The sequence below is a fragment of the Marmota marmota genome, unplaced genomic scaffold (genome assembly GCF_001458135.2).
Source record: "Marmota marmota marmota unplaced genomic scaffold, marMar, whole genome shotgun sequence".
Taxonomy (NCBI): Eukaryota; Metazoa; Chordata; class Mammalia; order Rodentia; family Sciuridae; genus Marmota; species Marmota marmota.
Window position 1 is genome coordinate 10,697,977 of NW_026000153.1, and position 68,052 is coordinate 10,766,028.

Consider the following 68,052-nt stretch of genomic DNA (forward strand, 5'->3'; position numbering starts at 1 on the left):
TTTCGGCACGGAAACCACAGCCCCGCCAACAATCCCAATCCCCAAACTCTCCCTGTATAAAAAATATTCAAAAAAAAAAAGAAAAAAAAAGGCGGGGCGCACTGAGCTTTCTTTGCCTCGGGTACTTACAATCCACTGCTGATTACACATTCAGCTTCTCCGCCCGGAGCGAAGCGAAAGAGGAAGCAGATGGGAGCAAAGCGCCCGCGGCTCTGAGCATCCAAGCGTCTCTTTTTCGATTTCTTTGTTCTTCCTGCTCCTTGGCAAAGTGGTCCGCTACAGATTAACGGTGAAAGCTCTAACAGACTGTGCGAAATCTCTATTAAAGCCGCTGCTTTGAGCACCACGCTCAGCACTTCAGCAACCCCCGTACGCAGCGGCCATCTTAGCCCCCGGAATTTGATTATTAAAACTTCTCCCTTAATTCAATTCCCAAGATAAATTACAGTTCAAAGATTAATATGCTTGCTTGTTAAAGTCCATGATTCATGCCTTCTAATTTCATATTCTGCTCATCTCCAGTAAAGGGGTTATTATGGAGTCTGCAACTTCACCTGTAATGACCTCCTACAGAGTTCTCTGGAACAGGGTGTTGGAGAAGCTGCCAGCCCAGTTGGCCTCCCTCCCTCTGGTCTTGCAGCCTCATAGACTGATGCTAACTAAAGCCCATTATTCCTTGCCTTGAATTCCCACGTAACCTGTTCATACGCTTTTTCATATTTTGTGTCTTTGCTGCCCCTTCTTAGTTTCCAGTTCTTTCCTTCTTTATTAAACAAAAACAAACATGGATTTGGGATAGAGTTGAAATGCATAAATATACAATTGCTTTATCTTCAGCTTTGAGATAGTTACTGAATTCAGTGGAGTATTCTCCCAGTTACTCAGAAGGAGCTCACAAAGTAGACTTTTTATAGAGTGTCATATCTGTTAGTAAGTAAGGCTAAAACCTAAAAGATTCTCTTTCTTGGCTGTTAGAAAAGCACAGAACTCTATGATTCATCTTTGCTAGGATGGACTGATGTCAACTACCAAGAATTGCCTCCTCTTGCCTTCTGAGTATTTCTAAGCATTAAATATGTTAAGACCAAATAAAGTGGGAGGAGATGAATTTTTAAGCTGTGCTTCATGAAGAGAACTTTGGTGGCATTGTCCTCAGGGACTATGGCACATAATGAGACCCATTTGTTTTTCAAACATTGCTTCACGGAGAAGGGAAGTAGTTTTACTTAACCAAAACTATAATATCAATTTTTATGCTCCTCTAATCATTTCTACTAACCTTGATAAATAATTTCTGACATTTAAAACGTACCTTTCAAATATCCCTTCTCATTTATTTTGTTTTGTTTTGTTTTGTTTTTGTTTTTGTTTTAATTTTTATTGTTGGTTGTTCAAAACATTACATAGTTCTTGATATTTCATATTTCACACTTTGATTCAAGTGGGTTATGAAAAAACATAGTTTTGGAAATACCTATCCCTCCTGGCCCTATTGCAAGAAGGCTCACTTTTTAAATAATCGCTTTTACTATAAAAGTAGAACATGAATATTAAAGAAAATTTGGAAACTCAGAAATGTAGTAAGGAAAAAAAAATACACATCCAGTCCTGTAACCCAAGAAAAAACATTGTTAACATTTTAATGTTTTCATTTGTGAATTTTTCTATTTTTATGCCTATAAAGTATTCCTTGGATTGAAAATAGGTCAATTATCCACATTAAGCTAATCATTTAATGTTAATTCTAAATTGCAATTCCTTATTAGAATCCAATTCTAATATAAATCCCTACGGATTTCTTTTAGAAACTGATGTATTCACTCTAAATTCAACTACAAGTTTAACTGGATCAGACTATGTAAGAAGAAAATTTTGAAGCAGCTAAGAAAGAAGCAGTCTTGTAAAATACATTGAAATTAAAGACGCATGCACTCTTGGATCTAACAATCCAGTAGGGGAAACTTTCCATACAGTGCAGCACTTGTTTGCAAAGATGCATGTCAAAGGGTGTTCCGGAGGGGTCTGTGTCAGTTTGTTATCCAGCTGCAGGTGCAGAGAGTAGAATTCATGAGAGTGCTCAGTTCCTGACACATTCACTGCCATCATCCATGAATGGAAGGGCCGCCTCTTCCTTGGTTTTGCTTAGGACCAATTCTTGTTCTCTGTTTGACTCCTAATCCTCATTCCCTTTTCCTCCCTTGCCCTCCAATCATGCACCACATTATAAATATCCATTCCTTTAGGAATAACCCCCAAATTGCCTTAAACTCCTTTAAAAAAAATCACGTAGTTGTAGATGGAAACAATACCTTTATTTTATTTATTTTTATGTGGTGCTCAGAATGGAACCCAATGCCTCACATGTGCTAGGCAAGTGCTCTACTACTGAGCCATAACCCCAGCCCCTTAAATTCTATTTTATCTCAAACAATGCAACAATGAGCATCCCCATAAACTTTCCTCTATGGCCCTCTGTAAAAATCTAGATTGGACACAGGATGATACAAATATAAATCTATGTATTCTTATCTTCACAAAGTTCTTCTGAATTGTTTTCTATATTATTTGTATCACTTTTTACAACCACTTCTGGCCCAGGAGGTTAATTTCCTCTAATTCTCAGCAATAGTTGATATTCATTTTTGTTCATGTAATGGGGATAATGTAGTAGTTCACAATGGTCACAAGTCTTATGCATTTCAGTAGTTGTGGCCATTTGATTTTTCACTTCTAAGATTTGGTCCACTTTTTATTCTTGGTGCCCTGACTTTTTCCTAATTAGTTAGAAGAAATCCCTTAAATGTTATAGATTTCAATCTCTTGTCAGTCTGAGATTGGACATAATCCTCTTTTTCTGTTTATTAATGTTATCTACAGTGTTTTTTGCTTAATAGAGATCTCATTTATGATGTAATCAAGTCTTAATTTTTCATATCATGATTTTTATTTTTTGAGGTTTTCTTGAGGAATATCCAACGTGACCTGAAATCATAAAGGTGACCTCTTACACTTTTTTCCTATTGTCTTCTGTTTGACAATTAGTACTTATAATCCACTAGAATCCATCTTCATATTTTACATGATACCTGGTTCTTCATACAATGAATTTCTATTAATAATCTGTGCTCTTTCCCATTGGTGTGGCACTATCTTACCCCTAATTTTAAAAGTTGACCTGACCGGCATACATTTCATCCAACAATGACAGACTCCTCCTCATTCTTTCAGGTATACGTAATACATTAAGAAAAAATGAACATATTTCTGGGCATAACTAAATGTAAAAAAAAAAAAAACCTTTAAAATGATTGGCATTATCCATTGTAAATTCTTTGATCATAATGATATCAAATTAAAATTTTAAATATAGAAATTAAATAATATACTTCCTAATAAATCTATATGTCATAGATGTTATCATAGTAGAGATTAGAAAAATATAGAACTGAATTATAATAAACAAGTGGAATGCAGGAAATTTATACCATAAATATACATATACATATATATTATATATTTAGATGAAAGCTGAAAAATCAATTACCTAAGCTTCCATCTCAAAATTTAATTACATAAGCTTTCATGTCAATGAACTAAAAGAAACAATAAAATAAAAACAGCAAATCAAAGCCACTGAGAATAGAGGAAATGAGAAAGAGAAGAAATTAGTGAAATGTAAAACAAGAACACAAGGTGGAAAAACAAGTCTAACCCCAGTTATTTAAAATTTATTTATTAATCATAATATGTTTTAAACAAAAAATTTTAAGTCCATTATGATTAATAAATTATACACTTGAAAATTTCTTAAAAACTCTAATCATGAAAAATTCGAAAAATACTAATTACCAATATTAATGATGCAAAAGGGGATGTTACTACAGATTCTGTACACAAGAGGCAAATATATAACTTTGCACCAACAAATATACTTCATAATATATTAAAACTTTGATTTTAAAACTTCTCAAATGGACAGTATTAGAAGAGAAAAATATAATCTATTTCATGAATATGCATGCACAAATTCTTAGGAAAACATTATTGCTTAGCACTAATTTATTTTGTATTTACATAGAATTATGGCCAAATGATATTTATTCCAGAAATGTCATGCTGGTTTAATATTTGAAAATCAAGGTAATTCTACACATTAACAGATTTTTTTTTAAATTATATGGTCATTTCAATGGATGCAGTAAGAGTATTTGTTGAAACTTAACATTAAATTATAATAAAAATCTCTAAACAAATAGAAGATAAATTCTTTATTTAATCAAGATTATCTGCCAAAACACATAGAATGCTACACATAATCATGAAATAGTGATAATTTTGCCTTGAAATTGGGCAAAGAGAGAAGAATATCACTCTTAACATTGTACAGTAGTTTCTACTTAAGGCATTAAGAAGAAAAAAGAAATAGATGGTGGACATGAGAAATGGCACCAGTATTGTCCTCCTGTTAGAAATCAGAGCTACATGCACCTTCTATTGTGGGGTGTCCCTCAACAACTCTTCCCTTTTTCCCAATGTTTAGACCATTTGGGAAGCTTACCGGGAAGGATAGGCACATTGCCAACAATTGGTGATTTAGAATAAAGACAGGGTTTTGTGCCCAGGAAAGTTGAGTACTTATAGTAATTGGCTTCAACCTCTCTGCAGCCATTTGACCAAGAGTGAACATTTGGTCAGTCTCTTTCCTGAGAAAGTTCTGGAGGAAGGTAAAAAGAGACCTCCAGCATTCCCTGCAGTGGAAGGTCAAAGAATCACCTTCAGTAGGGAAGTTTGTCCCTGGTAAATAAGTCTTGGGGATACTCAAGTAGTCCTGATCATGGACAGGATTTATTCAACCCAGAGAACAGAGCAAGGGAACCTGAGCCACTGCACTGGTGGGTGTCCTTCAGTCTCTCTTATGTTGTCCCTTCATACCTCAATTTAGGGTTACAGCTATGAATGAGACTGCTGTGCTTGAGAGAACTATGCAGAGTCATTCTTCTAGAAGTTCCATTATTTTCTACAAAATAGTCCTTTCTCCTTCTCCTTCTCCTTCTCCTTCTTCTTCAATTGTAGTACTGGGAATTGAATCCCATACTGGGAATTAAACTCTGCTACTGAGCTACATCCCCAGCACCCTACCTCTGACCATTTTTTTTTTTTTTTGGAGACAGGTTCTTGCTCAGCTGTCCAGGCTGGGTTGGAACTTGTGCTCCTCCTGCCTCAGTCTTCCAAGTAGCTGGGATGACAGGTGCGTGCCACTGCATCCAGCTATATCAAATAGTTCTTGAATAGGCTGAAATCCCTCTGGATTTAGAAATGTACAAAAATACCACATTATTCTCTTTTCTTTATGTGCTTTAATAGTCTAGGTAGTCAGAGTGGAAAAAATAAATATTTCTATTATTTTTACAATGGGAAAATAAATATTCAGTGCCGAAGTTTATAGAAAATTTTAATTTGGTAAAAATCATTCTATTCACTTACCTTCTCATAGAGGAAAAAAATAGATTTTCAATGAAACTTTAAAAAAATCATTCTTTATTCTCAGTAAGAGAAAATGCAAAAATCCATTAGGAATTTATGCTCCTCTTTATATGAAATGTTTCTGCAGACAATACTATATGAAGAAAGCTTCATATAAAAGAGAACTGAAAATTATCCTAATAAATATTCAGTTAGCAAAATACCCCAATCGTCAGATCCATATTTCCTTTATTTACTTGCAATAAAAACTGAAACAGTAGCTGAATGAAAGTATAGATCAAAATGAATTGTTTTGAAAAATTATAGAGACACTTTCTATCATAGAGGTCACATTCATAAAATGAACATGATCAAAACATGTTTTCTGTACTCAGTCTGACAATTTATCTTATGTCCTTTTCTTTGAGAATAAGAGTTTTTAATATAAAAAGCCCAAGATTTTAATTGTCCTTGTTTTTGTTCTGGCCAATATTTTTATTAATGACTGAAATGTGGATAGTAATGGTATGTGAAGCTAATAATCTTAGCCAAAGGTGTGAAGAGGATTAAGTTATCTGCCCTAGCTGGAGAAATACAAATTAATACAGAGAGTAAAACCAGGGTCCCAAATTGCCTGCTATATTGGATAGGAGCCTTTGCCTAACCACCTTCCATGTGCTTATTGGTTTGCAGTTTCAGTGGAAATCAGCAATGCTTTGTGACTTCTAAGACAGTTGATGTAATCTTAGTCTAACATGACATGGAGGGCAAGTAAAGTCATAGTCCTAATATGTACTGAGTCCATCAGAGTTTAGCTACATGACACAGTCCAGTTCTAGATCCAACTCAGAAAGGAGGGAGCCACAAGAATTGGAGCAAATTCAGAGGAGACAACTGAGATGGATAGACCTCAAAGTATAGTCACACAGGGACCAGGTGAAGAGACATAGAAGACTCACAGAAGGCATGATAGGTGTTTTCACATCCTTAAAGTGCTGCCATGCTGTGATAGGACTAGACTGACTCCATTGCAGAGAAAAACTGGCTGCACATCTGCACAGGGAAGATCTGTGAAAGAACAGTCTGCCTATTGCCTCATCATTGAGGCATTCAAATAGACAAGCATATGTTAGGGATGTTTGGGGGCATGAAACATCTTTAGATGTTTAGAAATAGAAGGGCCAAGATGGGCGCAGTGGCACACACCTGTAATCCCAGAGGCTCTGGAGGCTGAGGCAGGAGGTTGGCAAGTTCAAAGCCAGCTCAGCAATTTAGCAAGGTCCTGTCTCAATCCCCTGTCCAAAAGATAAAAAAAAAAATAGTGAGGCTAGATTATTTTAGATTAGAGAATTGACCTGAACAATCTCTGCAATGCCCTCCACACCAAATTTCTACAAGGCTGTGCAAACCAGGTTTCCCTATAGTGTCCTCTCAACTTGTCACTCTGTCATCCCTTTTTCTGTGTATTGCCCACTTCACTGATCCCAGACAGAGCCCTTTGACTTCTTCTTTTTTTTTTCTTTTTATATACATCCCTTATAGTACCATCTTGCCTCACAATGTATTTCTCTTTTCTTTGTATTCGTTCCTCATCTGACTGTGAGTTCTGACATCGTTGGGACAGGCTTTGGCTTCCTATCAACTACATGCCCTTTACCCAAAAGCGTTTTGTCAGATGAGTTCATGCATCTCTGTAAATACTTATATAAGCAACCCTGAGAAAAATAAAAGAATCTGTTGTAGTAAAAAGGAGTTGGTGAGAAATGTCAAATACTTGGTATGCAAAAATTAAGGGAATAAGCCAAAGCTTAAATGCTCCATTATATAACCAAATGACATTGTACTTGTGCAACGATTTCTACTGAACTCGAAAATATCCTTTACACATTGAGGAAACTAATGTCACTCGGAACACTGCTTAGGTTGAAAAATTAGAAATCAGGAAATCAGAAAAACAGAATAGGAACTTGTTAGAGTCTTGCTGGAGCCTCTGCAGTCTCATTATGGCGAATTTGGTATACTGGCACAAGCCCAATGCCAACAATTGTCAGTTTTCCAAAATCACTAAATAGAAAATCCTATCTAGACATTCCCTGGATTTGCAGCTTCTTGGTGGGGATTCTACTTAGGTGTACCTGAAACCCAGAATTAACTTGCAAATTTTTGATCTTTAATCTGCAGGGAGAAGTTGTGGATGGTTCAGACTCTTCCATTGTTAGGCAAGCTGAGGCTACAGATGCAGCCCAGGGAGCTGTCAATCTTGCTCCTCACACTTACCATGTCGGGGCAATGCAAAAGTACACATACTAAGAACAGATTTCTGAGACCAATATATTTGAGACTGTAGAAAAGAAACTTATTAGGAAAGGTCGTTGAGATGGCTGGCAGAACTAGAATATGCTTTGATGTCATTAATTAAAATTAACTTTAATTTTTAAATAACTTACCTGTGTTACCATTTATCCATGCACTTGCAGTTTTAAAAAATGAGTTGCATTTGCTGCCTAAGAGGCTCAGTCAAGATAGGATATGTAGAGATGGTTGCAACTCCAATTATATTAGCTGTCAGGCTAGCTCTTTGTCTCCCACTCAAAGTTCAACTACTAACAATGGAGTGATCTTTGATCTGTGTTACAATCTCTAATTGCTGATGAATTAAAATATTTGCATACTTCAGTACTAGAGCACCAATTATCCCCCTCTAAATTCATCACAGCACTCCACTGTGTCTACACTAGGTGCAGGATTGCAGGGGTTCTGGATTCTGAAACTAAAATCTCCTAAGAAAAGGTTTCTTTAGTTATGGAAGCATCCTCACATCAGAGCCATTTGTTCTCAACATCAAAGGCCAAGACTTTAATCCAGGAATATGTGAGAGAATGATGAACAGGAACTCAGTTAGAGAGACACATCCCCAGAGCAGAAAAATTGAGGATCTCTCCTTCTCCTCTTCTTCCTCTTTCTTTTCTGCTTCTCCCTCCTCCTCCTCCTCCTCCTCCTCCTCCTCCTCCTCCTCCTCCTCCTCCTCCTCCTCTTTCCTCTCCTCTTCCTTCTCTCTGTTCCTCCTTCTCTCTCTCTCCCCTCTGTCTCAAGGAAGGAGAGAAGGCCTAAATAGTTGCATGAGATTCTTACAGAGAAATTCAATTAATGCAAAAAGGACAATTACCTTTTTTTCCCCACAAACATCATTGAAAACTGAAGGATGAGACTATTATTTACACACACTATCTAACCCAAGATACCACTCCCCACCAAATTGGGCAATTGAATCTCCCTGGATCACTTGTTTATGTTTCAGTTAGAGGCAGAATCCTACAGCAGTAAAAGCAAAGGCTTTGACAAGGGACCCACATGGTTCATGTTATGGCCATGCTGTCTGCCCCCTCTATAGTCTCAAGCCTCAGTTTTCTCACCTATGAGCTAATAGTGTTATTTCAAAGGATTTTAAAAAATACATCCTGTATAGAAAATGATTATTAATAAGCACTAACCTCAGGGCAGTTGATAAATAATAACTATTAACAAAATTAATAATAATGGGAAACCATGTAGTCTGAAGTCAAAACTGTCTATGTAAAAAGTCTTGGCTTTTGTTCTTTTATGTGACATTGAAGAAGTTATTTGCCTTTCCATGCCTCAGTTTCCACATTTGTAAAATAGAGATAAAATGGTACCTACTTTCCAGGGTTCCTATGGATAATAAATGGTATAATCACAAAATGCTTATAATATGGCCTTTATAAATATCATCTGTTAGTTTGTTACTAGCCAGTTGATGAGTGTAATAAAGAAAAAACTTTAGGTAAATTAAATTCCACAGAGCATAATTTAATAAGGAACAATTTGCAAATCTAGGCTGGCCCTAGAACCAAAATAGATTCAGAAAGACTCAAAGCTGCCACTTGGCTGGGTAACATTTATAGACAGAAAAAAGGAAGTGATGTATAGAACATGGAAGTCAGGAAAAGAGACAGCTATAATTGTTCAAGTATGGTGTATGCCTTAATTGAACCTGATTTGAACAGTTGCATGTCTGTGATTGAAGTTTTGGCTGCTGTGACTGACAGGAGCAGCTATTTGTTGCAAAGGTGAATCCCCAAGTTAGGTTCTCAGTTTGTCTATGTATTGAAATAGGTTGCAGTTTGCTATGTGAGGACTGAAGTATGTGAGTAGAGAGGATTTCTTAGGCCAAAGTTAGTTTGGTTGTAAGATTCATTTCAGTCCAACAATCCCCCATGGCCCTAGGTAGAAAGAATTAGCACAAGTTGTTCTCACTCAGAATGACTTACAGTTGGATTGTAAAATGAAGATCAGCTGTTAAATGGTGAATACCTTAAGAGTAGTGATGTTTCATTCATCACTATTTCCCCAGGGGACACTTGTGGTTGACTGCAAAGTTATCGTTCAATCAATCAGTTCATCTAAATAAAGTAAAGAAAGTAAATTCATGCAACATTTCAACATGTCATATTCTCACCATCTTTTAATTCCCCCCTCACTAGTCTGAATGGTTCTTCAAGGCAAGAATGGTGGTGCTGCTTTTTAAAAACGCCTGTATCACCAAAATAGCCAGGTACACAGTAGGTGATTAGTAATCATTTGTGGAATAAATAAAAGAATGAATTTTCAAAATGTTTTATTTTGAATATTCGATTTTTTAAAACTCTTTTTTAGTTGTAAGTGGATCTTTTAATTAATTAATTTATTTATTTATATGCAGTGCTGAGGCTCGAACCCAGGGCTTCACACCTGCTAGGCAAGTGCTCTACCACTGAGCCACAACTCCAGCCCCCCAAACATAAGTTTTTTATTAGCATCGAGAGTAAATCAGTATTTTCATATTAGATAAATAGTATCACTTAATTAAAATGGGCAGCATCTTGCATGTGGAATGTTTAGCTGCCACAGTAAATCAGCTGTGTCTAGAGACTCTAATCCTTGCTCCTCAGGCAGATTGTACCACTGGATAACCCAGCTTGCTTTTAAAATATTCATTCTCAGACTCTATCTCAATCTACTGAATTAGTCTCTAAAAATGAGATTAAATAGCTATTTTGTTAACCTTTCTTCAAATATCCCCAAGATTAATATGAAAGTAGGATTAAGAACCTACCTGTACTTATAAATTACTAGCCCTGTAATATTTACCATTTTAAAAAATTTCTGTAAGTCTCAATACCTCATAAAAATGAAGATAACTATTATATCTACCTCCTAAGGTTGAACAATAATTAAATTAAATAATCCCATAAGAAGTTTTGAACATGGTACCTAAAATATTAAAAGCCTTGTTATCATTTTATTAGCAACATCATTTTAACTATTGGCATATAGGCCATACCACTACCTGTGAGGCACTACTGCCATACCTTAGCCCAATATCCTAACTGCAGAGTCTTTTTCTGTGTTTAAATACTTGAAACTGGACCAACTTGCTACTTCTAACTAAACTTTTCAAGTTAAGAACAGCAAATTATAAAATTCCAACCACCCTTTCTTTTATTAATCTCTGATATCCAGGCCCAGATTTCTCCCCAGTTCTTTCTCTTTTTTAATTAATCTATTTTAATTAGGTATATATGACAACAGAATGCATTTTGATTCATTGTACACAAAATGCAGCACAACTTTGCATTTCTATGGTTGTATACAATGTAGCATCACACCACATGTGCAATCACACATGTACCTAGGGTAATGATGTCCGTCTCTTTCTATCATCTTTCCTGTCCCCAGTTAATTCTAAGTTACATTATTTGAGCCTCACTTAGGCTTGAGGTCACTGCTTTCAGAGGAAAGAAAAATTACTGTAGGATAAAACTTCCTACATATTATTCCTCCAAAATTGTGAAAAAATGTGTATTATTCAGATTTGTATCTCTGTGACTGGAATACCTGACAACAACTTAGAGGAGGAAAGTGTACTTCAGGCTCTAAGTTTCTGAGATTCATTCACTGTCAATCATTCACTTTGGCCCTGAGCTGAGGCACAGCATCATGGTGGAATGGCATGGTGGAGGAAAACTGGTCAGCTCCTGGCATTCAGGGAGGGGAGAAAGTGAGGGAGAGCCAGGGACAAAATATAATCTCTAAGGTTATGCCCCCAGTGACCTATTTCTTCTAGTCATGGCTCCACCGGCCTACAGTTACCACCCAGTAATCCATTCAAATTATTAATCCATTAAATGGATCAATCCACTGATTTGGTCACAGCTTTTATAATCTAATCATTTCACCTCTAAATATTCCTGCATTTTATTCCTGATTTGGGGGAACATCTCATATCCAAACCCTTGACAAAAGCCACTGTGTAGGAGATGGTTTTGATTGATAATTTGGACCTATTCATTTCCTGATGTTATCACTCTAAATGTCCTCATGACTCTAGTAGACCTCTGCAGCTTCCATTTCCATGGCACTGAAGGGGCCAAATGAGTATATTTTATGTGAATCATAGCATGCACAAACTCTGTAAGATAAGTTCAAAACCGATCTACACATTAGAATCAGGGAGAACAGGTGAATATTTATAAGGAAAAATAAATGTTTAAGGTAGAAAAAGAAGAAAACCAAAGAATTCCTGTGCTGTTTTCCTCAAGGATGCTCATTTTCCCAAACATAAACATCTGTTTATCTTATAAATATTTACCCATTTTCCCTATAACTAATGAACAAACTGGATTTTGAATTTATCCTTGAAAGATATAAGAATCCCACGGCTAAGAGTACAGAGGTGGAAGTAAAACAGAAACAACATTCTGGAGTTGAGATCATGTCAACAGAGTGTCTACCCATTTCATCTTCCCAATGACACCGAGAGGGAGTACTGTCATCCCAGTAGTACAGATGAGGAAATGGAGACAGATGAAGGAGAGACTTCACCAATGTACAGAACCATTGGGTGGCAGAATCCCATGAGACTCAATGCATGGGTTGCTTCATTTCATGGTTCGTCTCCTTCTATTACGATGTTTTGTGTAGCAGAGAGAAGCAGCCCACATCCATCAAAACCATTTTAACTAAAACAGAATATTGTAATTCATGTGTAAGAAAATCTCCAAAAACAATTTTCAAGGCTCTGAGGGAAGTGTTTGCTGTGTGAGATGTGACCCTGGGCTGCCTAAGGAGATGCATAGTTGTGACAGAACAGGGTTTTCTTCATTTAGAGGTCATGAACAAAATGATTTGGGCCTTTGGAGGTGAAAGAAATTGGCGATGGGGTAGGAATGATTTTTTTCATGTTTTAATTTTTATAAGATTCCTTTTAAAAAATTATTAAGGAAAAAAGGTGATTCTCATGAGAAATATCACAGAGCAATCCTATTTTATCAGATAAGGAAGACTAACTTTTTACTCTATCATAAGAAGAATAAAGCTGTATAAAAATGTTTTGGTTAACATGTATTAACTGTATATACTAATAGGTTCAATGTGATATTCCAAAACATTCACACTGTGCACGCCAATCAAATTCAGCCTTCCTTTATCCACCTTCCCTTCTCCCCTTCCCCACCTCTAGTATTCACTAGTCTACATTCAGGTCAGCTTTTTAAATAGAAGTTCCACATATAAGAGAGAATGTGTGGGACTTGTCTTTCCATGTCTGGCTTATTTTACTTAAAATATTGTTCTCCAATCCCATCCATTTTGTTCCAAATGATAGGATTTACTTCTTCTTTGTGTCTGAATGATTTTCTATTATGTATATAGACAACATTTTCTTTATCCATTTGAACACTGATGGACATCTAGGTTGATTGAATATCTTAGCTATTGTGAATAGTGCTGCAATAAACATGGACATTCAGGTTTCTCTTTGACATACTGATTTCATTTCTTTTTGATATATACCCAAAAGTGAGGTAGCTGGATCATATGATAGATCTACTTTTAGCTTTTTGGGGAGACTCTATACTGTTCTTCATACTGGTTGTGCTAATTTATTTTCTCACCAGAGTGTGTAAGAATTGCTTTGTTTCCACATTTTCACCAACATTTCTCCATTTTTTTTGTTTTTGAATAATGGTTATTCTAACTGTAATGAGATGGTGTCTCATTATAGTTTTGATGTGCCTTTCCCTGATGGCTATGATTTTGAGCACCTTAGTATGTATTTCCTCTTTTGAGAAGTGTCTCTTCAGATCATTTTTAATTAAATCCCTTGTTTTTAAGGTTTTGAGTTTCTTATATATCTAGATATTTTTTGTCAGATGAATAGTTGGCAAATATTTTTTCCCATTCTCTAGATTGTTTCTTCATTCTGTTGATTGCCTTTGGACTATTATTAAGTAAAACAAGGCTTACTTGAACTCAAGCAACAGTGATGCTGTGATACCATGACAGTAGAACTGATAACCAAGGCATGTACCAAGTAACCTACAGATGGATAATTTATACAGGATGGATACACTGGACAAAGAGATGATTCATGTCCAGGCAGTACAGAACAAGACGGAGTAATATTTAATCACTCAATTTGCGCTGAAGCTTTTTTGTTTGATGTAATCCCATTTGTCTATTTTTGCTTTTGTTTCCTGTGCTTTCATATTCATATCCCAAAAAGTATTTCCTATGCCAATATTTCAAAGTGTTCTCCCTATGTTTTCCTCTGGTATAGATTTATAGTTTCAGGTCTTATATTTAAGTCTTTGACCCATTTTATGTTGATTTTTGTGCAAGGTGAGAAATAAGGGTCAAGGTTCAATATTCTGCATGTGAATATCCTGTTTTCTCAGCGCTATTGATTATAAAGACTGTCCTTTCCACAATATGTTTTTGTTACCTTTATCAAGAATGCTTGGCTGGGGCTGAGGCTGTAGCTCAGTGGTAGAGTGCTTGCCTAGCACATGTGAGGCACTGAGTTCAATCCTCAGCACCACATAAAAATAAATAAATAAAACAAAGGTATTGTTTCCATCTACAACTAAAATAAATAAATAAATATATAAAGAGAACACTTGGCCTTAGTTGCTTTGCTTATTCCTGTGATCTCTATTCTATTCCACTGGTCTATGTGTCTGTTTTTATGCCAGGATCATGCCATTTGGGTTACTATGGCTCTGTAGTTCATCTTACAATCAGGTATTGTGATGCCTCTGGCTTTGTTCCTTTTGTTCAAGGTTGCTTTGACTGTTCAGAGGCTTTTGTGCTTCCCTGTAAATGTTAGGATTGCTTATACAAATAAAGGTTTTCTTCAAAGCATTTTATATTTTCCTATCCATTCCTCAAAATCTTACCATGTGCTGACAGGAAAACCTCCCTTAGAAAGCTCAATGGCTCCCTCTCTTAGCAAAGGCCCAGTGAGAAGGGTATTAAAAAGATGATATTCAGGGAGATCTGTACCCAGAGGGACAGGTTTTGAGTCATTATTCACAGACTTGCTGTGATATCCTCTGAATTATCTCTGTGCTTTGGTTTCTTAAAACTGACTTATGTCTTGCAGAATTCTTATGGGAAAAAAAGAAAAAAAGGGAACACAAGGATAAATGAATCCCTCTGCAAAATCTTACTAGTTTTAAGTGATGACTTTGTACCCAGCACTAAGCTTAGGACTTCACATACATTGTCTCCTTTAATCCTCAAGACAAGTATTATTATCCCTTTCATCAGAAAGAGGCACTGGGGCCTAGAGTGTCAGTTAGCTTGCCTAGGGCCATGCAGATCCTTAGAGGTACAGCCTATTTTCCCTGACCTTTGACCTGCATGCTTGCTCAATTTAAGAACTTTAAAGTCAAGATGTTTATGTTCAAAATCTCCCTCAATGGCCAGAATCTGACCTTTGGTAAGTTTCTTAACTTCTTGGTGCCCCAGTATTTTCATCTCAAAGCTGGAGACTACTAATGGACAGGACTTAAAGCACAGGGCTCTCAGGAGGATGAAATGAGTTACTATATTTCAGGTACTTAGATCTGAGATTCCCATCCAGTGTGCCAATGTGCCCCAGGGCACTGCAGTTAACTCACAGAGAATTGTGGCACATCTAAATTTTTCCGGAGAAAATGTGCTGATACCTGACATTTGTCAGTCCTTGAGTGAACTACTAGCTTTATCATTAAGAGTACTGAATTTGTTTTTGTTTTTGTTTTGTTTTGTTGGTGGTATATATTCACCAAGCTAGGTTGTCAGCTATTGCTGTGACCAAAGGCAACTACTACCCAAGAGCCACTAAGGAGCAGGATGTGAGAGTGGTGGTTCCCAATGTAATTCAGAGGCTCCAGAAGTTGTACTATACCCAACAAGCAAAAAAAACACAGTAAATATTATATTTCTTAAGAATGAAAAAAGGTATTAATTTTTATTTCAGTTTATATGTATTTTTTTTTTTCAAAAAGCTACTAAGTTGTCAGGACATAAATACTGCACACTAAGTAATTGAGATGCTGCTAGTTGGTAAATGGGTATCATGGGTGGGCTTTTTTTTTTTTTTTGTAGCCTAGATAGCCATAAAAAAACATACTATCACTATAGATGCCATGAAATGAGAACGTTTGGAAATTCTGTCTTAGAACCATTCTTGGTTGCAGAGTCATGCTGTATGTGTTAGCCATTATTATCAACCTTCAAGTTGTACTTGACCTTTTATTAAGTTCTACAAATTCCAAATGATTAATTTAGTTGATGTTTGTAGATGCAAACTGCCTATACAGGTTGGGAAAGAAAGAAAGACCAAAGTTTACAGCGAACACTGGCTTGTGACTTGTCACAGATCACTCAGACAGATCACACAGATCACTTGAACTTCCAGAGAGAAAGTGCACTGTTCTATGAGACATCTAGTTCCTCAGGATAAAATGACAGCAAACAAGAAAAAAATTGTTACAACAGTCAATGTTCTGCTTCTTGACCTCAAAAGAGAATCCAGTCTCTTCCATTTTCCTTTGCTTCCTTCCTTCATTAATTCACTTGAAAATGTTATTTAATGATTTTAATGAGAAAGTCACTCTGCTGATTCAGAAGATAAGCAGCTGGATTTCATTTTCTTCTCTGACTAAGTGGGAAGGCTCTAAATAAGATTCATGCTTGTCATTCTAGGATTCAACTCCCCATCTGTTACCTATATGTCTGGAAGATTCTGTGGAGATAGGTGCCTTCAGCTACTTTTAGGATCATGGCAGGTTCTTCAGAGACCTGACCTGGGGTAGGGGTCAAAAGGATTTAGTCAGAAGCCGTAGTTCTGTTATTATTAAGAGGCAAGGGGGAGGAGGGGGGGTGGAGGGAGAGAACGAGAGAGAATATCTCAATTTGATGCTTTGATACAGGTAACTGTGCCACTGGAGGCAAGAACCTTTTTTTCAAACCGAAGAAACTGTTTTGAGGAGTTTGTGTTTAGTGGCTCACTTGTTTGTATTATTTCTTATTTTTCTCCTTAAAATATTTATGGCACTGATTTACCTTTCATATTTTTATAGCATCCCACAGGGCCATCCTAAGGGCCTGATTATGCCAGCTGCAAGTCATTATGCTATTTTGGCTAATTAAGGGGTTTCACAAAAGGTGCTCTGGGAAGATGACCTTCAAACATTTCAGTTTCAAGTCTGTAAGCCTCTGCATCCATCCCCCAATCCTGTCCTAGGTCCTTGTAAAGTTCACACCCTGACACACAGGCCTGAGCCTCCCCTTGCCTCCTATGACCTCATCACCCAGTCCCTTACTCCTGATTCTGCTTCACTCACTGGTGCTGTTACTTCCTGGTTATGAATGTGTTTCCTATCATCAGTCAAAGATAATTCTAGATTCTCCATTAGATTAAGCTCCTCTTGGATTTTGAGCCAATTTCCATAGCATTATTTGTTATCACTATTATTAGTATAACCTCTTTTTTATTAGTCCCACCATTGCAGCCTTATTTTCTGGTTAATAATATGGGGATAAGTGTATTTACTTTTTAGAATTGTTGCAAGAATTAAACGGCATGCTGGATGTAAAGCTGTGAGTCCAACCTAATGGGCACATGGTTAATGCAGCCCTTATTATTATGAGTAGAGCCACCACTAGTCAGGGAGAATAAAGATAAGTGGAACTTAGAGACTGGGATGGTCAGAAAGGCCTTCAAAGATGCTCCTTCTCTGTTACCTATATCCTTTGAATATGTTATGACACATTGCAAAAGTGATTTTGCAGGTATAATCACCATTATGACCTTAAAATAGGGAGATTATCTGAATTCTCAGATGGGCCCAGTCCAGATACAACCCTTAAAAGCAGAGAGAATCCTCTAGCTGGAGTCTGGAGTTGCAGCAGAAGGGGAAGTAAGACAGATCTGAAGGTGAGAGGGACTCAATATGTACCTCTGGCAAAGCCACCTGGGAAGTGTGAGAAGGAATGAGGACAGCCTCCAGGAACAAAGCTCTGCCCCAGATGACAGCCAGTAAGGGGTCCTCACTTCTACAATGGCAAGAAGCTGATTCAACTAACAACTTGGAGCAGATTCACCCCAGAGGCTCCAGACAGGGATGCAGTCCACCCAACACCCAGATTCAGCCTTGCACTAAAAGCTAAGACCCCACTGAGCCATTCCGTGCCAAATCACTGACCCACACAACCATGAGATAATGCATTAATGTTGTTTTAAGCTGCTAAATTTATGGTAATTTGTTACCATAGCAATACAAACCAGTACAGAGCCTGTATCCTGTATTAGGTCTGTGTAGGAAAATGACTTTCAAGAAAATGCAGAATCCAAGCCATCATCATCAAGTATTGCCTCTCAGAGGCCTTGGTTGGAGAAGGCAGCATGGCAATACAGCCATCAAAGGAAATAGTCACTGACAGTGACACAGGCTTAAAGGGCTGAGGGACTCAGAAGATGACTCACCTTTAACAGTGCCGATAGCTGCAGTCAGAACTGTGAAGCCTGGCCCAGGGATGAAGCACAGAGAAAGTGGGAAAGGCAGCCAGAGTGCCAGCTGGTGGGGCTAGGTCCAAGGCTGGTATATCCAGTGTATGGGGAGAAGCATGTTACTACTAAGCATGTTAAAGTCAAATTAGTATGGAATAATATGTCATGTCCATAGTGATACAGTAGTCCTCTTAATCCAAGACCCCCAGTGGATGCCTGAAGCTATAGATAGGACTGAACCAATATGTATATGTTTTAACCTATATGTACATACATACGATAAAATTTAATTTGTAAATTAGATATAGTGAGAGATTACCCATAACTATTAATAGCAGAACAATTGTAGAAATATAATAAAAGTTATATGAATGTAGTCTCTCTCTCTCTAAATATCTCTTACCTTTTACCTTAAAGAAATCACTTTACAACTTCTCTTCAGCCTATCTAAATTTCCACTTGAAAGATTCTCCAGCATCACCACTCCTGGGCTATTGGACTATTTTTAAGTAAAACAAGGCTTATACTTGAACACAAGCAACTGTGATACTGTGATACCATGACAGTAGAATTGATAACCAAGGCATCTACCAAGTAACCTACAGGTGGGTAATTTATACAGGATAGATATACTGGACAAAGGAATGATTCATGTCCAGGCAGGACAGAACAAGATGGAGTATTATTTCATCACTCAATTTGTAAAACAATGAAATTTAGAACTTATGAATTTTTTACCTCTGGAATTTTCCATTTAATATTTTCAGATCACTGTTAACCACTGGTGATGGCAACCATTTCAAGTGAAACTGCAAATGTGGCAATAACCATATGGACAAAAAGGTAAGTTTTTTTTTTCCTCCTGCACAGATTTGGGGGACATCTCATTTAGCACTGTCAAATAAGTGACCTCCCCAATGGCCAGTCCTTACTTAAAGGGATAAAACACAACTTCTCCTCACGGAGATTTGGGAAACTTGAGTACATTCACATCTTTCAACATTAGAACCAACGAGTGTCCAACAAAGTTTACTGTTTAACCTTCGCCCTAGAATGTAATGTGTGACATAGCCATCTCCTGCTGTCTCTGCACCTACACCTCTCCTCACAGTGCAAGAGCATCAAAAATGTAATATTCTTATTTTCTTTTATAATAAACAACATTACCAGTACCTGCTAGAAAAAAAATAAACACCTCTATTATATGGCTCCTGTCAATCATAATTCTGCAGGTAGGTGTTGGGAGATGTCAAAACACGGCTCCCTTTCTCTTGTATATTGTTTTCTGTCTGCAATATTCTTTCTCCCTTGTCTAACTCACTCCTAATCATCACTCAGAATTTAACTCAAAGCATTTCCTCTTGACAGCCTTTTCTTACTACACCCCCATTCACTCATTCCAGAGACATTGCAGGCCTTATTCAAAGTGACCCAAGTATTAGAGATATAAAAGTGAATAAAAATGAAAAGTTGTCTATCTTTATGAAGTTTACAGTCTCCTGGATATGAATCAAACCCTGACCAAATAATTTACATGCAATTACAGGCTGGGATAAAGCTGCTTTGCCAGGGTGATGATGTATCAATAGTGTATTAAAGAAACGATTTTGTGCTTTTTTCCCCTGTACCTGACTTTTTTAAAGAAAAAAATATAGTTTTCCATCTTCCCCAGAAACATACCTCTGACTTTATGTTTATGAGCCAGTGGTTTAGGGGTTTCTGCCCTTGAGGTGGAGGTACCAAGTGTGGATAAGGACTTGTTTTCCATTCTGAAAAGTCTACAGTAACACTGTATGAAAGAAGTATAATATGAATTAAATGTGTTTTCTTAAACTTTCTAGTAGTCACATTAAACAAAAAGAAGTACAATTAATTTTGATAACTCATTTTACTCAACCCAGTATCCAAGCTATTATTTTGACATGTGTTATGGTTTGGATCTGGAATGTCCCCCAAAGCTCATGTGTTGGAAGCATAATCCTCAATGAAGCAAGGTTCAGAGGTAGGGCTTTTAGGCAATGATTTGATCATGAGGACTCTGACCTCATTAGTGGATTAATCCTTTTGATGGATTAAACCATTGGTAGCTGAATGGACTAGTAGGAGGTGGGACCAAGTTGGGGGAAGCAAGTCTCTGGGGGTATGCCCTGCAGAGGTTTCTCTTCTTCCAGATCTTCCCTTCTCTCTGAGCATCTTTCTTCCACCATATCTTTCCCATGATGCTCTGTTTCATCTTAGACCCAGAGAAATGGATTCAGCTGCCTATGCACTGAGATTCTGAAAATAAGACCCAAAGTAAACTTCTCCCCCTGTAAGTTGTCCTCATTGGGTACTTTGGTCATAGCAATGAAAAACTGACCAACACAACACATAATTATATATGAAATTATGAATGAGGTTTTTTACATTATTTTTTCATATCAAGTTTCCAAAACCTATTTTACAACCACAACACATCTTCATTTGAACTGATCACATCCCAAAGTTACTCTTCCTATAGTAGGAAGATTTTCATTGAGTTAGCTGTGTGATAATTCTGGAGTAGACACTAATATCCAAGGATTTGTTATCCTGACAAAGACCCTCATGATCAAACCTTCAGGTCATAGAGAGGCCTATCTCTAGTCCATTACTGGGCCAGTAGTGGATGGAGGGCAATCCTTAACCACAGTAGCATTTAACCGAATGTTCCAAATTGGCAATACAGTCCAAGCAAACCCTTCCCCCATTTTCTAGAGTAAATAATTTCCTATTTGTGGTAAATGGGTACTTTGAATTGTAGTATTTTATTTTCTTTAGAAAGTCCTAGTAGTCAAATGCAAAGTATTTGAATGTCTATATTGTCTATGGAAAATAATTAGAAAAAAATTCTTTTTTATATATATTTTTTAGTTTTACATGGGCACATAGCCTTATTTATTTATTGTTATGTGGTGTTGAGGATCAAACCTAGTGCCTCACATGTGCTAGGCAAATGCTCTACCACTGAGCCACAACCGCATCCCTAGGAAATACTTCTTAAACCTACATACAACCGTTTGACTCAGCAATCCCACTGCAAGGAATACTGTGAGAATAAACTTCCAAAAATCTGAAAAAGCATATGTATTTGGTTATGAATTGTGGCATTTTATGAACAGTAAAATTTCACCCACAAAGGACTACAGTCCTCCCACACAGAGGACTAGGACACATCTATTAAGTAGATGGACAATCTCTGTGAACCAACACAGATGGTTTCTAGGATACACTTTAGAGTGAAAAAAAAAATACAGAACAGTATATATTACATGCTATCTTTTGTTTAAAAACAAAGGATAATTAACATATTAATGTTTTGGGGGAAAAGAACTAAACTTACATGTTTATAGGTGCTGAATTAACCATTAAAAAATTGTTCCTTTTGTGGTAACCTGATAATACTTTTTCTTATAGTTCTGCCCTTCAAACCATGAGAATGATTAGCAAGTATTCAAAATAACATTAAATCAAAAGAAAAAAGCAAATTATGAAACTTGACACAAGAACAAATGAACTTAACTATATATGATTAATAACAAATATATAACTATATATGATTAATAACAAAAACATCCCATGAAAATAATTAATTCAAGTAACTAATGAATAAGAACTCTGATAGTACAGTTTTAGTCTGATATAGATACTGTTATAGTTTGAATGTTGAATGTCCCCCAAAGGTGTTAAAGGCTTGGTCCCCAGAGTGGTGATACTGAATCATTGGGTGGTAGGGCCTTATAGAAATTCCTAGGTCATTGGGGGTGTGCACACAAAAAATATTGTGGGAACTCGGTTTCTTCATTTTCCTTTTCTGATTCCTGGCTGATGAGGTGAATGGATTCACTCTGCCTCACACTCCTGTCATGATGTACTGCCTCACACAGACCCCAAGCAAAAGGACCAATTGATCATAGACTAAAACTTCCAAAACTATGAGCCAAATATGTCTTTTCATTTTATAAGTTATTTATCTCTGGTATTTAATTATAGTAATAGAAAACTGGCTAACACACTCTAAGAACAAAATGGACTGCCAAGAAAGTTTAAATTTCACTCAGATAATTTAAGTTTTTACTCAGATAATCAAGCTAAACTCAGGTTTATCATTGTTAGTTAAAGTAGTAGTAAAATTTTGAACTATTATAAGTATATTATAGATTAAAGAAACAAGCAAATATATTAATGTTGTTAGGGAACAAGATTTAAATATAAAAGAAAAACATGAAAATTTTTAAGATAAAACTTTATAATAGAAATATAATTGGCCCTTAAAATTATTATTTTTCTACTTCTGACATCAACAGAACCTAGAAGCACCTTATCGATATTGATACCACTTGCTCAACCCCCCAAATAAAAAGTGATAGAAAAAAAATGCAAGCTCTACTATAGAGAACATTTCATTTACTGGGTAGTAAATGAAAAGGGGATGTTAGAATTATGAAATCTCTATTTGCAACCCTCATTGCAATGATTGATTTAGACAAGCTTCATCAATGAATGCTAAAACCATAAGGAGAAGTGGGAGGGACCTGAAGGATATCATATCATGCCAAAGTATCACATGAATGCTTTCCTACCAACTGAAAATGGTGAAATTTAGTATTACAATAGAGAAATCTGATGGCCACCATCTTCAAATAATTATAGTTAATACAAATAGTGCAATAAGCTAATATTTGGGGCCCCGGTGTAATTCACTGTGACGTACTTAGCATCAGCCATGAGGTAGTCTTACCCACATTATTCAACCCAATCTAATCAAGCTTCTAGACCCAATTTCCAATTTATAGGAAGCAAAGTGATAGAGGAATAAATAACACCACAATCAAAAAAAAAAAAAAAGAGAGAGAGAGAGACAAATCCAGAATTCAGATCACTCTGAACTGGACTCATAAAATCATGACAATGTCATAGGAAAAGAAGTGTGGAAACTTTAGATTTATAAAAGATTTCTAGCCCCAACAATAATATTTACTGGCATTAAATGGTATCTGCTTGAACTCAACATCATTGACTCTGGCATAAGCAGAGCAATAGGAGCTAAAAAGTGAAGAAGTCCAGTGAACAAAGAGTGGGTGAAAGTCAAATCCATGAGTGATTCTGAGAAGTAAGCAGCGTATGTGTGTGGAATGGTAAGTGTCTTAGCACTTACTCCAGTGTGCTCCCAGTACCACTTAGGAAAGGAATAAAAATACCTGCTTACATCTATACACATGGGAAGGGAGCCAAGCAGGGACAGCTCTGTAGCCTGCAAATGTCTCCCACTTTAACACTTCCCTATGCTTCACAGGCAACCTAGCCCCTTTCCTTACAGAAAAAGACACACATAGCATGAATATTGCCTTTTCCCTTTGTCTGGAACAACATAATTGAACAAATATCTAAAAACAGCTGGCTGTATTCATCTCAGTCCCCAACACATAAACAAAATAGACAAACCATCTCATCACAAGAATGAATAAGTACAGAAAAAGCTACAAATCTATGAAAACATTCAATAGTTCTCAACAAAGATACCATTCTGAGAAAACACTACATGCTTTCCACAAAAAAAAAGAAAGAAAGAAAGTCAAGGGAAAAATACATTAACGATTTCTGTTTATAATTTGTTTATAATTTTCAAAGATATTTAAGAGAAACTTCTATCTATGAGCAGTTAATCATTTGTAAGCTACAATTAGCTATGGATGATTGACATAAATAGGTTGAAAATATAATAGAGGCTATGGATGATGAAATTTCTTTTTAAATGAGAATTTGTTAACTGGATGAAAGAATTAAGGAATTTTCCCAGAACAAAAGGATAAATCATGATGAATGTGGTAAATATATTCAAAAGAGACATAGATGAGGAGGGAATTTAATGACGATGGCAAGTAAGAAGTAACAGGAATCTCTTCCCCCACAATGACACAATATACTGGCAGGATCTATGTGATGCAGACTGTTGAACTCTGGAGTCTTTTGAAGTCTTGCAACTTCCAGAGAAACAGAGGGACTGTGAACCATGATTGGTTTTTATCAATTTCAGCTCTTTGTATAGTAGCAACCACCCATTCCCCATCCTAAGCCCCATAGCAGACAGCTGAGCAAATGTTCTTTGAGCAGTTTGCATAAAGCTTGCAGGAGCCAAGTGGGAAATAAGGACCCTGTTCTTTAAATACCAGGATTCTGTGTTGTGATTGCAGATTTCGGCTTTTGATTACAGAAGTACAGTGAAAACCGTGGATGTGGATGGCCATTTTAATTGCATATCCCCCATTATTGCAGATTTTCTCCCACTTCTGCTTAAAGTAACTTGCAGAGGAATTAAAGGGTCAGTGTCCCTTCCCTTTTTTCTCCCTCTCATTTTCTCTTTTGCCCATCCTGGAAGCCAGGCATTAAAAATTAAGATATTTCAAAAACATCAGCACATGTGGGGAAAATTAGAAAGCGATCATGTATGCCCAGGAAAAACTCAGAAAGAACCTGAGAAGACCTTAAATTGGCTAATCTGTGACACAGAGATTGCCTACAACAATCAAAAATTAAAATAACAATAAAAAAGCAATAATAAACTACAACAAACAACACAAAAGAGGGAGAATATGATTTATGGAATTACCAAAGTATTAAATTCAACAAAAAAAGTATACAAAGAAACATGAAAAGTTGGAAAATTCATGGGGAAAATAAATAAATAAACAAACAGAAAAGAGTACTGCAAAAGACCTTGTGGCATATTGACTAGATGAAGATTTTAAAGTAACTGTCTTCATGAAGTTAGAAGAACTAAAGGAAGATGTAAAGAAAGTCAAGAAAACAATCATTGCATGATGAAATGAAGATATTTGTAAGGAGGTACAAAGCTTAAGAAGTAATCTAAAATTCTGGAACTGAAAGGTACAGAAACTAAAATTTTTAAAAAAATCAATTTCACTGAGTGATTCAAAATCCAAAGAAAGAATTGACAAATTTGAAGAAAGGACAAAGGAAATCATTGAGTTTAGGGAAAAAAATAGAGTAAAGATAAAATAAAAATGAGCAAAGTATAAGTGACCTTAAAGACATCACCAAGAGGACCAATATACGCAATGTCGAAGTCCCAGAAGAGAAAAAGAAGGAGGTAGAGAATATTTGAAGAAATAATGACTGAAAACTTCTAAAATTTGATGAAAGACATAAATATAACACCCAAGAAGCTCAACAAACTCCAAGTAAGATGAACTCAAAGATACTCATGCCATAACACATTAAATCAAACTTTTAAAAGATAAGGAACAAATCTCCAAAGCATAAGGGAGGAGTGACTATTGATATACAAAGCATACTCAGAAGGACTATCAACATATTTTGCTTTAGAAACTCTGGTGGCCAGAGTGCAAGGCTGTATATTCCCACAATGTTAAAAGGAGAAAACTTTTAACCAAGAGTTCTATATCCAAAATAATTGTCCTTCAAAAAAATGAGGACATTTCTTGATATATCAAAAGCTGAGATGATTTGTTACAATTAAACCTACCCTGAAAAAAATGATCATGGAAATTTTGCAAGCAAGAATGAAAGGATGATGGACAGCAAAGCCATCCAAAGATGCACAGGTCTCAATAAAGGTAAATACAATGGCAACGATAAGTCACAAATTTTTGTTGTTGTTAAGACAGATTTATTTCACTGGAAGAGCATGTTATAATGCAGACATGGTTCCTTTTTCCTCAATGAAAAAGTAGAATAGCCTTTACAAAGATTGTGCAGTTTTGCTAGATAACTTTGAAGCTCATTAAGAGTTTTGATAATTGCAGATGTGTAACAAGTAACACCAATACTACAAGAGTAAAAGAAAAATGGCAGTAGCATTTTAGCAATTAGTCATAGATGACTCACACAGACCCATGGATTGTAAGGAATCTGAGTTCCTGAAATTAACACTTTTATATCTTCTGAAGAGAAACCACAAATAGTTAAAAAAAATCTAATGTGTATGTGCAGTACTTCATAGAATTGGAACCATTAAGTTAAACATCAAAATTCTTGAAGGTGGGGGTGGTGTTGTAAAGGTATAGAGTATTTTTTTTAATGTTATTGAAGTTAAACTTACATAAATTCAAAATAAAATCTAATAACAGTGGTGTGTTAAATGTAATCTCCATAGTAACCACTAACAACAATAGACTCTAAATAAAAGTGAATGCAAATGGAATTTAAACATTTAACTACAAAAATATCAACTCACCACAAAATGCAATAATACAGAAAATGAAGGGGAAAAAATCAATAGTTCATAAAGAACTCAAATAGCAAAATGAGAGAAGTCCTTTCAATAATAATTACTTCAAATATTAGGGGATTAAATTCCCTGGCCAAAAGACAAAAATTGTAGAATAGATTAAAATACTTGATGCAACTGTATGCACTTTGGATGAGACTAACATTACATATAAAGATTCAAATAGATTGAAAGTGAAAGGATTTAAAATAATATTTCAAGCAAATAATAACCAAAAGAGGTAGCTCTACTAATATGACAAAATAGATTTTAATTTAAAATTATTTGAAGAGATGAGCAGGGCAATATATGGTAATAAAACACTAAATAATGGATGAAAATATAATAATTTTGAACATTTACACACCTAATAGCAGACCATCAAACTATACAAATCAAAAACAATACTCTCAATAACAGGCATACTAAGTAAGATAAGTCAGAAGATAAGAAAGAGAGGACATAAAAATACAATAAACCAACTATATCAAACTGACCTACACTTAACACTATCCCAAAACTAAACCATGCATTCTTTTCAAATGCACATGGGACATTTCACAAGACATGCTATATAGTAGGCCACAAACTAAAATGTCAGTAGATTAAAAAATATAAGTATCATACAAAGTATCTCCTCCAAACATAACAGGATGAAGTTAGAAATAATTAATAGTACTAAAATTAGAAAATTCACAAATTTGTGGATATTAAGCAACACACTCTTAAGCCACTATGAGTCAAAGAAGAAATCACAAGGGAAATCCAAAAATACTTAGAAATGATTGGAAAGGAAAAGAAAATGTATCAAAATGTAGGGGACAGCAAAAAAAAAAAAGCAGCACCAAAGGGGAAATTTGTTCCCAATCAATCATGGAAAAGAAGAACAAAATCAGAGGACTTACTCTTCCTGATGTCAAGACTTACTCCACACCTAAAATGATCAACATAGTACAACACTGGCACACAGACAGACAGATAGGCAATCCACAAAAGGAGAGAAAATATTCAGAAATCATGTATTGATAAGACATAGATATTCAGAATATAAAGAGAATTCCTAAAACCCAACAACAACAACAAATTGAATTCAAAACTGGATAAAGGATTTGAATAGACACAGCTCCAAAGAAAATATTCAAATGGGGGATAAGCACATGGAAAGAAGCTGAATATCACTAGTCATTAGGGAAGTATAAATCAAAATCACAATGAGATACCACCTCATACTCATCAGAATGGCTACCACTACCAAACAGAACAGAAAATAGCAAACAAAACAGAAAGTAGCAAACATTGGTGAGGATGTAGAGAAAACCTTGTGTACTGTTGTTGGGAATATAAAAAACATAGTTGCTGTGGAAAACAATGGCAATTCCTCACAAAATTAAAACTAAAATTAACATGTGATCCAGCAATTCCACCTCTGTATACATGCCCAAAGGAACTTAAAAAAGCCTTGAAGAGGCTTGTGCAGTGTTAGTGTTAGAGTAACACAGTTTTTTTTTCTTTCCAGATTTATTTAAGAATTTTCCTAAAACTAAAATTAACATGTGATCCAGCAATTCCACCTCTGTATACATGCCCAAAGGAACTGAATAAAGCCTTGAAGAGATATTTGTACAACCCTGTTCGCATAGCTAAAGTATGGAAGAAACTCACAGGTGAATGGACGATAAGTTGAACAAAATAAAATTCATCTGTACAATGAAATACTATTCAGCATTTTAAGAAATCAAGGAATTCTGATATATACCACAGCAGAAATGAACCTTGAGGACACCATGCTAAGTGGAAGAGGCTAGCAACAAACAAATACTGCTTGATTCCACTTATATGAGGTAGAGTAGTCAAGAATCATAAAGACAGGAAGCAAAATGGTGATTGCCAAGGGTGGAGGGGGCCAGAGTGGGGAGTTCTTCTTTAATGCGTGCAAAATTTCAGTTTTCCAAGATGAGGAAAATAATGGAAACAGATGGTGGAGATGGTTCACATTAATATCAACAGACATTTAAAAATGACCACAATGGTAAATTTTATATTGCATCTTTTTTCACCCAATAAAATGGAAATGAGACACTGATAAAAAGGACCAGATTTCATTCATCGGAAATAATGATTGAGGAAGAAACATATAAAGGAGAAAGAAGTAAATAACCAAAGAAACTACAGAAAATTATTGAGGTATAAAGAAGCTTTCATCTTCAGATGAAAAAGGCTTACTCAGTATTAGCTGAAATGATGTAGCAACCCACTAGTCAAACAATGAAAATCCTGTTTGCAAGGGATCCTGGGAAATCTGCTTTGCAAGGTAGCCTCCAGAGTCAATGAGTAGAGCAGAGGAAGGGCGGGGAATGGATCATAGAGCAGTTGGACAAATTGGCACCATGGCTGTGTAAGTTTTGTTCCATAAATAAAGGTCATAAACATGCTGTTTATGCATGTTCATTATTAGGAAATCTATCAATGTATCATATACATAGATCAAAGAACAGTATCTATAAAGAAAGGATGCTGAAATTACACTTGAAAATTAGTAATGAAAAGAGTAAAACAACCATAGTTGAGTTAGATAACAGTCAATCTGACACACATTAAAAGTGATAAAAATCATTTGCTGCATGATTGAATTATTCAACATTGAATTATTCAACTGGATATTTTGGCCAAAAGATCTTTGCCTCTAACAAAAAGTGAACGAAGACAGGAAAGAAAAAACATAATCAAGAGCTATAAATAATAGAAAAGAGGAGAAAAATTACCATTATATTCATATGCTGTCATTTTAGGCCTAAGACCTTCCCAAAACCCAACTAAGTAACTTTTAGAACTTGTACATGAATCCAGTAAGCTGCTAACTAAAAATAAGCAGTGTAAAAAGTTAATATACTAACAACCTCTGAATAAAATTAATTTATTATAATATCTAAAATATTAAATACCAAGGAATAAATTTAACAGAAAGATAATATAAAATATTCTTCTTGAAATACCTAACTAGAAAACCTAACTATATGGGAGAAACAAGATGTCCTTGGATAGAAAGTCTCCATGTGTTATGGACAGCATGTTTATGTCCCTTCAAAATTCCAATATTGAAGCCCTAACATTCAATGTGGCAGTATGTGGAATTAGGAATTAATTAAGGTTAAACCAGGTTGTATGAGTAGAGCACTGATTCAATAGAATCAGTGCCCTTATAAGAAGAAATACTATGGAACTCAATCTGTCTCTGTTTCTCTCTCTCCCTCTCCCACCCTCCCTCCATCTTTCTTTCCTTTCCTCTCTCCTTCTCTCTATGAGCATGAACTAGGAATAGTCACTTGAGGACTGTGTCATCCTCAAAATAAATTATCCCCGAATACCCCTTTCTGTCCTGAAATATCTAGCCACATCAAGGGATCAATGAGAGCAAGTCTGGGCTGGAATGTCCCAATGCATATTATCTTGAAGGGTAGTGACTTTTCTTGTGTACACTGGGAACAAGAACAAGCTAATGTTTGTAGAATGTTGTTTTTACCTGTTCTTCAGGACAGTTGCTCCTTGGATTCTGGTCATACAAGCAAAATAATGCTGACAATGACACTGTTTCTGTAGCCTAACATACCCCTCTCTTAGTGGCAACTAGCACAGAACTGAGGACACTGTGGAAAGGATACATGTCACTTGTCCAGCAGGCTACCACTGGACAAAATGCCATGAAAGATGGACAGGGTATTTTCAGGTTATTTCCAATGCACCTGCCCTATATGCATTTCTGGCACAGCTGGGCAGTGGACATAACTAAATATAGAAAGAAAGTGGCCATATATATTATTTGGGGTTGGGGTGCCAGGGATTGAACTCAGAAGCACTGGACCACTGAGTCACGTTCCCCAGCCCTATTTTGTATTTTATTTAGAGACAGGGTCTCACTGAGTTGCTTAGAGCCTCACCATTGCTGAGACTGGCTTTGAATTTGCAATCCTCCTGCCTCGGCCTCCTGAGCCTCTGGGGTTACAGGCACGTACCACCTTGCCCAGCCAAAAGTGACTATATATAAGTCAGAAGCCAAATTTTCCCACACCTTGATGATGGATTTTAACTCTCCAGACGGTGAAGAGTAAATGTTTATCTGGGTGCAGTAGTGCACAACTGTAATCCCAGCAGTTTGGGAAACTAAAGCAGGAGGGTTACAAAATCAAAAAACATCCTCAGCAACTTAGCAAGACCCTGTATCAAAATTAAAAAAAAAATGGGGAATATAGCTCAGTAGTTAAACTCCCCTGGTTCAATTCCTTATATCAATCAATCAATCAATGTTTAAACCACTTACCCAGTCTGTGGCATTTTGTCACAGCAGCCTAAACAGACTAATACACCACACAATAATGTTGTTTATTGTTCTACCATTAGCCTATAAAATCGCCATTATTTCAACCATGACGTCAATGAATTATTTTTAAAAACTTAATTTTGGAAGGAAAATTTTTAAATAAATCCGGAAAGAAAAAAACTGTGTTACTCTAACACTAATACTGCACAAGTCACAGTTACACTAGAAGAAAGGCTGGCACATCATACTCAGAATCTTAGTTATTATCATCACCATCTTCACTTCCATTAAATATTCGTAAAAATGTTAGTTATTGTCATCATCATCCATTTCTCACTTTTGGTAGATATATCAAATGTTTTAACTTTACTGAGGGAAGTAGGAGAAAAATTGGTTTAAACAAAGAAGGCAAGGATGTGCCTAAAGTCAGGGTAATTTCATCTTTAGAAAACTACCATTAGGATATATTTAGGCTAAAGGCTAAAGACATTTACTGTAAATTGTTTATAATGGCATGAAATGGAAATAGTCTAAGAATTGGATAATGAAGCAATATTAAATATCTATAAAATGGAAAATATTTTAGCCACAGAGCCATTGTCAGGGTGTCAGGGCCACAGAAGAACGAGATGATGAACAGGATGATGGGCCATGAAGTTGAGCAACACAAGAATCCGCTGACACTCTGAGCCTGGACAGGGGAGGGAGGAAGCAGTGGTACCAGAAACAGAAGCTGAGCCTTCCTGTGGAATCTAGAGTCCCATTAGAAAGCTGAACAAAGTCCTAGTGCAACAGGGGACCACAGAAGAAAGGGTTGTCCTGGTGTTGCTGAGGCCAGTGGAGAGACTCAGTTGCTGCCAGCATTAACATTCAATATTTCATATTCAATATTCAAATTCAAAGCAGAGATAAAGGCAGAGAAACATCCTGCCTTATCCTTTCCAGTGTTCCACCAATTTCTCCTATTAGTGGATCTACCAGGAAATTAAAGGCAAGGAAGTTCAGGAAATGTAATTCACTGCAATTCAGAAGACACCGAGAAAATGTGGGGAATGAATTTGAAAGGAGACAGGCAATAAACTGACATACTTTATGTAGTACTTATTGATGGAGAAAATATATTCATGATATATTTTAAGGAAGGAAACAGGTTTTATATATACTGTTTACATAGACACATACCCACCTATATACATGCACAAACATGTAGAAAAATGTCTAGAGAACATAAGCCAGAATATTAATGTTAACATTGTTCGGATAATAGCATTGTTTGTTTTTCTGTATCTTGTAGTTTTTTCTAAAATAAATATATATCATGAGTAACTTAAAACATTAAAGGGATACTTATGTTTCTGTGTTTAAGAAACAGGTTAAGTACATTATTGGCTCCTTGAATGTAGGATATGAAGATGAGTTATCTTTATCATGGTCAGAGCCTTTATTCTAGGGAAAAGAGAATTTAAACTTTTCTGCAAATATGAAACATACAGTGGCATCCATTGGTGTGAACCATGAGACAAAATGTTCCTTTTAATTTTACTTCTGCTTGCCCTTTTCTAACTCCTTGCATAAATAAAATAAAAATGTGTATTAAATCTGCTTCATTTTTATATCTTTCAATATTATATTATGAATCATGCCCTCTAACAACTCCTTTCCTTTATTATCATGTTCACCCCTATAATTCAGACAGCTCTATTTTGTGATTTTCATATTCAATATCATTTATTTAATAACAAGTTTTCTCTATCCTTTCACCTTGAATTTTGCATCTTTCCCCTCAAAACATTATTTAGAATATTTGAGTGGTTGTAGAAGACAGACCTTGTTTGGGGACAATGGGTCAGATGTGAACTTGTAAGGAGAAACTGGAAAACCCTGTTTCCCATTGTTATCCTTATTCTCAACTTGGCTCATTCCGTAGCTGGTCAGGACACAGAGATGACACCAATTATTTTCACACGGAGAACTGAATGTGAACAATAGTTCAACAGGTATTGGAGAACTGAGAATGGAAACACAGGACACTGAGGCTTTACAGAGTTTGTAAATATAGAAAGCAACAACTACCTCTAGGGTTAGGAGGATAAGGAGAAGGAATTAGGATGATTAAAATTGAGTCAGTTAGGCCAGGGTGCCAAGGAACTGGGATGGAGGCCTCTGAGCAGAAAGCACTCCCTGCCTTTATGATGCCACAGTTTCAGGGCTTGTAAGGAGGCATTCTGGAACTACACTCAGGCCTCTGAGTAGGGGACCTTAGCCAGCCTGGCCCGTGCTACTATGCCTAAAAGGATACCTTGAGGCTGGTTCTAAAGGCAAACTGGATGGCTACTGCTACAAAACTTATTGCCATTGTCATGATGAAGGGCCACGATTGTGGTATGGCTGAGATGAACAAGAAACACACAAGAAAACAAGTCCCTTCTCCCTCTTCTGTCAGGCATTAGGATCCTCCCTATGAAGAGGGGAGACTACAAGGAATCACTGATCAAACAAAAACAAGTTTGGGTTAGTCCTAGACCTGAAGTCAAAAACTGAATATAAGAGGTGGTTTGAAGCTGAGACGTATTAGCCAAAGTTCCCTGCCACACAGAACTGTCAAGAGTGTCCAAAAATACTAGAACTCTGTGCTCACATCTGAGTGTAAGGAAGCCTGGACACCAAAGGAGAGTATAGATTTGGGGTTCTTTATACTAATTAAGATAGCAGGGCAGAGAATCACCATCCCACATCTTAAGTCAGTGCTGAAGAAATATAAGCTAGATCAAACAAAAACAGGTTTGGGTTAGTCCTTGCTCTGAGGTCAAAAACAATTATCATATCCATTTAGCTTACTAACTATGCAGCTGAATCTGCAGTAATTTTTACCTCATTCCCTGATGTTCATCCCCATTGAAGTAGATAATGAATTTGGATTTCTGGAGTTTGACCCTGAGAATTCTCCCTTAGGTATAAAGTATGTGTGTTTTATATGTTCACCCACTGACCTTCTAAATGTCATTCCCCTCCAACGATAAGTGGCATGCAATCATACAACTTTGTATCGCCCAGTCCCATAAGACCTGTGTTGGCCTTGGAGAGCCCTCTCCACCCATCTGCTCCACCATTCCCAACTCATTCAACAAGTGCTTATTTAGAACCCTCTGCATTGCATATTATTCTAAATGCTGGAGACATAGCAGTGAACAAAACAGTCTTTGCACTGATGGAGTTTGCATTCCAGTGGGAAGGAAAGGAGAGGCAGCCAGGGCAGCCAGGGGCAGACAAGGCGCAAGCTAATACATCACAAAAGGTCATGGAATAATGAGTCCTGTAGAGAATAACAGAGCAGTGTGAGCAGAGAGTGATGGGTGGAGGGATGAGACAGTGATTGGGGAAGGACTTTTCAAAGTGACGCTTGAACAAATATAAGAATGGCACAAGTCCCAAGAACAGCTCTGAGGAAAGGCATTCCAGGTGAAGAGAACAGCAAGTGAAGAGGTTCTGAAGCAAGAACACCTCTTGATTTACATGTTGGACAAAAGTAAATCAAAAACACCAGCAACACTGGGGAGAAGTCAGTTTGGGGGTCCCATAGAAGGTGAGATCCAAGAGCCAGCAGATCACATTGGGCCATCTGAACCTTAGTCAGAACCTACTCAAAGTGAAGATGAGAAGCTACATGAGGAGGATGAGCAGGGGGAGAGAAAAATCGATTTAAATTTCTAAAAAAAAATTAAAAAATCATCCTAGTTACTGTGTGGGTAATAATTCATAGACTCTGAGAACAAATCAATTAGAAGAGACATCATCATATCACTGAGAAATAAGAAACACTTCTAATGAAAAGCCACAAAAAACTTTCTTGTGACTCAGGAATTTTTTTTACTAGGTAAAAGAACTCTTGGATTTATTCAGATACAGAAGTTCAGTATCTAGTATTCTTGTGCATATATAAAAGAAAAATATATATGAAATTTTTTGGCTAAAGAATTCCTAAGTCTTCTCCATATCAAGAGTCCAGCTTTCCCAAAATACTTTTTGATTCAAAGTCATCAAGGAAACCAGGCTATTCGCTCATTTCACTCATTCATTCAGTCAGTCAGTCAGGCAGTCAGTCAACAAATACAACCAGGATCCAGTATGTGGTGGAAATATGACAGATTGGATCTCATCTCACTAAACTTGCAGTCCATGGACCACACAGAGCAAGAAAGAGAAGGGTGAGAAACAGAGAAGAGAAGGTAGCAATTCTGTGAACATTCTGTCAACACAGGGCCTTGTTCATTATGTCAACTTTAATGCCAGTCAAAACTGGCTTGAATCTTGACTCCCTGTTTACCATTTACATGTCCTTGAATGCATTATTTAATCTCTCTGGTCATTGATTTCCTCCTAATAATATCCACCTCCTAGAGTTGTTTGGATTAAAATAAAGTACTGCCTATAAAGATCTTAGCAGAATATTGGCTCTGACTGTAGAATTTGTAGTTATTTATTGAGTGCATATATGTTTTTGTATTTTAAAATGTCTGATATAGCTTGCAAATGAACTCACATACCCATGATAGCCCTGACTTTTCTTGAGCCAAGTTGTAAGGGTTATTTTTTTCTTTCAGTAACCCTTGTGGGGGGTCTTTTAAATAAATGTGTAACATTATAATAATATGACAAATTTATCTTCTCATAATTATTCTCTTAGTTAACATCCTTTTCCCTCTCTCCTAACTCAAAGGATTCAGAAAGTAGCATTTGCTTCCACTTGTGTAAAAGAATTGTTATTATTATTTACCATTCTTTCTATTTGGCAAAGTAAAATTTGAAGGAATGAAAGCAAAGTGATTGGAACACCAGCTCAAGGGCACTGAAGGACACTGTCAATCACTGCAAACATCTGAACAGTTTGAAGGAAGTATTGAGCTAGCCCCATCCAGGATCCCCATTGTTGACACAGTTCTCCTGTGAGTCACTATTAAAAAATAATAATAATAATAAATAAAATAAACAGTTCTCAGTCAATCATGGAGTTTCATGTCAAAGGCCCCTCAGCCCTGAGGCCAGGAAGACAGTGAGGTGCACAGTAACACACATGATGACCCTGTTACTACAATCTTCATACCATCATAACTGAGAGTCCCTGTGTCTTCCTCCTGCCCATATACTTAAAGTTCTGATTAGACCCAGTTGTCATTTCTTATGCAATCAAATAAAATACAGCTTAAATGGTTTCTATCTTTTAAATCCTGAAATGATAAATTGTACACTGAAGTTTTCTTGGCAAAAGTTTCTTTGAAGGAAAGTGGATAATCTATCTCTAAAAACATAGTTACATTTGTTTTCTCTTCTACATTCTAGACCACATTAGACTTCATTTGCCATCTGTCTCATTTGTGTGAATTCCCCCTCAAAAAAAAACCACAGATTTATGAATTAGAAAATAATACACCTTTCTCTATATATCTTCTATTAATATGTTAACATCATGACTACATGACCAGCAATATTTAATGTCTATGAAAGGGCCATTCTGCTTCCTGTCAAAACTATCTGTTACAGAGCTCAAAGGATGCCAAATACCCCATAATAAAACTTCAACATAAATAGGGCCCTGTGTTTCAATATGATTACAAAAGCATAACACACCTTTCCACTCCCTGAATATTTTAAAATAGAGAGGCTATTTTATTATTTATCTATTAGTGTATTATCTGACTTACTCTCTCCCAAACCATGTTTTATAATTATAATGAGCAACTTGAGGCCACGTGAATCTAGAGGATGGTCACAAATGATTAATGATTCAAGCCCTATTACAAGGAAATCACTGAAAAATCATGAGGTTAATTAATTCTTACCCAGGCAACATATGGTCTTTAACTACAACAGACACATGAATGTGTTCTGTGTTTATAAATTTCTAATTTCTCAAAGTGTTCCAAGCAGCTCAAATTAATTTTCAGCATGTGTTGCTTCTTAAAACACATTCCATTTTATATTACTTCCACAAAATAAAATTATTTTTTTTCACTTGAAGTTTTAACTCATCTGAATAATCAGATGTCAGCCGTGGAGAGAAACCCATTGTACTCAAATTATGGGCAAATGACATTCTAACTCCACGGTATCTATTTCTTTCAAAAGTCTCCCCTGTCCACTGTCCGCCTAATTCCTTTTACAACCTGATCTATGTAATACTGCATTTCCCCCATATTTCAACTTCCCAAAGAAAACCATGAAGCCAAGGTGGGGCATGGTTGGCACAAGGTTCACACATGATGTCTACTTTCCCATGAGATGCTTCAATCTGCTTACTGATGTATTAATAATGATGGTGACAATGACAATGAAATCTTACATTTCCTTTAATGAAATCATTCAATTGTCTTGAACTTTGATGCTTTCCTAGCACTTTGACATTAATAGCCACATTTAATTCTCACATAAATTCTAGAACAGACAGTTCAATAATATTACATATATTTGCATACACAGTGTAAGACATTAAATCATTTCAAAAAATTACAATTATTAAGAGTTGGTGCTCATAATAGTACCCAGACTTCCTAACCTCCCGCACATAATGTTTTCAATGATGTCCTAAGAAATAGATTAATCTGAGTTTTAATGTTGTATATATATATCCATTGGAAAGTTACTTCCATTCTTCACTAGCTAGGTGAATGTGACTTTACATGAAACCCGTAAGACTTCTGCACACTTATGACTGTTTGTTTATCCTAAAGTGCTTAATATGTGAAGCTAACTGCTATTATTCATTCCATTGTGTACATTAAGAAACTGAGGTACAAATGGATTAAGAAACTTCTCAATATCAGACAAGAAAAAGAGACTGATAGACTTGAGCCAGTTAATCTGGTTCCAGAGTACTTTGACTATATGTCAATTCCACTAACTGATAGAACCAGCATGTGCTAGGTTTAGAGCAATGAGTCTTCTATTTAAGTGACAGGAGATTGGGCTTCATAATTTTGTTTTCAGCAAATGTACCTTAACATTGATATTTTTGGTTTGACAATATGGAGCATGATGTTCTGATTCTGATAGGAATTCATTGTATATAAGAAAAGGGAGATGAAAGTCTAGCAGTTTGGGTAAGTTAGCATTACCAAATAACTGACTGAGATGCTTTTATATTTGAGAAAGAATAAAAGTGGAAGTTGAGATCATTGCCATGCACTGAGGGTTTTGAAAGACTTTTACTCTGGAATTGAGAGCGGGCCTGATATCATCCCAATCAAACTCCAGAGTCCCCACATTTAATTCTCACATGCCTTCTCTGACTTTACACTAATCAGGGCTGTGTCAACCATCACAGACTTCCCCTGATACACCATAACACATCAATAGCTGAATTTTACACTTATTCACTACAAATTGTGGCAACAATTTCATGGCCTTCTTTTATGATCCAATGAATATGTTACCAAAGGCCATTTTGTTTACAGTTCTTGGAGTCTGTGTTCAACCTTTATACTCTCTCCCTAAAGGAACTAACAGGTGTCTCAAGTGTTGGTGGTACTGGGTCTTGGGGTAAGAAAATAGGATGAGCCTGGGATGATTTGTTGTTAGAAAGGGGGATGTTTGTGGAATTTTGGAGATATTTTGGTACAGCTAATAAGATGGAATTGAGATAAGGGCTCACACAACAGTGCATTCAAGTAGCAGAAAGGTAACCAGAAAAATATTATTATGGCTCACTAGGATAACTTACAACCAAGACTCAAATCCATGTTAAATCTTAGAAATAAAATTCAACTGAACAATGCTAATAATACTATATAAGTTGGAATTGGATCAAATGTGAGGCTTTGGTTTTATTTACAGTAAGAGAGGTTATCAATTTATCAAACAAGTAAGAGAGTCCTATACTGAAGTTTAGCCAACATTCATCCAGGTTACACATGACAAATTGCTTCTTCCTCTGTGGAGGCTTTTAAATCCACTTTGGCACTCCTTCCATGAAGAGATGAAGGTCTGAAAGTTTTAACCAGTATAGATGAAATGAATGGAAGATCCAATGCTATGTGATTTCGAAGGCTAAGTCATAGAATGCCATGGAGCTGTGTCTTGTTTACTAAACCACTTGCTTCCATATCTCTGATCCACTATATGAGATGTTCAGTTACCCTGAGGATGCCATGCTGTGAGGAAACAAATGTCACATAAGCAGGCTCCGAGCAGGCACTCTTGTCAAGAGTTTCACCTGAGCTCGAAATTCACATCCTCCCTGCTCACATACCAGATGCATGAGTGAAAAATACTCTAAAAGATGTCAACCGATCATCACTTCAGACACCTAAGGTGAAGTCCTCATAGAGAGGTCCCAAACATAATGGAGTAGTAACAAACCATTGCTGTTCTGCCCTTCAATTTCATGATCCACAACATCTGTATGAACAATAAAATGGTTGTTGATTTATGTCACTAAATTTTGGAGTATTTTGCTACACAATAGACAATCAGAATATCTCCAGACATTTAGGTTAGTATAAATTATGTGATTAAAATCTCAGGTACTTATGAAATATCAGTCCATATTGTTATACTTTAGATTGTGCTTAGTGTTTGGTATGCATAATGCATTCCAAAAGGATGGAAAAAATCAACTCAAGTAAAAGGATAATAGCTCAAGAAATATCTACTATACAAAATTGAGCCTGAGTCACAGATAACTATGCATGAATATTACACATAAAATTCCTCTTAAGATTGGTACTAATTAAAGTTCTCAAGAAAATAGCTTATTACACTGATTCTCAAAGATTGGTATCAGAATCATCTGCGGCACTTGGGGTAAATGTAGAACCTAGGCCCTTACTTATATAGTGAGCTGGAGCCCCTACATCCTTTATTAACCTCCAGGTGATTATTGTGAAATGCTAAAATTTGAGACACACTGATTAAAATTTGAGACACACAGTGTTTGGGAAAGTTTGTAGAGAAACGGTTGAGATATAGATAAGATGTCAATATTTCTTGCCCCTTTGTCTACTGGATAGAGGAGAAATTTGAGGAGTGTTAATTCTGGAAGGAAATGCAAGTGTCCTTTTTCTTAATTGTTTCTTAATTGCATTGCTTTGTCCCACTAACTTGAAGGATCATCCTATACCCATGCACATATTATGGATCTGAGGTTTGTGGCACTTACACCTCAGGAGGGACAGGATCTATTTACTTGCCAACCAAATGTATAAGGACTTATAAAAATTCCTCTTTTCCCACCTATACACAGATTACAGAAAAACTAGGAGGGTGGGACACAGGCATCTGTGACGTATGGGGGTCTCTGAATGATTCAAGGTCTACAAAGGTGGAAAACCACCATCTTCAACTCAAATTCTCATTAATGAGGCTGATTAATCCAGGATTAACAGAGTAATGTGTAACATCAATAGTGCTCTTTCTTTGAAAATACTCTCATAACTTGATATCAGATGAAGTAGTTTATGAAAATGTGTACAAAGCGGAGAAAGTGCACAAAAAATTTTTACAAGTATCCTATTCTTTATATTCCTGCCTACTTTTTAAAAACCTAAAGAAAACATCATTCAAGTTCCTGTACATGGGTACAGTAGAGAAACAACATGCAAAAATATTAGATACTTTTAAATTTTTTCTCTTAGAAAAATTTTTTTTTAATTTTCTCATTAACAAGAACAAATGCCAGATAACAATGCACCAGCAACTTGTACTGCACGTGCATATCAGCTTCCTTGAGCATCACAACCTGAAAAGTACACTTTGTCATTATTCCCAGTTTGCAGATGGTTCCCTAGGGTGAAGATAACCAGATATCATCAGTTGTCCTAGGATAGGATAACCCTGGTTTACCCCTGTTACAGATCAACACATGCATGTAAATTACTTAAAGCACTCATTACATTCTCAAAGTATCAGAGTATGAATGGTAAATTATATGATCCCCCCATTTTGAGCCTAAGAATTACATTTGGTAAGTTAACTTATTTCCACTGTTAATAAGTTAACAGTGTAAAGTTTAATCAAATAACTTAAAGATATAAAAATACATATTAGTAATACAAAAATTCATATCTTCCATATTACAGAAGAAAAAGAACCAAAGAAAACCTTTAAAACATAACATAAAGAAACAATATAAAGCTAACATCAAAAAGAAGACAACATTTAAAATCATAGCAAATTATGGAAAACAAATGTATGAATTGGAAAACATATAGAGACCAAACACAGGATATTTAATAATAAATATAAATGGTTAAAGCAGTTTGTTGCTAAAAGAAAGAGATCCTGAAATTAAACAAATAAAAAACCAAAACCTATTTAGAAGATCTAAAGCCAATGACTAAGAAAGCTAGAAAATAAGGATGAGAAAAGATAAGCAAAGAATATTGGTGGAAAAGAAAAAGTCATCAATGTCAGAGACTATTATCTGCCAATCCATTCCTAACTCATGTACCTAAAGAATCCTGATTTTATGGGGTATCACAGTATTTCCAGTCTCTCTTGCAAATAGAAGAAACCATATAACTAAGTTCTGGCCAGTAAAATATAAGCAGAGGTTATGGAGGGAGGCTTGTGGGAAAGCTGTCTGAGGAAGAGCTAAGCACCCTTTTTTGTCTTCCCCACTTTCTTCTTTCATTGGCTGGAATGTTAACCTAGTGGAATGGGACTTTCCAGTTCCATATGGTGACCTTAAGGATGCAAGCAATTCACCAAGCATGACAGAGCAAGAAGATGCAAGGAGCCTGGTCCACTGATGATGAAATAGAATCTCTTCATCCTCTAGCTTTCCATACCTCGTCTCTATGCTACTAGAAGGGGAAGGAAGAAGGAAAAACTATCCTGTTGAAACTGTTTTTCATTCCTCTGTTATTTGCAGCCAAAAATAATTCTTAACCAATATCAGATTATAATATAAAACAAGTCAAAACCAAAGTTGAAAAAAAATATTAGCTAAGACGGGAAATTGGCTTGCAGATTGATATATTCTAACATAAATATGTACATCATTAATCTTTCTGGGACAATAATACAACATTAAAAAGCATGATCAAAACCTAAAGGAAATACAAGGAGAAACTATTATAGAGTCTAACAGAGTACTAATGGGAAACATAAACTTCTTTCAGTCTTTGACAAATGAAGTAAACAAAAACCAATAGGGGAAGAAATAATGTTCTATGGGCTGGGATACAGCTCAGTTGGTAGAGTGCTTGCCTCACATGCACAAGGCCTGGGTTCAATCCCTAGCACCTCAAAAAAAAAAAAAAGAAAGAAAAGAAAAGAAAAAGAAAAAAGAAAGAATGTTCTGAAGAATACAGTCAAGTAGATGAAAGTATCCTAACAATACACACATGAAAGTATTTGTGTTCATGTATGCCTTGGTGTATACAATTGTCTTATGAATAGAATTCCAGGGACATTAAAAATATGTAAATAAAGACATTTCAAAATATACATATTGTCTTCAAAATGTAATTCAAGAAATAAGTAGAAGGTGGGCATGCCTATAATCCCAGCAGCTCAGGAGGCTAAGACACTGGGATCTCAAGTTCAAAGCCAGCCTCAACAAAAGCAAGGTTCTAAGCAATTCAGTAAGACCCTGTCTCTAAATAAAATACAATAAAGGGCTGGGAATGTGGCTCAGTAGTTGAGTGCCCCTGAGTTCAATTCCTGGTATCCCCACCCAAAAAGAAATAAGTAGAAACATGAAATTAAATTAAATGTGAACACAGAATGTAATTTAAGAAATAAGTAGAAACAGAATTAAATTAAATAATAATGAACACTTGAAAGCATTTACAAGTAATTATTTGGTCTAAGAAGAAATCAAACACATATACATTGTGGGAAATAATGCAAATAAAGATATTACATATCAGAAGCTCCAGGATACAGGTAAAAACCTAGTTAGAGGAAAATTCATTGCCTTAAGCACTTTAGTAACAATCATGAAAGAATGAAAATAAAAGCCAAGTATTCTAGCCCAAGAATTCAGAATACAAAACACCAAAACTAAAACCAAAGAAGAAGAAACAGATGGAGAAAAAAAACGGTAGCAGCAATTCTATCTCAAGAAAATATTTTGAAGAAACAATCATACAAGTGCTCAAAGATGTTTGTTCATTTCTCTGTATATGAAAAATCAGAAACAACTAAATCTCAGCGATTAAGGGGACCATCAAATAAATTATGGAACATTGCATATTGCCATAACAGAGAGACATTAAAACAACCATTGTATTTCTTGATATAAAAATCTACACCATGAGATTAAAAAGCAAAGTGCAAAGCCAAGTATAAAGAATGATCTTACTTGGGTGCTGAGGATTACATTAGCAGTTAATAGAACACATGTCTTTGCATCTTCAGATATTTATTGAGAGTAGGCACATTTTACTGTTATAATTAGAAAATGCAACCTAAAGGCATGATCTGCTAAATCATATTTCTTCCAATGTCCTCTTTCAAGTAGAGCACTACATTCCATTTATTCAGGGAATACATCTCTTAACCATTGTAACAAGCGTAACCTATTGCACCTGTCAGAGTAAGCAATTACCAGAGGTAACATTGAATGTATCTGTTCTTTGGGATCCAAAAAGAATTTCTCCATCTTCAAAGCAATTTTCTAACACCAAACATAGACTTTTATTTTATACTGATGATTTAGAACCCTCACCATCAGAATGTCAGGGTCAGGGAGAGGGGAAGGTTAACTAGTGTGGAGAGTAAGTGATTGTTTCTAATTCCATCACTCTACTTGAAAAGCTCCTCTTTGCCAAGAGTTCCCTGTATCTTTAAAATGGAGGAGATGTGCACTCACTTTGAGGTGCTATTCAGGAAATTAAATGTTGTGACATCCAGTAAGCACCCAGCACAGTGTTTAGATGGAATTTCCTACTTTTCCTTCTCCATATCCTTCCCTAAGCATCTCTGTAACTAAAGCTCCTCAACCAATCCACTTTTGCCTGGCTTCTATGAGAAGCACTTACACAGTAGTATCCAAATGCAGCAGCTGTGGTCTTTTATACTCACTACCAGAAATATTTCAAGCTTTAAGTTGTCAACTCGTTCCTTTAAGGGAAAAGTCCCAGGGACTGAGGTGTCTATTCACATTTTAACCCTGGGAAATTTACTCTCTGCAGGCAATGGCATGTTCTGTTATCAAAGGATCAAAATCCAGCTGGCCAAAGTGACTTTCCTTTGTCCTACAATTCACACTTAACTAGCCACTCTTCACTCAGAGGGAAAGGTGAGTTCTTCATCCCAAGAAACTAAACAAACAAAACCCCCAATTTAAAACTTAATCTCTGCTTCCTGTGAACTCAGAATATTAATTCTACTCACTACTCATTTAGAGATGAGTCACCCTCTGCCCTTGTCACCTATTGAGTCCATGTTATTTTACTCTCTTTGTGTTATTCTACTTGTCTATTTTCTCCAACTAAATTATAAATTAGCCCATGTCAGGGATCCTCTGACAGCAGATTGACCCAACATGTTCCTCACATATCAATGCTTTGTACATTTTTTTATGACTAGATTGTTAGCCAAGGACATGTCACAATTTAATACAACTTGTGTTTTAAACATTTTGAAGATTTTGAGAAATAACTTGGAACTTTGGACAGATGACACTTTATTCAAAAGGATTCCTACAAGAGCAGAGAAAGTGACCTTTGCAGGAAGGAGAGAGGGACTGTTGCTTAGGCAGAACTCCTACCATGAGATCTGCAAACACCCAGAAGTTAGACAAAATTAATGCCATTCTTTCAGAGAGAGAAGTAAGCAAGGCTAGAAGAGCCTGGTGCTGAAACATGGGAGGCGACTAGAAGGACATGGCCTGACCATAGAGAGAGTGTTTCACCCTGTGGTTCTGCGGCCTGTCCCAGTGAAGGGCGGTTTCCTGGGTTGTGTGCTGGCTCAGGCTCCAGGAGAGCCTAAACTTATTCTGCAGAAAAACATAATGGTAATGAGAGTTTGTTTAATCAGCATGGTGCTCTGATTGATGGTGGAAACAAAATAATTTAGCTAACTCTTTAAGAGGCATAGAAATGGAATTTGGAGGCTGTGTCCAGCTTCCTTATAGGAGCACTGTGGGTCTGATTTAAGCCACATAGGGAATGGTGGTTTGTTGCTGTAAGCTGTTTCAGGAACACAAAGGGCAAGGGGCATTTCATAATCTCTCTTGTCTAGGACCACAGAGATCTGGTAGCTTTTGTAATAAGGTCAGAGGACATAGAAAGGAGGTCAACTCCCTCAGAATTTGGAGACTAAATGCAGAGTAGAGAAAAAAATTACACATTAAAAAATAATGATTAAGGAGAAAGAAAGAAGAAAATTAGCATTAACAGGTAAAAACTTACCTCATTTAATTCTCCAACACTCTTATGATTCAGGCACTCTGGTCTTTCCAGTTAACGGATGAGGAGAAAAGAGAGTTGAGGGTGTTAAGTAAATAATTCATAGTTTTATAGTAAGAAAGTACAGAGCCAGCTTGGGATCCCAATCATGTTGACAGCTAGACCACAGTTAGTGTTATGTGAAAGTACCAACATTTCAACTAACAAAGATGTTTAGACAGTCAGGAAATACCTGGGAGTTCCAGAACTTTCTATCTTGTTTACATGGAGTGAACAAGAAAACCTTTGGACTTTGAGTCTGCAGTGAGGAAGAATGGCAATCCAATAGACTGCAGTAACCTTCAAAACACATAGATAAGAAATAAGTTTGAAAGTTTTGCTTACAATTTTTATTCCAAAGCTTACAAACTTTTTCCCTTTAGCATTGTAGGAAAACAATGCCTTTGTTGAAGGTCATAAATATTGTAGCCAAGACTCCCATAAAAAAAATGCATGAAGCAGGACACTGTGGGGAATTCATGAAACCTGGAGCATCTCTCTTCCAAATCTCTCCATCAGACTGTTAGCTAAAGCTGAAATGCCTCTCTCAGGGCAAAGATTTTCATTCTAGGAAGGTCAAGACTTCAAAAATAAATGTTCCTAGTGGGTAACTGCCTCTATTCATGGCTGACAGGAGACTGATTTTGTGCAAAAGTTTTCCTAGTGGAAACGAAGAGAGCCAGTAACCAAGGAAAGGTGACCTTCATCTAGAAAAGAGACTAGATATCCAGTTTTCACAATACCAGTTTTAAATAAAGAAAAGAAGAAAAACTAAAAGGCTAGAAGTGAAGGGTGAAGAATATAGGAAAGAATCAAAACCAAACCACAAAATCTTGTTCCTTCACAATGATCAAAATGTGTTACAATAATGTTTCAAATATGAATCTTTGTACTCCTTTTCCTTAGCACTTAAAAAAAAATCTATTATCTGTAGATCAAGTTCATCTCCCTTCAAACCTGAAGTGCTAGGTCCCAATTATCCACTGCTTTGGAGGAAAATATGATGATCATCTGTGAACCAAAGGCAGAAAACTTGTGGAAACTGAGTCAGCTCCCAGATGTTCCTGAGCTGACATCTGGAATGGCCCATAGATACAATGGCCAGTATGCCCCTACTTATTGTTCATTATCTAGGCCTGTGGTTTTGGGAAAAAAAATCCACATTGGCCCACTCTGGCACTGGGAGGCCACCCAGGAACAGGTCCTGATGATGATTCTGTGTGATCCCTGACACTGGCCATAGTGGACAATTGTTTCAGCTGAAGCTTTTTGGTTTTCCTCCCTCCTGCAGGGTAGGACACATGCCTACTGCGTATGTCTCTATAGCTATTAGAGATTGGAAGTGACCAAGATGATGAGGCAAGAAGGCTAGACATGGAGATTCCTTTCTCCAAACTACATGCTTGACCAATAGCACAAGAAATAACAGAAGGCTGAGGAGAAGAGAATTGGACACACACTGAGTTCAAGGTAAACAAAAAAGAAAAGAAAGAAACTTTTGAGCTGCCATTTTTTCCCAAAGTCTTGCAGTCTGCACATGTCTCAGAAACATAAAAAGTAAATGTACTTCATAAAGCAGTTGCATAGCAATTCATGCAATTTCTCTTTTGGGGTCTCCAAGCCTTGGTTAAGTCTTTTGAAATCCCTTGTTCCTAGATCTGTTGCATTCTCAGGTACAAGTATTCAACTAAGAACTCACACGGCTAAGGTCAGAAAGGCAGAAAAATTAGTAAGCTTTCCCAAGGACAGAGAAAATCTAAAGAGTTTAGCTGGAGCTTTGTAACCTATACTTACTTCCTGTCCTGAATATTCTTCTTTCAGGCTCAGGTTGTATATGTTTTAATTAAGCCAATGCTTAGTCCTAGAAATGTGATTTAAGTTGGGGTATGTAAATGTCTCCAAATTGAAGGTTGACGAGGACATCCTGTTGCTAAGAAAAATAGAAGAAAAACTGGTAGTCCTAAAATTAAAAAGTGGAAATATTCCTTCATCTCTCTGCTCCTCTGAGCCTATGGGTGCAGATTGGCTAAAACTGGGTTTTGAGAAAGCAGAGCCTGCAAATGAAGTCAGACTTGCTGTGGGTCTCTGGAGTGCCAAAAGCAGCCCACAGGGCTGAAGACCAGGTAGGGCTAGATAATTAGGAAAGCAGAACCAAGTGGAAGATGGGAGGGCAGATGGCAAGAGAGACTTAGAATTGTTGTACTCCTAGGAAAGATTCTCCTTTGCATGCACATTAGAAATATGTGGGGAGCATTAAAAAAAAAATCCCAAAGCCCAGGTTTTACCCCCAGAATCTCTTCAGAATCTTTGGGGGTGGAACCCAAGCATTAGTATTTTTTCAAGCACCCTAAGTTTTTCCAATGTGCAATGAGGATTGAGAATCCCTAACCTGGTGGGCAATAAAGAGGTAATAAGCAAGGCTTTGAAAGGGTTCCAAATTCATAAGTAACACAGCAATGTGCTACTCACTTTATTGCAACCTTTTAATAAGGCATTTACTAAGGCCTCAGTTGGAGGGCACAGTGGCCAGGTGGGGAATGTTTAGCTTCCTCTCCTGGTAGTTGTCAGAGATCAGAACTCTCCAACCAGTGTGGAATCCTGTGAGGGTTACTGTCAGACCCTGCTTGAGCTGGGATCCCCAGCTCTATTGTCTAATCAGGATTCTCAACTGCAGCATCACAACATGCTGGGGTTTGTTGTTAATTAATTGTTGTTAGCAATTAACGCCTAGTAATATATTGAGAGTCCTGACATTTTCCTGTGGTTTGACATTTTTGGATCTTAAATTAGAGAAGCTTCAAAGTGGTCCTTGTAAGAACACTGTACTCAGGCATCTGCACTCTGGCTCATTCATCCAACAGTTTTCTATTTGACATGTACTACATGTGTGCCAAACAATTAGAAAGATGCTAAAGATAACAGTCCACACAACAGTTGTGGATTCTGCCTTCACAGCGCTGATCATCTATCAGAGAGCAAAACCTTTTTTAAAAAAATACTAAATTAAGATGATCGTTAGGATGACCAAAAACTACCCGAGGGACAGTGAGCAACAGGTTCTTGGTAGAGATTCGAGAAGCCCTTTCTTATCATGAGGTCTGAGGGATAAGCAGGTGTTGGGTGAAGGAGCAAAGGATGAGGCTACAAATTTTTATGAGGAATTGCCCTACATAGTGGCCTATCCCCAAAGCCACAGAAAGCCCCCATTCCTGAGGGCTTAATACTTGTCACAATTCTTGTCTATGGCTATATTATAATATAGCTTACTTCTCTACAGATTTGGGGGGATTCATCAGAATCTCAGAAAGACTGGGGAGGGAAGGGCTTAGGCCTATGTCTCATGTTGTAGGAAAGGTCAAGATCCACAGCACTGATACTGGAAATATGTCTGAGTATTTTCTGTTGCTGTAACAGAATTGCTGAGGCTGAGTGAGTGAGTATTAAACATGTGAAGTTTGTTTTGGCTCATAGTTCTGAAGGCTGGAATGTTAAAGATCTGGTGAGGATCTCAAGCTGCTTCAATTCATGATAAAAGAAAGACAAGTGGGCAAATACAAAAGGGACAGAAACACCAGGGCGGGGGGACTCAGTCCATGTCAACCTGCTATCACAACCACTAATCCAGTCCAGAAAGAGTTCACTCTGGAAAGGTGGCGTGAACCCATTCGTGAGGGTGGAGTTCCCACAACCCAAACATCTCCCGCTAAGCCCCACCTCCGCCCTTTGCCATGCTGGGACCAGCACGTGAACCCAGAATTCATGTCCTTCTCACATAAAAGAAAAAAAAATGCATTTATTCTATCTTAATAGACCCAAGATTTTTAACTAGTTTTGCACTCTGGAGTCCTGCTATGAGCCTGTGAAATCCAAACACGCTATCTACTTCCAAAATGCAATGGTGAGATGGGCACAGGATAGATGCTCCCAGTCCAGAGGGGTGAAGTTGGCCAAAAGAAGGGGGTAATTGGCACCAAAAGAGATCCAAACCCAAGAAGGCAGACATTAAGTCTTAAAGATAGAGGATAGCATTTCATTCTACATGCCATCTCCTGGGCACACTGGGATGAGGTTGGGTCTCCTTGGGTACTCTGGCCCTCACAGCTTTGCTGGGCTCAGCCCTTGTGGTATCTCTCTGAAGTTGAGTCACAGGCTGGTGCCTATGGATTTCCCAGGCTGGCATTTCACAATACAGGTGGCTTCACAGTTGACTCCACTCCCACAGCTCCAAGAACCACTGCCCTAGCAAAGACTCTGAAAATGTCCTATGCTCTTCCCCAGCATTCATATAATTAAATAAACACACACTAATATTTGCTTTTGTTTTCATTTCTTCAAGTTAAAAATTATGTACAAAACATACACAAACCTTAATTACATAATTCGATAGATTTTGACAGATGCATTACAACAGAGTATCTCAGACACCTATCAAGAAACAGAACATAACACACATCAGGGAGTTCCTTCTCGCCCCTTCCAGCAATCTCTATAACCAGTCCTATTATACACAGATACAACCATATTCTTAAATTTTTCCACCTTAGATTACTTTTGGTTATTACAGACACTAGTATGGCAATATGTAAATCAATGGATGTATAACTGATGTGATGCTGCAATCTGTATATGGGGTAAAAATGGGAGTTCATAACCCACTTGAATCAAAGTGTGAAATATGATATATCAAGAACTATGTAATGTTTTGAACAACCAACAATAAAAAATTTTAAAAATAATAATAATTAAAATAATTTAATATTTATTCTTTTTAATAATATTTCTTTTCATTCACCATAATAACTTTGAAATGAGCCATGTTGTTGTATGAATTGTCACTTTGTTCCTGTTCATTACTGAGAAGTATTCCATTGTATGAATAGGTTCGGATTTATTTACTCTCTCTCCCATGGATGAACAACTGGAATCTTTCCAGCTTTTTGCAACCACAAATAAAACTGTGATAAACATTGTTTTGTAAGTTATTTTTGTGTGTGTGGATATATGACAATCCTACAAATAGAAGTATCTCATTGCAGAATAAGTATGGTTTTTGTTTTACAGAAACGGTTAGAAATTTCCCCACCAAGTTGTACCAGTTTTGGGGGTTTGTGTGTTTGGTTGGTGGGCTGATTCCCTTCTATCAGAATTGTGTGAGGGTTTTACCTACTCCATATCCTTTCCAGTCTTTGGTGCTATTAGTCTTTTAACTTGAATAATCCTTATGGATGAGTAGTGGCATCTCATTGCACATTTCTCTGATCATTAATCACATAAGCACTTTTTCATGTTTATGCCACATTCACATATCATCTTTAGGTAGCTGTATAAATCTTTTCTCTGATTTAGTTTGTTGTGTTTTAACTTTTTATTCATATACCTTTGATACAGGACCTTTGTCTTGTATGTATTAAAAGTATTCTCTCCTAATCTTGCCTCTATACTTTAATATCTTTTCTTTTATAAAAGAAAGCATCAAGCAAAATTGTTGACCATAACATTCTAATTTTATTTAAGTCTAGTTTATCAATGTTCCTTTTATGATTATTGGCTTTTGTATCCTGAGAAACATTTGCCTAATCAAAATTGTGAAAAAAATCCTTCTGTGATTTATTCTAAAGACCAGAGAATTTTAAGTTTATATCCATGCCAAAATAACTTGGAAAATGAAGGCCAAGCTTCATTTCCCTTCCATATGGATATCCAGTTGTGTAAACCCTTTTGTTGAAAGGAGTTTCCATTTCCCATTGGATTGTTTGGGTCCCTCTGTCAAACATCAGATACCTGTATCAGTGGGCATTTGTTTCTGCATTTTCCACATACTTGGAATGTTTTGTTCTGATAATGCCATTATCACACTGTCTTGAATTCTGTAGCTTTAGAGAAACTCTTGAAGTCAAGTAGGTTAAGCATCCCAACGTTGTTCTTCATTTCCAAGAATCCTGTAGATGCAATGTATTTCTGCATATATATTTATATCATCTTGTCTACTTCTACTGAAAATCTTGATTTGATTAGGACCGGAATTTCATTGAATCTATGCATCATTTTGAGAAGAATCGACATCCTAATAACACTAAGTCCCCCAATCCCTGAGCTGCTCTACCACTCTATTTTCTCATGTCTTCATTCATTTCTCTCAGCAATGTTTTATGGAGGTATTTTCACCTCCTTTGTTAAGTATAAGCCTAACATTTTTAAATTCCTAAATTTAAACTTCCTATAAATTATAAATGAAATTCTCTTATAAATTTTATTTTCCAATTGCTTCCAATTGTTTTTAACTCTCCCAAGGGGACTCATTATATAGATGTTCACATTTTTCCATTGTGCATATTCCTTAACTATTTTTTCTTTCATTCTTTACATGATATTTTTACCATCTTTAATGTCTTCTGAGAGTGTTTCACCTTTTAGCTCATTAATTATTTTTCTACTATTCAATACATTTATTTAGCTTTTTTCCCCAACTATTTATTTTTGTAAATGAATCCATTTTTTTTCCAGTGGATATTCTTTAAACTTATGGCTCCACTCTAACCTGGTCTTATTCAAAATCTCCCTCCCTCAGGTATAAACACCTAGGAGTGATATCAAGGGTGGATTTTATAGTGGCCCCAGTGACATTTAAACCTGAAACTCACACCTTTGTGTAATCCCCTTATCCAGAATATGGTAAGATCCTGTGACTTCTTTCTTCTTTAATACTATAATGATTTCTTTTTATTATTACCTGAAACAGTTATAATCTTGTGCCTGAGTAGCATCCCACCTCTTAAAAATGATCCAGTAGCCTCTGGTCCCTTGCCATCCTGATGTGTTCTACCATGCACCTGTTGCATATATTTATGGAAAGAAATCAATTATAAATTTATCACTGAATGACAGGCCTTGGTGCCATCACAGATGGGACCCAAATCCAGAGCAGAATGCTAGCAGATGCTTATTTGGGAAGTGTTGCTGTCATACAAGGCTGAGTGGACACATAACACTTTCACCATAAAAAATATGTATGTTGCCAAGGGAAAAAAAAACCTATTTCAATGGTTTATTTTATTTGAAGGAACAAGATGTTCTTTCATACTTCTTAGATCTGGATTAAGGGATTAAGCATCAAATCAATGAAAACAATAAATTTTATGATTTTTCTGCCAGAATACTGTGATGGATGACTTGGAAACCCGGTTTCCTCAAGAGTGTCTTTAGTCAGTAATAATTTTTTTTGGTAGCAGCAGGGCAACAGGATTGTTTCCAGTGATATTTTTATTATATGTTAGAGAATAGCGCAGATCTTGGAGGCAGAGTTTGAGTTTAAGGATGAAATGTGCTGGGACGTGTACAAAGTTAAGAAAGGTTCTAAAACTTTCTGAGCCTCATTTTCCTCATCTGGGAATTGGGATTGTTCTCCTCTGTTCTAGCCAATCCTAAGTAAACCTATAATTAACCTCCTTGTTGCAGCATCTTCCTTATCTGTGAAAAAGATTACCAGTGATTTCAGGCAGCAATAGTCAATATCACTATGCTGTAAAACTGAACTTGTGCCACAGGCAGGCTTTGATGCCCAATTTCTCCTCAAAGTGGCCAAACTATCTCATTTTAGCTGGAGAAAGCAGAGGGCAGCAGGATAAATGGAGAGTTCCTTGGATATCAAATTAATCCCCACAAACAGTTTAGAAAAGCAAAGAGTTCCCTGGATTTGGACTAGGAACAATGCTCTGGAAACATCCACAGGCATGCATATAGGAGAAGGAGCCCATCAGAGAAGGGAGGCAGTGGTGAGGAGGAAATCATGCCAAACCCACCCAGATTTGGGGCAAAAGTGAGTAGTACTCAGTGCCCCTGGCTGCAGTCAAACCCAGCAACCCAGCAAACTCCCTGTTCTCAGCCCCACCCTTGGCAAACTCCTCCCAACACATTCTGTGGGAGGTGTGTTGGAAGTGGAGTAAGCAGTCAGAGGTGTTTTGGATGGCAGCAAGATGCATCTGTGATTTTATTTTGGAGAATAAGGAAAAGAACATATGCAATTAAATGTATGAGATTGCATAAGAGTAGTGCACTTATCTTGCTACAGTATCCTGCCCTTGTGCTGGCTTCAAAGATATGAGCCACAAGGAAATGAATTATGCCAGTAGCTTGAAGAAACCCAACAGTGGATCCTTCCCCCATTGAGCTTCTGATGAGACCCCAATCCTGGCCAAGCACCAATTTCAGCCTGATACAAATGGGACAAGAAGAAATACTCAGAGGCCAGCTGTCTATCTGTACATGTTGAACTCAATCCACATTCACCCCAAGGCCTTGCACCACAGTTGCTGCTACTATTTTTCTTCTCTTTTATAACCACAGGCCAAGCAAGGATCTATCTGGGCAACATGTGAAGAAAAAACAACTCAACTAGAAAGTTCTTTCTCAGCTTATCTGCCATTCGTGATCCTTAGTCTTTGTCTATGTTAGGTCACCATTTCTACCTCCTGCTCCAAGCCTTTTCAAACAATGACCCAACCAGCCTCCCTACCCGCTGCAGGATTTTCCCACAGCTTGCAAAACATTTACACAAAAAAGGCAAAAACCGTAAGAGTACATAGTACAAGGCATATTCACAAGTGCAGCACCCTCAAGTAACCACCCCAGTCATAGAACAGAATTACCAGCCTCGCAGCATCAAGCCTTCTCAGCAATGTATCTTTTCCATTGTGAAAACATGCCACAGTTTATTATTTCACTTTAATGTTGGTGGACATTTAAGTAATTTCTAGTTAGGGGCAAATACGAACAGAGTCACTATAATCACCATTATATTTTTTTGGTTAACATATGCATTCATTTGTGATAGGTATTTTCCTAGAAGTGAAACTTCTAGGTCATAGAGGGTGCATGTGTTCAGCTTTTAATAATATTTCCAAGCAGTTTTCCAAAGTGCTTTGATCAGTTTACCTCCCCACCATAGTGTATGTTAGCTCTTCTTCCTCCTCCACATCCTTACCAATACAGAGCGTTTCCCATCTTTATCACTTAGGTTAAACCAGGAGCTGCTTGAATGGCTTAAGTTCTGTATTTCATCAATGTTCCACTCACTGTGAACAATCTCTAGGGAGCAGTTCAGGTGAGGGGCTAAAATCTGTGTGTATCAGTCAGGGTTCTCTAGAGAAGCACAACCAATAGGCTGGAGACCCAGAAGAGCTATTTTTCACTTCAACTTCAAAGGCAAAAACAAACACAAATGTCCTAGGTCAAGGCAGTGGGTGGGTGAGAGCCATCCACATGAGGCTGCTTCACTCTGTTTACTAATTTAAATGTTAACCATTCAAAAAACACCCTCATAGACACACTCAGAATAAAGTTTGACCAACTATTTGTGTGCCCTGTGAACTAGTCAAACTGACACATAAGAATAACCTTAATACCATGTTCATTTGCCACCTGGTCTACAAAAATTCCTTCAAACTGTTGAATATATTCCATTGTGTGTGCACACAGTTATGCTTTATATAAATGATAACAAATATGCTTATTACTTTGCTTAATATTAAGCAAAGTGAGTTTCATCTCTAATGATATTTTTGGCTCTACACCTTTCATTCTCATCACTGTATAGCATTCCATGGTAATTATTCACCCAGTTAAGAAGCATGTGGGCAGTTTCCTCTTTAGGATGTCTCATTGATTTTGTCAACTTGAATATTTAGATTGCTTCTGTTTCTACACAATGTTGCAAAAGCATCTTTTGCATGTCTCCTTGTACTTATCTATGAATGTTTTCATTGAGAAACCTTATGATCTGGACCATGAGTGGAGAGAAAATGATACAACCTGAAAGGTCTTTCTCCACTTATCTGTTGTCTATGACAACTGCCATTTTCTCTCTTTCCACCCATCCACACCAAACTAGCTTCTGCTCTTTCTCAAAGGTTTCCCACAAAAAAATTATATTTTTTAAATAAAACACACAAACAGAAAAGTGCACACGTTTTAATGGTGTAATCCAGCAAATTTTCCCAAATCAAACACATGTAAGTAACCCAGATAGAAATGGAAAATTACCAGCCTCTAGAAATGGAATAATGCATCAGAGGGTCTGTAATTGCAACTCTGCTAGACACTGTCAAATTGCTCTTCAAAGTCACCCTGTCACCTAACTCACTTCAGAAGTAAAAATGTACACCCCTTTTTTCTCAATCCTTTCAACACTTTGGGGGGGACAGGTAGTCATACATAATTGTCATTATGCTAATTGGTAAAAATTCTTATTAAGTTGCTTTTCCCCGTTAATAGGTTTAAGCATTTTTTCCATGTTCATTTGTTGGCTGGAATATTTGCCAGTTGGAATCTTTTGCTGTTGGGTTATTATTTTATTATTTTGTTTTGACCCTTTTCTAAGAACTGATAACATCTCCAGTTTTCTGGAAAGCCCCCTTCTAATGGTTGCTCCTTTATTCCACATGTAGTATCTTCCCTTCTGTAGCACACTGTTCTCTTCTTGTTGGGAGAAGGGGGATGGATTATGCAAAGGTTTGCTTAGGAGATTTCATGGGGTCATTGTCTTTTTTTTAATAGTCACTAAACCTGCTACCTCCTATACCATGTGCCATAAACCACTGCTGGCCTATTTGGCTCAGAGTGTTTTCACAGTCCGTGCTCCAATGTTATGCTTGGTTGTCATACAAGAAGCTTAGTTCCTGATGATTTATACCTGGCTTGCTACCATATTCATATTAACCTCTCGTCCTGGTAAGCATTTGGGATTTGATGTAAACTCATCTATGTTTCAGTAAATCACCACTGTCTAGGAATTTCAGAAGAGAAAGGTTAGCAGCTCATTTCCATCTCTGGTTGTGGGATGTTGGGCAAGTCACTTCATCTCTTCTAGCCAGCCTCTCCTAGTGTAAAAGGAAAACATAAAGTCACCTTCTTTCCCTACATCCCAGAGTTGTGGAAATCCAATGGAAAAATCAAGGCACAGGTCAACATGCTTTATGAGTTTGCTTGTGAAGCAGGAACATCTATTATTCTAACTCCTCTTCATAGTGTCTAGGATACTACAGTGACCTTCTTTCCACCCTTACCCTGAGTACTGTTCCAGGCAGGAGTTAAGGTGAGCCCACAGCAGGTGAGAAGATTTCACCAGGCCCCTCCTGGTCACATCAATGAGGGATCATGGATTACACACACACAAACACACACACACACATATACACACACACATACACATACATCATTTTTTTGAGAACTACCCTTTGAAAACCTAAGCAGAACCATGGGTGTGAAACACAAATATGCTGTTTGCCTCCATCTATTGAAACAATGTGCAGGCTACTGAGTAAATGGCTAGATGAGGACTGTAAGTCAGAAAGCAACCTTAACAGAAACAAATGTATAATTATGATTGATTTCAGAAGTGCAAACATGACCTGAATTAATTGACCTGATGATGAGTCCAGATTCCTGAATTACTGAAGCTGGAACAGAATGGGAGCCCATTGTGTAAGTTAGGAAAAGCACAGCAGAGCAGGAGGCCCATCCAGGCACCATGTCCATGGCTGTGGGAGGCTCGCCCCTTCCCTCAGGGCGAGGCCCTGGCCCTGTGTGGGACTGTGGGGTGACAAGGGCTGTGCTGGCTCCTGGATTGTAGCTGCTGAGGAGAGAGCAGCACGTGGATCCTCCCTGTCGTCAGGCAGAGCTCTTCAGTGAGGTGGGCTCAGGGAGGGCTCTGTGCCTCTGCTCAGCCGAGCTCCAGCCAAAAGCCTTGGAAATCAGAGGAAGTGCCAGGCTGCAGCTGCTGCCCAGTTCTCAGAGGGCAAACTAGACCCTCTTGCCTGGCTGCAGGGACAGGGACAGCAAGCCTCAACCCCTCCTGAGCCATGCCAGCCAACCTCACAGAGGGCAGTTCCAATTCCACCCAGACCGTGCCAACAACACTGGATTCATCCCGAGTGGCTTGCACTGAAACGGAGACTTTCACTGAAGTGGCCGAGGGAGAGGAGTGGGGCTCTGTCTACTCCTCCTTTAAGGTAAGTGTTCCAGATTCCATGCTGAATGTTGACTTTAAATTATGGGACAGGTAGAACTTAGGAGGGCAGTGAAAGTATTAGCCAGTACTGTGAATGGCCATTGTTTATTTCTTTTCTAAAAGGAGTAAAAGAAATGATAGTTTTAAACAATGATTTTCATAGTGTTCCAAGATCTGAATTATTGATTGTTTTTAATGTATACTGGTGTATTTTCTTCTGCTGATGAAAACTTGTGAATCGTAAGTAATGTTTGTAAGTGGAAGATTTTTTTACTTTCCTGTTTTCATTAGGTGAAAGCACTTTTAACTAATTCTATAGCAGTGCTTGAGATGTCTGCTTCTAGTAGAAATAGTGAAATTGTCAAAAATAGACATTTCTAGTATATGTGTGCTCACTGTCAGAGCTATGAGTCTTTTTGCTAGGAGCATTAGAGGTGCAGAAAGCCCATATTCCCCAGGGCAGAAATGGGTGCCACTAGAAAGATCATGCCTAGTGAGATAGGAGGATTACACTGCCTTTGTTGATCCTTCTCCTTGAACATGCATGAGAAATAGATTCTTGGACTCTAGTTGGTGGTGTCCCTGTTTGCAACAAGTTGCTACCCAGACACATGAAAGAATCAGTTTGATGCCTTTCACCTTCAGAGTATCCAAGGCTCACATTGAGGAAAAGATCACCATTAAGATAATACTGTTCTCTCCTTTGGAAAAAAAAATCTTGTGGACAGAGAGAAATCATGTCCCTAGAAAACAAAAGTTTCCTGCCTCTTATGTCTGAATGCTGGCTTGTGGGTTATTTTACGTGCTGCCTGCCTGACATTATGTTTAGTCCTTGCAATAACTCACAGGTCTCAAACTGGTCCTTTACACTAGAAAGAAAAATGCCTCAAGGAAAATTCTTATTGTTACTTTGTTGTCAGTAATGTTGTTTTTAATCCTCTGGGTGTTCTTGAAATGATCTGACTTTTACAAAAAGAGGTAGAATTACTATAACAACCTTCTCTCTACTAGAATTTCACTTCTTTGTGAATACTCAGAATAAAACTTTCAGTGGGGAACTGTCCAAGGAGTCAGCTTCCTATTCATGGGAAAAGAGACCCTGTGGCAGTGCAGATCCTGAACAAATCACTTACGCTGGCTGCAGGGGATCCAGTCCCATGGAGTCACATCCGAATGCATTCACATACACAGCCCAGCTGCTCAACTCCCGCAGCACAGAAAGTGAAATTGGAGTTTGTTACCACTTAACTATTGACTGAATAATCCCTTTTATGAAATCAGCCTCCACACACAGATATTCTATCTTGGCAGGCGTGGTACACCCAGGAAGCTCCCGACTCCACTAGTGACACCGTCTCTGAAGGCTTTGATATTTAGAGAACATGACAACAAACAGAATGAAGAGGCTGGCCTTTGTGAAAAGGATAATAATCAGCAATAAGGGAGTTGTTCTGAAACTTGGGCAATAATCACTCTCAGCGCAAATCTTATTTAACATTTTTTAATGTAGCATGTGAGAAGATGTTTTGAATGTAAGAACAAATCCCACTCACTTGCTGCTGGTGTTCCCACTTGGTCCCAGCATCATCATCTGCAGGCACTAAAGAGAATACATCTCTGCATTTCATTCCTGCTAACACATCTGTGGCCAAAACACTTAAAGAAAGAAGCAGAGAGAGGAATTATGTCTAGGCGGGAGCTTGGACTGTTCTGCTTCATTTTTGAGAGATGTATTCATCCTCTAGAGCACTGAGCTTTAGGGACACAGAAATCAGGAGTGGCATCTATGGGAGCCTAGCTTAAATATTTTGGTGTGTCTGAGCAAAAGCAGTTTTGATACACTCTTGACACAGAAATCGTTCTGCTGCCTGCTCCTGGTTACTGTGATTCCTTTTGTCCCACAGACTTGAGAAGAATGTCAAAACTGTGCCCCGTTCCTATGTCCCTTTAATTCCTGTCACCTGCACAAAAATCAGTGAAAATAGCACAAAAATAGACATGGTGATAGCCATGAAAGTAGCAGAAATAATAGCTACAGCAGGAGTGATTAGTTTCACTTGCTGTGGATTTTCTTGGTGCCCAGAATTTTGCTGTCTGACCTCTGTGGAGATCTCATGTAATTCCCATAAACCACTGTGAATTTCCATTGAAACTACCTTCCATTCTATGTTAATTATACTCCTTCTTTAAGTTTCAGTGAGGGCTGCTTCCTCCATGAAGCCCTCCTTGACTCATCCCAGCAGGTTATGGTCTGAATCTGTCTTAAACTGGTATTTCTATCCCGGCTGAGTGGATGTGTTAACAGTCACGGAGCATCATGAATGAAAGAACTACCTTGCATTGATTTCATATACTCTCTGGGATCCAGGACCATGCTAGACATGTTCAGTAAACATTTACTGCGTAAGCAAAGTGTGGTGTTCTTTTTCTGTCCACTGCCAACATTTTGCCAGTATGGGCAACAGAAAGCTTGCTTTCTCCATGATAAAAATCAGGGGAAACATATAGTCCTGCATGGTGTCTAACTGCTGTACTCACCAAGGACTCTCTCCCTCTCTCTTCAACCACATTCAACTCATCCCTGTTCCCACTTCAAAGTCAATAGGACCAGTAAGTTATAGATCCCAGTGGACTACTAAATTTACTGTGGCAGGGCAGGCTGGCCCCAGAACCGAGTACAGCCCTCAGAAGTCGCTTCCCACCACAACACAGCCTTATCTAGTCTCAGAACCCAGGGATGTGGATAGTAAGGCTGCTATCATAGATTCTACCTAGCACCTAGTTCCTCCTTTCTCACCCTAAAATTCTCTTGATAGGAGATAAGACATCCCTGTCTATATGTCTCTGGATCATGCTTCATAAGCTAGAGCCTTCTTCCTCCCATCTCCATCCCAAATTCAAGTTTCTAGGAGATCAGACAGGAGGTTGGGGTGAGTTCACCGCCATGTTCTCTACAATGGCACTGTACGATTCACCCCTTGTGACTATGGGTTCACAGTCACAGGGCTCTTAACTGAGTCATTGTCTCCTTCACAGCTGCTGACCTCTTCTACCTTCAAGTCCTATCCAATTTACCTCCTCATTTCCCAGCCACCAGCATTAAGGAATTACAAGGGCTTTGAGAAACTACTAGAAGTTTTCAAGGAGGATGGAACCCAGCTCATCTAAAAGTACATGAGGCTGTCCAAATTGAAGACAAGATGAACTTCTTCACACAAAAAATCTTTAATTTTGCTAGTGAATTTGCTAGCAATATTTTCTGAATCTCTGATTCATGGTGATGAGAAACTCAATTAAAATTAACTGGGTGGGAGACCTATCTGAATTTGTAAATTACCTAAATTGTAGCAAAATGCAAATGAAACTCAGTCTTATTACTTCTAGGTGAGAAGAAAAACATGAACCAAGACTGCTAAATACTACCTAATGATGATCTTTCATTGAACTTCCTTTAATGGATAGTTACAAAGGATATGCAATTAGTCTAACTATTGTTTGTATGTAAATTGTTGCTTCTAAATGCTTGAGGGTGATTGGACACAGTGTGTTCCCATGTTTGTACACCCTCCCTGCTGTGCTGTCTTACTGTTAATTTTTGCAACATACCCTTCCTCCATTAATATAATAAAATAAAATTTTAGCTCAACTATATCCCAATTATCTCACACTATGCTTTAGAAAAAGCTCAATTTAAGAAGCTTAAGTATAGAATACTTGTTTCCATTACATTGAGGTTGACAATGCATTTCTAAGATCTTGTTCTACCCACTGTGTACCAGCATTTTCACCTGTGACTGTCATTTTGTCCCCTCTTTGCCCTTCTGCCTGCTTCCCTAAACTCCCCCTCTTCACCCATCATACCTCTCTAAGGCTTGCTGGTCTCCCCTCCTGCCATGGAACCCAGGAGAGTCCATGATGTCTTTCCTGGAATCCAGGAGACTTAACTTCCTGAACTTCTAATGTAGTTCCCACAATTTGCATTTATGTCATGCATTTTTTATTTTTTCCACCTGGTTTTACTCATTATGTTTGCTTGAATATTTACAGTTGAGTACCATGCTGTTCCTAAAGGAATTCCTACGAGTTTTGCTCAGTCGAGTGATTTTTATTAAAATCACTTTTGTTAAAAGTCTGATTCTTTCCTGCTTATTTCAGCTACGCAGAACTAGCACTTCACTCTCCAATCATCCACCCTGAGTGAGCGCTACCATGCAGTGTGTCTACCTTCACTCCATGACAGAAATGTGCAGATGTTATTGATGGGCTGGACAAGGATGGCATGCAGTTTCCCAAAACTATTTATATTGGTGTATGAGAAAGGGAAGCTTCTTTGACTGAGTTTTTCTCTGTATTATTAATGTACAGGACAGATGGCAAGAAACACAAATCTTAGTTAATTCAGAGTAAACACAATCATTTTCCAGCCTACAAAAGTTTTCACATTCTCTGGCTTACTGAAGATATCTAACACCAAGGGCAGTGGTTCTGGGATGAATCCCTGTCTATGGTTGGGAGTGGTGGGGGTGGAAGATATCATCTCTATTTGGGTAAATTTGGCATCAACTGAAATGAAGAATCAGATCTCTTTCTCAAAAGTGGCCATCTTTGTTCTGAAGCTGTGTCTGAGATCCTATGTGGCCCAGGTCAATTTCAAATTGCTTTCTGGGACAGCTTCCTTTTTTCTTAATTCCCTAGATCCAAGGTTCTTGAATCTCCCTTTCCCCCTCTCACTCCTGGCTAAATTTCCACATCCTTGCTGGGAATGGAAAATTAGACAGTTCTCCTAACAGCTCTGGACTTCAGAAAACAAGGTGGCTTTGATTCTGGTCGCCTCTCCCCCGACACAGACACCTAATGGTACTACTCCCGCATCCTCATGGCCAGTGCCATCTTGGAGTCATTCTCTGGTTTCTACACAGTGAGTGATCCTCAGCCTTCTTTTCATCCTGTGCTTCCTAAACCTAGCAGGCACTGTCTATTCCTTTCTCTTCTTGTGCTAACCTTTTGGAGGGAGGCAATACAATGTCCTCTCATCAGTGTCCAAGTTTCCCACTTTCTCCTGGATCCTACACCAGTTTTGTGCCTTCACCCCTCCTTGCATCTCCCTCAGCCTCCCTTCTACATCTGTGTCCCTCCAGACTAACTCTTCCAGGCTCCATTCTCTGAAGGCTCATGAGACTTATCCCCTCACAATGGAAAAATGCCACTTCCCTTCAAGTTCTTTATGGAATTCTGCTTCATGCACTTGAAAGCCCAATTCTTACTTATTTCTGTTTGCATTAAAGTAGTAAAGGGTCTACCTTGAGGGCAATGGTTAGAGCCCTCAGGCTAGAGAAGGTTTTATCAAGGAAGTGAGAAGAAGCACATCCATTCATGCTTCAAAATGTCACCCTGTCATCCTTGAAGTAAATTCCTCTTTATACAGTGGGCAAGAATGTTTCAAGCTATGCACTTGAGTGGATGAAAAATGTCACTTTGTTTTTCTTAAGTTAATCTCTCTCTGAGCCACTCAATCTGCCTGATTGCAGAAAAAGATAACTTAGTCATTACCAGGGAAATTCAGGTTCTTGAATTTTCTCCATCATTTCAGGGAGACTCTGGAGCTAGTAGATGCATTCACCCACTGGAGACCACTACCTAGCTGTGTGATTTTGGATGGCTCTCTGCTCCTTGTGCCTTGGTTTCCTCATCTAACTAATAAGCTTCTAATTGAATGTCTTTCTGAGAAAAGTTAAGTGACAAAATGCTTGTAATGCCTTCAAGAATAGCAACTGGCCTGGAGTGTGGTTTAATATTAGCTATTATATTACCAGGAAATAGTCATTTCAGTCTTTTCTCAAGACTACTTACTGAGACAAGAAGAACTTCAATTACAAGAAATAAGCTTCTGGAATTGCTGGGAGACATCACTGCATGTCAAAACACTTGAGGACAGCTTTACTATGCATTTGGTCCTCAGACAATGATGGTGAATTAAGCTGTTCTTTCTCTTTTTCTTTCTTTTTTTAATTAGACCACCAAAAACGATAGAATAAGATGTAGATATTTAGAGAAGATTCCATTTCTTATTTTATCATCCTGCTTTTATGCCTAACTTTTATCTAGGCAAGTTAATGGCCCACTACATGAAGGGTTATTTGCAAAGATGGAAAATTATGTCCTATCCAGAGAAAGAACGGATGGGCTTCTGCAGTGGTTATAAGATTTTCCAGGCCACAAGATAGCAAAATCACCCAAGGTCATGATGAAGCAATAAAGAATAATCAGGGATATATTTTCCCACTTAGGCAATATTAATGGTTTCCTAAAAATGAGGAAGCCCTGACTCTTGTCAGGACTGTACAGTGTGGTTGCACATTATTATATCCGAAACTCCCATCAGCTGTGTGTATATGCGGAGGGGGTTAAGTAGCATTTTTAAACTAAATATGAAAATAAAGACTGAGAAGTCAAAATTGTGAAGGAGTGAATGCCCTAAAAATAGGTAATATTTAAAAAAGAAAAAATAAAACAGGTTTCTAAGCTTATTTTAGGATAGATTCGACTGTGAAACAGTGAAGACAGAAACCTTGAACCTCTTCAGTTTAACACACCAGAAGTTTATTTTTTCTCTCACATCATAGTTGCAAACAGGCCAACTTGCCTCCTAGAATAAGTGGTTTCCAGGCGAGATGACCAACCTTTTGTTGTTGGCTATGGCTTCAAATGACACATGATTTTGACTTGATTCCATGGGTAAGGAGTAGCTACCTGAGGAGCACAGGAAATGTCCCCAGTATGGGAGACAAAAGGCACTGCTTTACGGCTTTGCTTGTTCCTCATCTTCTGCAAGATGAAACTCCAAATATTCCACTTGGCCTCCTGGCCTTTGGCATTTGATGCACTACCTTCCTCTCTTCTCACACCCTGTGCCACTTTACGCTGAATGCCTCACCACAGTCCAAGAAAAGATGTTCTGTTTACCTTTCTGCACAGGCTTTTCCCTCGCCTCATTCTTTTTTTTTTTTTTTTTTAACTGCAGCAGTTTTAAAAAATTATTATGGGTTACAAAGAAGCATGCAATATATAAAGTTAAAAATTAAATAAGCAATAAGAAATGCAAATTTTTCAATAAATGTATAAAAGTAAAATATATGAAAATACCTCCAAATGAACAAAGCAGACACTGAAATGTCTCCTCATTCTTGTGATACCACTCCAGGCTTAGTGAGTCCCTCCTCTATGAAGCTTTCAGCTTTGGTTAATATTCAGCTTTGTCAATATTCTTGTGCTCTCAAAGCACTTGGAATCCCTGTGAAAAATGGTTTGTCTCTAGATATGCATGTTAACCTATGTGCAGACACATGAATGTATGCATGCACTGAATGTCAGTCAACTAGGGATATCTCTAGGACCTACTGTCCCTAGATTAGTGCCTAATACAAAACAAATAAATGGTCAATAAATATTTTGTTGAATGAAAGAGTGTCTCAAGAAACAATTCATATAACGATGATGATGATGATGATGATGATGATGATGGTGGTGGTGGTTTAGAACTAGGGATTGAACCCAGGGGTACTTAACCATTAAGCCAATCACCAAATCTTTTATTTTTTATTTTGATACAGGGTCTTGCTAAGTTGCTTGGTGCTTCATGCCTCACTAAGTTTCTAAGACTGGCTTTGAACTTGCAATCCTCTTGCCTCTGCTTCCTGAGTCTGGGATTCTAGGCATGTGCCACTGCATCCAGCAACAAGTTTTATTTTTAGTCTCAGTAAGTTTGTGTGAATGGAATGGGTGATGGTGTCTTAATTCTTATTCACCAGTCATTTAGTGTGAATTTTAAAAGTGCCAAGATCTGGGAGGAATCCTGACATCATAGCAAGTCATGTTGGCAGGGATATATAGATTGGCCTTTCAGATCTGAATATGCAACATCCAAGGCCCCTGCATGCCCTTTCCCATGCTGCCATGTTCTCCTTCCTAGGCCTTGAGATCATCCACCTGTGAGCCCTGAGACACGAAGCAGGTATTGAGCAAGGGTACAACATTAACCTTCAAAACTTCACTCTCCATATATGTGTTTAGATGCATGATTATAAAAGCGTAGCCACAGAGAGCTCCTGCAGGGTACATAGGACAGAAAGACCATCTGAAGACACAAGGATCTGTTTCAGTGGAGCACATGAACTCAGCCATCTCTCTAAAATTTCAGGCAATAACATCTAATTCCTGCCAGCTGCCTCTGGACAGTTCAAGCAGATGTGCTGTCCCATGAACAGAGAGCTATAGCTGCTTTTTCTGGATTGGACCCATACTTGGTAGGGAAGCAGAGGATTAATCACTGTCTCAAGGAGCTGGTAAACAAGGCAGTAATTCAATAAATATTATTAAAAAGATTTTCATAATTTTAAATTTTAACACCTATGGAGAAACATAAATATTTCTCACTCTAATTTAAATTTTAAAATAAATATTAAATCTCAGAATAAGTCAAGACATAGTAATGCAATCTTTCAAACTATATTTTTCCCTTCTCATTATGACAAATACCCCTTTACCCTACTAAATTGAGAAATAAAGATTGGCTTGACAAGTACATTAAGCACTGAGGTTCTGAAATGGGCAAAACAAATTCATTGCCCTCGGGTAGCTGTCTAATGGGGGTAGCCAACTTGCTGTCAATAGTTGCTTAAGTTATCCATATAAAGGGGAAATATCAATTCAATGAAAGGAGTAAAGAGGTGGAAGTGGAACTCAGGGAGGGTCTCAATAAATGGCAAAGAATTTGTAAAAAAAAAAATTAGCAGCTCTGTACGAAAGACAAGCAGATGGAAGTTGGGGGTTTACTTAGAAGAGTTAAAGGGCTAAAATGAACCTACTGGACCATCAGACTAAATAATAAAATTTTTTTTTCTGGGCAAGAAGAAATCTTTCACTTTGTGTTAGAAGAAAAAAAAGTTACAGTTCAAAACTGTAATTTTAGAGAGATAAATCAGGATGAATCTGAATTACAGGGAGGGGACACTGGAGAAGGAAAGTCAATTAGGATGATTCAGTGTGAGGCACTTGGAGCTCAATCAGACAAGGGCTGTCTGAGCCTGGGAAGGAAGAAGCAACGGGAGGTCATCTCTGGTCATATGTGGGGTTTGGGGGACATAGAAGGTTGGGAGAAGCAGAGGAGGAAAATGAAGTGGAGGTTAAAATTGATAAACTGATTCTAAAGTTTATATGGAAAGAAAAAGGAAAACGGAAACCATAATAATTCTGAAAAAGAATGAAGTTGGAGAAGCTGCTTGACCTGGTTTACAGATTGAATAGAAAGCTACAGTGTGATATTAAAGGTAAACGTCCAGATCAATGGAACAAAAATAGGCCCACACACATCTATATTGATTTTTGATGAGGGTAAAAAAGAAACTTAGCTGAGGAAAAGAAGAAAATGATGCTGGAATGATGTATGGCTGCATGTAAAAAGTAAGGCTCACCCCACATCAGACACCCTAGAAAATTGAATTCCAAGTGGATGATAAGCCTACATGTAATCGCTAATATAAAATATTTAGAAGAAAATATAACATAAATTCTTTGTAACCTTGGATTAGGAAAAATTTCTTCCATCCAACACTAAAAGTACAATCCTTAAAGGAAATTTTTAATAAATTGGACTTCATTAAAATTAAAGATGTTTGTTTTTTTAAAGCTTCTATTAAGTGAATAAAAGGGCAAGCCTCATACCTGAAACTTTCTCGAGAAACTATTAATAAATCATATACCTAATATAGGATGTATATCCAGAATACACAGAAAATATTTAAAGTTAATACAAAGAAGAAAACAAACTAGCCAATGAAAAAGAACACCAAAAGATTTGAATTATAGGTAGGCATACACAATGGCAAATAAGCACATGAAAGAGATTTTACATTAGTCATTAGAGAAATGCAAAATAAAAACCAAACTGAAATAGCACCAGACATTCATTACAATGGTTGAAATTAAAATGTACTGACCATACTAAGTACAGGCAAGGATGTAGAGCAATTAGAACCAGCATGTATTGCTGATGGCAAGGCAAACTGGTGAAGATATTTTGACAAAATTCTTTCCATTTTCTTATAGTTAAATGTACATTTTTTCCATACAATGCAAATATCCTGTTTCTAGGTATTTGCCCAGAGAAAATAAAACATACCTATACAAAATCTTTTAAAAGGGTACTTATAATGGCTTCATGTGAAATCACTGAACACTAAGGGAAAAAACAAACATCCCTGGGATGGTAAATGAATAAATGGTGGCATATCCACTCAATGGAATGTTACAGAGCAATGAAAAATAAGCTTACAGATACACACAACATGGATGAATTTCAAATGTGTTAAAAAGAGACAGCCTTCAAGTGTTTCTTTCTCTAATTAGTTCATTTATATAATGTTCTTAAAAAGGCAAAACTCCAACAACAGAAAACAACTCAGTGGTTGCCAGGGGCTGGGGAAGGGGAGAGATGTTGGCCACAAAAGGGCATGTGGAAATTTTCTTGGATGATGGAGTTGTTCTTTATTTTGATTAATTTTTGTATGAGTTGAAAATACAGAACTGGGATGGACATTGTGGAGCATGCCTGTAATCCCAAGATTTGGGGGACTGAGGCAGGAGAATCATTAGTGTGAGACAAGCCTGGGCAACATAGGGTGAACCTGTTTCAAAAAATAAAAAGGATTGGGAATGTAGCTCAGTTGTGGAATGCTTCCCTAGCATGTTCAATCCCCAGCACCAAAAAAAAAAAAA

At 37.3% G+C, this 68,052-nt stretch overlaps 1 protein-coding gene and 1 long non-coding RNA gene across 2 annotated transcripts in view; one reads left to right on the plus strand and one right to left on the minus strand.

Moving 5' to 3' along the window:
- Nucleotides 1–5,692: 5,692 nt before the first annotated feature.
- LOC125611522 lies at nt 5,693–45,447 on the minus strand. Its single transcript, XR_007341697.1, has 3 exons — nt 45,240–45,447; nt 9,796–9,884; nt 5,693–6,758 (listed from the first exon to the last, which is right to left on the minus strand). It is a non-coding gene; the product is annotated as an uncharacterized LOC125611522 (long non-coding RNA).
- Nucleotides 45,448–56,897: 11,450 nt separating this feature from the next.
- Npsr1 (neuropeptide S receptor 1) overlaps nt 56,898–68,052 on the plus strand; it is a 179,203-nt gene continuing 168,048 nt past the window's right edge. Inside the window, exons 1-2 of the mRNA XM_015490366.2 lie at nt 56,898–56,999; nt 57,039–57,280. Coding sequence (XP_015345852.1) covers nt 57,131–57,280 — 150 coding nt within the window. The 5' untranslated portion in view covers nt 56,898–56,999; nt 57,039–57,130. The remainder of the gene's footprint in view (nt 57,000–57,038; nt 57,281–68,052) is intronic.